This window comes from Lissotriton vulgaris, chromosome 4_2 (genome assembly GCF_964263255.1).
Source record: "Lissotriton vulgaris chromosome 4_2, aLisVul1.2, whole genome shotgun sequence".
Lineage (NCBI taxonomy): Eukaryota > Metazoa > Chordata > Amphibia > Caudata > Salamandridae > Lissotriton > Lissotriton vulgaris.
Genome location: NC_141692.1, coordinates 3,046,598 through 3,118,686, shown reverse-complemented (window position 1 = coordinate 3,118,686; position 72,089 = coordinate 3,046,598). Strand labels below are relative to the sequence as shown.

General features: G+C 43.6%; 1 pseudogene across 1 annotated transcript; it reads right to left on the bottom strand.

The window, feature by feature from the left end:
- Window positions 1–33,407: 33,407 nt before the first annotated feature.
- LOC147718093 (GTPase IMAP family member 9 pseudogene) lies at window positions 33,408–69,485 on the bottom strand (annotated as a pseudogene). Its single transcript, XR_015295564.1, has 2 exons — window positions 69,449–69,485; window positions 33,408–34,537 (listed from the first exon to the last, which is right to left on the bottom strand). The product of XR_015295564.1 is annotated as a GTPase IMAP family member 9 pseudogene (transcript).
- Between the last annotated feature and the right edge of the window lie 2,604 nt (window positions 69,486–72,089).

The window sequence follows — 72,089 nt, the reverse complement described above, 5'->3', positions numbered from 1 at the left end:
AACATTGATAAGATTATTCCACTGCTAATAAGGAAGCTATATTTACAGTTTAGGTATGGATGTCTACCCATAAATGCTTTTAGAAGGAAGTGGCATAAAGATATGGATTTGGTGGATGAGCATTGTTCCTGTTGCCAAGGAGCACCTGAGACACATGAGCATGATGTATTTTTTGTCCCTTGTATCAACAGTAGGAAGCTGGGAATCAGGAAGCACTAGAAGGCATTCAGAATACTGCAGACATATATATATCTTATTGTAGTATTCTGCATGGCCAAATTCCAAATGAAAATTTGGATTAGACACCCAAGTGTATATTTGGTAATCTTTAAAAGCCACCCCTCTCAGGGCACCATTTTACTGTATCTTGCTATTTCGACACCTTGCAGTTGACTGACAATGATATTTTTCCCATATTTTTGTAATTACCATTACAAGTGAAGGAGCATGATATTCTGGTAAATGATATTTTTGGCACAATATTTTTATCAACGACATTGTTTAACACAAAATTGTGCCTGTGTTCCTTACAGCCTATCCACCTGCTTTACAACCTTATTTGAAACATATAAAAAGGTGTAGCGTAAGTAGGTAGAAGCTGTTGTTATGGCTGGGCCCAGTGTCGGGTTTCATGGAGTGGGGGGTGTCTGTCCACAGTCATGGGTAAAGAACGGGATCTCGATTGTGTATTCTTTTTACCAACTCAGCACATTGTTAGTTTCTCATTTACTCATATTTGGCACAACTGTTAGACAAGATAGGAACAATCTATTGCTCCCTGTGTTCAGAGAAGTGCAGCTCTGTCAAGTGCAAAGGGCTGGTGACAGCGGTGCAGAAATGCGATAACTTAAGACTCTTTGATCGACTGGGCTCTTTTTTAGGTCGAGCCTCTGCAAGCCCTGTTGTAATCTTTTCTGGAGTTTTGGCACACCTACCAATTGCCACTGGCTGTAATCTGTGGAATTCAGAAATGTTGGCCTGTTATTGGTGTGTGCCCGTGTTGGTGCCTCCTTTGTGTTTGTGTTCCCACCCCATGGCGATTTCACTAATTCTTTCCTTTGTTTGGCCATTCCGGAACCAGATGGCTGCTCTGTCCCTCTGATCAGACTCCATTTTCTCCCTTCAGCTCCACACTACATAGCACAGCTGGGACAGTCATAGTGTTGTTTGCATCCCTTTCTGGCCATGGTGTCCTGTCTGCTTCACTCCCCTCTGCCCATCCTCCATGGATATACTAGCAGCAGGGGTAGGCCATCCGCCCCTGCATGCTTCCGCCATCTCCCTGTACCTTTCTCCAGTGCTTAAAATGGAGAAGTCGCAGTACATGAACCTACCATGACTTCTCACAGGTAGTAAGTGTCTCCTTCAGCTTCTCTGGACATTTGTCGTTGAATCTGCTGCTCATAGATTCTATAGACACTCTGCCATTGCTCCCTACAGATTTCCTGCCACCCTTGTTTACAGTTCAGGGAAGGGTTTGGCGCCGTGAGAGAAGCAATGGCAGAAATACCTGATGGTTATCGAGGTGAAACCTCACCTTTCTGCCAAAGGTACTGCAGCCCCACTTCCTGTGGGAGCCCCACACCCTCCTGCAGCATCCTTCCTGCTTTCTGACGTGGTGTCAGCCATCTCTGAGGCCTGGAGCAGGAGCGCCCAGCATAGGCCTTGATGCAGCGGTTCTCCGGAAATAATTTCTAAAACCATAACACATTTCCCTGAAATACAAAATGATACATACACTCGACAGTGGGGCCCATAACACTGCGAGTTACTCACAAACACTTACACCTTACTCCATGGATTGGTGAGTTTCAAAGGAGAGCTGCTGTATCATAGTGGAGTGTCTAAAATTAAATCAGATATTTATGCTATTTATACCTGCAGTTGAATTGAGTTTACCATGCTTTTCATTAGCAAAACATTTATTTAGACACGCCGCCACTGTGGTCGACGGATCTGCTAGTAAAAAATGAGGCGTAGGAAAACTCAAGACCAGCCTAATTCTCCATTTATCTAATTTTTATTAACATCAAATTTAACATGTCTAAAATTGGTTTCACTTTATTAATTTCTTTATTCAAAATCGATATTTAAAGGAAAATAAGGATTTTATTTTAAAACAGTTAATTTAATTTATTTCAGAGAATTCAGAAATAGACATTTAATTAGATTACAGAAATGCAAGTATTTTAGCAAATGACAGATAATTCCCAAAATTAATTTTCTCCTATTTCCCTATCTTCCCTGCCTAATATCCTCACCTAAAGTTCAGATCTCATTCAGAAGAATTAGAAAATTATTCAAAGTTTTACATCTCTGGAAAAATCAGCATACGGACAGCATCTCAGGAAGAAATCGCAAGGAAGGTTTTTCCTCACTAAAATCAGCACTTTTTATACCCTTTTCACTAGCTCTATCTGTCTAAAAGTGTAACTTTCAGCGTAAATTCTGAGTTCTGATTGGACAATTTTGGGGTGGATGAGCATCATCTCATCATTATAGCATCTATTCTGCTTCCGTCAGCTAAAATCCAAAAGGCTTATTGTCTTTCAGAAATGTCCGGCCTAGTCTTGTTCTTAGTTCACAACTTCAAACCCTTTTCCCACGTTCAGTAGCTTAAGTATTCATCATACTTGGCAGTCATCTGGACTTCCAGGGCAACCTGTCCTTGAACTAACTTCATTCCGGCACAGGCAGCTCGCATTCAGACTCGGGCTTGGACAGCAGATGCTCAGTTCATCTTTCTTTCACAGTTTACTAAGGCAGCCATTTTCTAGTAGGCCTCACGGACCAGAATGGGAACTATCATAGAAACAAACACAAATGATCGTTAATTTTAGAATTTTAGCCCTAATGTTTACCTCCCCCTTACTAAGGTTCTCTCTATTAGTAGTTACCTAGCAAATAAGCAACACTTAGGCGTAATATACTTACTTATCCCTCGGTTTCTGCCACAAATATGTAAAAAAAAAGCACATTTATGCTGCATTTTTATTATTTCAAAGCTGCTTATTAGTTTACAACATGACAGATTCACACGATTAGTTATTTATGATTGCAACAAATAAGCAAAGGTAATTCCCACGTCTGCTTGTGTAGGTGCAATTTTACTCTAGATTGATTAGTTCCACATGTCATTCCATTAGTTCAAATTATTGTTATTGAAGAATGACTTCACAAGGGTTACACTAAATTGTGTTTCTCCTCCTTGCTCCAACAACTCCCCCCTTTGGTGATTTATCAGCAAATATCTTCCCAAATTTTGCCAATTTTTATCAGAACACGTTTCAAATTCTTCAGATTAGTATATTCTATACATTAGTATCTTTTTCTCTAGTCTCTTTAAAAATCTTTTCTCGGAATTCTTCCATTTCTATATCACCTTTTTCTCTTTCCCTTTCTCGTTTTTCTTGGATCATCTTCGTTAATGACTTTCTAACATTCCTTCTTTTTCTGTATATAACATAATATCATCACTAAAATAACTAATGCTATGATTGTTACTGGAATTAGTTTTTTGCCTATAATTTAACTACCTATTTCTTGAAACCAATGTTTAACTGCTGTAAAACTTCTACTAAGTCGTTCTAGAATACCATCAACCTCCAGTGGTTCAATTTCTCTATGCAACTCTGTAATATTTGTAATGTGCTTTTCAATGTTTTGACTTGTATCTGGAATATAGGTGCAGCAGTGCTGTACCTTCACAATTCCACAAAGTCCTCCTTCTTTTGCCAATAATATATCAAGAGCAAGATGATTTTGCATTACCATAGTTCTCATAGCAATCATTTCGGTGTTTACCATTATGAATCAACCTGCTGTATCTGTTGACAAACGATCTACTATCGTTGAGAATCTTCAAATTCAATTTGCATTGAACGATATTCCCTCTGCTGGTATCAGTGCTCCAAAAACATCACCTATTATTTCTATGACACTCTCTCTCTTTCTACGACTTAAATGTTTACCTTTTTCATGGATTCCATTAGTACCTCAATCTACATGAAAGATTTTTGGAAAGACCAAATCCACATAACATGTCCCATACCAGTGGTCAGGTAATCTATAATAAGCCTTATTTCCACAAATGAAATAAACACCAGGAAAAACGGGATAATTTCCCCCTTTAAATCCCCAACCCCCTTGGATTCTGTAAGTATCTTTACATTGACTTGGACCCACAAAATAATTGTCATACTTAGTGTTGTCTCTCCTAATACAGAATTTTCCTAACAATGGAGTGCCTATATTTATTGCTACATTCACATTTCTTTCATCAATATTTTCATCATTAAATGTCCAATATTTGGATTTCTCATGCCTTATTTTTTCTTTACGTTTATAGGCAATTCTTCTTTCCTTAACCATATCTAAAAAGGCTTTCTCTTCTACTCTTATTTTACATGTCAAATTATTTTTAAACGCATAGTCATGACTTAATTCATCTATTTATAAAAAGTATTCTCCCATAACTGTAGCAGGCTTTCAATGCCTTATCAATTTTCAGCTTCGCAAAGACTTCATCTGAATTAGAATAATGATATTCCAGTTTACCTGTTTGATAAAACAGGCTTGCAATCACACTACATGTGACTCCATATGTAAGTGGGAGATGATGATAGGTCACCCCCTCAGAAACAGATGCAGGTAACTTTACACACACATAGCAGTCACTGGCATCTATTGTTCTAACATACTCAGATAACAATCTTGAAAATGTGTTCTTGGTAAAATCACTTGTGGAGCTATCTTGATGTAATTCTGGCCTATATACATGCTGATTGTTAGACTTTGAATCGAAATCTCGTTAACTTGAACTCACATTATGTTTCAGCTTCACTAAGTTATCTTGGAAAGGAATGACAATAGCTAAAATTATCCATATCAATATCAGTAATCCAGAACATTCAATCTTATGATTATTAGTAGACATTTTTTTTTTTCACAGCAAGGTTTGCTAACAGGTTTTCTTCGACCTTGTGTCATCTACAAGCTTTAATTTTCTAACAGATTTTCTTCGACCTTTTGTCACCTACAAACTTTAATTGGCTAACAGGTTTTCTTCGACCTTTTGTCACCTATTTTAATTTTCACTTACGATGCATTCTCTTCTAACAGGATTTCTGTTTTAATCTCTACCTTATCTTTTAATTTGATTACCACTTTTATCAGTGCTTTAATTTCTTTTATTCATTTTTCCCATTTGTATTTATACAGTTCAGATTCTCTTGACTGCTGTTAACTTCTTCAATTGGAGGTAGTACGATGTAGGTCCATTCAGGTGATTTGTACTTCTGATTTGGTCTTCTTACTCTTTTTGGCCTTTGGACAGCCTCTATTTTCTTTCCCAATGTCTCTCTTTGACTGGTTATTTCTTTAACCTGCTCCTCTTGCTTTCTTTCTTTGTTAACCAGTTTGAATATCAGTTCATCATTTCCTTTAGGCCAATTGTCTCCTTCACAAACTCGGTTTGTCTTAGGCTCAGTGGTGTTATGTTCCACTCTCCAAGCCCTTTTTCTTGAACTTTTTCTTGGCAGAATTTCATCTTCACTGTCATCAGTTTCACTTTCAGTGTCCTCGACAGTTTCATTCACAATGAGCTTTACTGCGTCTTTTTTTTTTTCAGAGTCAGTTTTCTCTTTTGACAGTTCTTTCACTCTGTTAGGAACATCTCCATAGCTGGTACTTGGAATCTCATCCATATCGTGGGTTTTTTCTTCTTTTTCAGTTTCAGGATCGCCGTTCCTGCTTCCAGACTGTTCTTCAGAGTTCTCTCCCTTATCAGCTTTATCTTCACTTTGCTCAGTGTCTTCACTAGTGCCAGTCTTTAACAATTCTCGCTCTTCAGATTGATCTTCAGAATTCGGTACTTCAAGACCTTCTCCTTCAGACGCAGAGGCAGTATCTGTTACTTCCAGATATTGACGTTCCTGTCGATCTTCAGTATCTGGACCTCTCTCTGGTTCACCTTCAGAGTCAGAATCAATTGTGATTTCACCTTCTACGTTTGGATTTTCAGGTTCAGGCACACGAATAGTATGACTTGCATACTTCAGCACACTTAACTGCAGTGGTGCTAATCAAAATGACCTGTCGTGGTCTCTGCCAATGAGGCATCAAACAGTTTCTTCTGCGGTGCACCTTTATACACACCCAGTTTCCAGGAACTAGGGCATGAGCTGGATTTTTCTCTTCGGTTTTTGATTCAGTTCCCACCTGATGGAACACAGAAGTCACCACGTCAGACAGGTTTTTGCAATAATCCAGTATGATGTCATCATTTATTGTCAACAATTTATCAGCTGGTACAAATGCCTGTCTCATCACTCTACCCATCAGAATTTCATGTGGACTCAATCCAGTTTTTCTGTCAGGTATGCTTCTTAAGGTCATCAAAACGAGTAGCAAGGCATCTGGCCACTTCAGTCCTGTTGCCAAAATAATTTTTGCAATCCTGTTCTTAATAGTTCCATTTACCTGCTCAACTACTCCTGAAGCCTCAGGTCTGTAAGCACAATGCAGTTTCTGATGAATGTCCAGTGCTTCACATACCATTTGCATGAGTTCATTCTGAAAATGGGGGCCACGATCAGTCTCGATCGTTACTGGGAAGCCGAACCTAGGAATGATTTCCCATATGAGTAACTTCGCAACAGTTAGCCCATCATTCCTCCTCGTGGGCAAGGCCTCTACTCATCGGGAGAACAAACAGATGATCACCAAAACATATCTTAGTCTGTTACATGTCGGAAGCTCAATGAAATCCAATTGCATTAGTGTAAATTGACCTCCCTCCTGTCCTATGGTTCCCAAACTTACAATTGTTCTCATGTTTGGATTAAACTGTTGATACACTAGACATCTCTGGCACAAGCTCTCAGCAGTCATCCTGAATTTAGGATTATACCATGTCTGTCTAAATGGGCGAAGCATAGCATCTCTTCCTATATGAGCTTGACCATGGTACATTCGGGCCATATTTGAGATCATGATATCGGGCATTACTGGTCTTTCATCTTTGTAAACCCAGATTTCATCCTCCTCTCTTTGTCTACATCCTGCTTTTAACCAACCATTTTTCTCTTCCTCATCAGCTTCTTCCTGCATTTGCCTCACCTCCTGCCAAGTCTCAGCTACAGTTGTTAGCATTAAAGGACTGGAAACATGCTCCTTTTCTCGATCCCTGTTAATTGAGGCCAAATTGTTAGCACAGTACTTTGCAATTGAGTCTACACACCTATTACCTCGGGTGATGTAGTCATCCCCCTTTTTGTGTGCTGCACACTTCACTCCAGCTATTTTGTCAGGGAGCTGAATCGCATCTATCAACATTCTCACGAACTCTGCATTACGTATGGGGGATCCTGCAGAAGTCAAATAACCTCTTAGGGACCACAGTTGTCCGTTGTCATGGACAACCCCAAAACCATACTGACTATGGTTACCTCAAGTTCCTTTCCCAACTCGCATGCTCGAATCAAGGCAATAAACTCTGCTATTTGAGCAGAACAAATTTGTTTCAGACAAGAAGCTTCCAATACATCTGCCACTGTACAGACAGCATATGCTGCACTCAAAGCACCCTCATCTGTTCTCAGACATGAACCAGAAACGAACATCACTGTAACGGGGTCGGTGTTCCAGTAGGCCCCTCGGAGAAGGGCGCCTACCCTAGTAGCATCTCATCTTGTGACCCCCCCTCCTGTCATTTCAGCTTCCCCAGTCACAGGTCCCGGCCGGACCGGCCGAATGCTATAGCTGCGACAAAGAGGATGAGATGGACTGGCCCTTTAACTGGAAGCAACCTGATGCGGAGGCGGAGCCTAATCAGGAAGTAAATACGGACGCGGAAGAGAGCCGGGTGTGCTTGTACACAGGCGTAGGAGTTGGAGGAGAGGACGCTTTATCGAGAGGAGATTGGTAGAGAGACGAGAGGAGAAAAGGACCGACGGCGGAAAGACCCGACTTAACCAGTTTTGGTCAAAACTGTACGGTCTCTGATATCTGCTCTGGCAACCCACCATTCCTAGGAACATTCTCACTTGTCTTTTAGTTTTTGGTGACTGCATTCCTTGTATCATTTTAATTCTCTCTGCTGGGACTTGTCTGATTCCTTTGGCAATCTTATGACCTAAGTATTGCACTTCCTTTTGACAAAATTGTAATTTAGATGGAGACACTTTATGTTCCTCTTCTGCCAAATGATTCAGCAATGCAATAGTATATGTTACACATGCATCTTTTGTCTTTGATCCCACAAGGAGATCATCGATATATATAGATCCAATACAGACTCTCCAGGCATGCTCAAACTTTCTAATGATTTCTATAATAACTGATTAAAGATAAATGGACTTTCAGTATACCCTTGAGGAATTCGGCACCATGCCCAGATACGATCTCTGAATCTGAATGCAAAAATTGGCTGGCTTTCTGGGTGCAATGGAACTTTAAAGAACGCATTACATAGATCGATCACAGTGTACCATTCTGCATCATGGGGAATTTGATATAAAATCACTGCTGGATTTGGTACAACCGGACAACATGGGACAACTATTTTATTAACTTTTCTCAAATCCTGAACAATTCTAAAGGTTCCATTTGGCTTTTTCAATCCCATTATCAGTGAATTACAAGGACTACTCTCTATTTCTCTCAATATGCCTGCTTCAATCATTTTGTTTATTACTGGGGTTATTCCTTCAATTATTTCTGCAGTCATTTTGTACTGGGGAATGTTCGGGTAATTTGCACCTTCCTTTACAGAGATTTTCACAGGATCTACCTCTCTCATCAATCCAACATATTCTCCAGTGAAATATCACACTTTTTCTTTCACTACCTTTTTCAATTCATCAGGAATCTTTTCTCGATCAAACACAGGAAACAATTTATTTTGTTCTGCCTCAATCATAAGCATAGTCATTTTATACAGGCTATCTTCATCTGGGGTTTGCAGTTCTATGCCATCTGGTGAACAGTATATGGCGCAGTTCATCTTGCACAAAATATCTCGTCCTAACAGATTTACAGGGCTACTATCACACACCACAAATTGGTGCATATCTTTGACATTTCCAATTTCTACTTCAACTGGTTGTGTCAAAGATGTTTTAATTTGTCTATTAGCTACACCTACAACCTGGATGTGATCTCCCGAGAGAGGAAGGTTTTGAACTTCCACTGATCTAACAGTAGAACGGGTAGCACCAGTGTCCACTAGGAAAGTTATTTCTACATCATTCACTTTTCTGCTTACACATGGACCAGACTGATCTACCTCAAGAGTGGCTCCAAGCACACACTCTTCTTCCCTTCTCAGGCACCGTCAGAAACTTTCATCCGACTCACTCCCACCTTCCTCTTATAACCAATACTGGGGACTCACATTCACTCTAGGCGATCTATTTACCTGCTCGCTTCCGCTGAATCCTGTCTCTGCACTGTATCTCTGATGGTTTACACTGTGTGGAAGTGGCGGTTGCGGCACCTGACTTTGCTGAGTAACTATCTGCTGCGGTTGCGGTTGCTGTTGAATTACCTCATTCTGCACCTGTGGATTCAATTATGTATTTTCTGGATTAACTTTTGGTGGATGCTTACACTCTTTTCTCCAATGCACTATTCTGTCACAATTATGACAAGAGAACTTCTTCTTCAGCTCTTATATATTCCCTACTAATTTTGTTTTACCAAAACCTCCTTTCAGTTTTCCATGATTTGGGTCATTATTTTTACTGTCCATTTGTGCTACTTGTTCTGCAACCTTCACTTGTGCCCACATAGCTTTCTCTTTTAATTTCTTTTGTTTTGCATCAATTTCTTCACTGCAATATTTAGCTTTTCTAAAAACTTCATCTACAGTGCTCGACTGCCATCCTATCGAGGTGTGTCGGATCATGTCTCCAATTTCTGGTCTTAGTCCATACACAAATCGATATACAAAGTGACTCATGCCCTTTTTGCTCAACTCTTCATATCCACTGTATTGTTTAAACACCAACAACAATCTTTCATAAAATGCATGTACAGATTCTTTTGGTTCCTGTGTAGTCCTGACTATTTTAACCGAATCTATCTCTTTTGGTGGAATTTTATTTTTCAAGAATACAATTACTTGGTCAAATTTGCGCATTACACTGGGGCACCTGTCACTTTGTCTCGAGGATATTCCTCCCTTGGCCAATATACCGATATTTTGCATTCAGTCCATAAGTCTGCCGGCACAACTATATCAAATAATCCATCCAGATCAACCCATAACACTTTTGAAACTTTTACTAATCGATCCACCTGTCGATACCATTCTACTGGCTTTTCTCTCAATCTGGGGAAATTATTTGTAAATGATAATATATCCTGTCTACTCCATGGTATATGTACATATCCTCCTCCAGGTATTTCTCTCATCCAATACTTTAGGTTCATGCTTTTTTAATTTCAAAGTTTTAATCCAATCACTTAATTCTTGCTCTGATGGTCCTACAGGAGTTTGCGTTAAATCTATTTTCTCTATGCTCTTTTCAGGTGTAGCAGAATCAGACTCTGCTCCAGTTGCATATTTGTAGGGTAAACTCTGATTAAAATTTAAGTCAGGCAGATTTACATTATTTGTTTGTCTAATTTCTGATGAATCTGGAAATATATTTCCTCTAACTTTTTGCAAACTCTGCTGCAAAGGAATCGTCAAACTTGGTTCTTTTATTCTTTGGTTTTCAAACATGGGAATTACAGGTCCTATCGTTACTGGGACTTTTACCGCTTCTATGTTTTCCATTAATTCTTGTATTTTCTCTGTCAACGCATTTGTAGTTCGTATAGATTCATCAGTACTTGGTTGTTCTTCAACTCGTTTTTCTACTCTATTTACGCTCTCTCACTTACTTTTTTTGCTTTGGAGTACCAGTAAGTCTTGGTTCTGTTATTGAAGTACTCACTTCTCACTTCTACTCTTTCGGGTACATCTCTAAAATTAGAAAATTGCCTTGGGGTCTCATTATTCCTTTCATCTACGGGTGGAGCATTAGGTGTAGTCCATAAAGAACCTGGTTGATATGGTGGTGGTCTCCTATTTAATATTTCTTCTAGCACAGCATCCTTTGATTCACTGTCACCATAACCTTCTCTCCCTGTTTCTATATTTTTCCTCTTTTCTGTGCATTTCTGCCCTTCATAATCATCCACTAATCTGACTGGAAACATGGCATCACACATGTCAGCATTTCTCCATCTACGCATTCTACTCTCATGTGTCTCTCCCCATAAATTTCGAAATTTACCTCTTGGTCTGACATGTCCTTTCAATCTTTCGCTTTCTAATTCATGCATCTCATTCTCCCATTCAACTAAAGCTTCAAACTGAGTAGGTCTGGGTCTTGGTTCAAGATTTATCATCTTTTCTCTCAAATTTCTCAAAGCTGCCACATCAAAAGATTCTCCTTCCGGAAAAGCTAACACACCATCGTTTCTGGTCTATCTCACCCAATTCTCTAACCAAACACACGTATGGTAACCATATTTAGACAACATATAGGAAACAGGCGTTTTCGGCGGAGAAAGCAAGTTTCCCTCTCTTGTGACTATCGCCTTGTCCTTTACAAACACATTTTTCAATTTCTTAAACCATGAAGGTTTCTTCTTTTTCTCTCCGTAATAGTAATCCATTTTTTCTGTAAATTCCCTGTCATTCAAAAGATTGTGTACTTCCCTGTTGCTGTTCCATAACACCAACCTATCACAGCGCGGTTCAAACTAGCGTACCAATTAGAACAAGATACGTCTCTTTAGTGCTTAACCAATAGTTTCGCTGCTTTTCGTGATGCACCAATCAGCTCTTTGCCCTGTCTTGGTCACGTGGACCAATCCTAGCCCGACACTTTTGACGTCACCAACGCTCCGGCTTCTGCAGTACCGATTGACCCCTCCTTTACAAGATTTTTCAAGAAGCTGTATTTACAAGATATTTAACAAAATCGGTTAGTAACTTACACAAAACAACTCCATTCGTCTGTTTCGCTAAAAAAAGTGATAGCATTTTCTCAATCGCACAAGTATTCTGTATTTCCAGTAGACAGCGCTTATCTCTTCTCTACCACAGATATTTGCATTCACCGATAAAGTAGCACCACTTCCTCTACTTTACCTTTCTCTCAAGCTCGGGTTAAGCTCTATTACTTTCCCAGAAGTAAGTTTTAAATCAGGATACACAAGGATCCCTGTACTTGAAAGCCAAGATTTTATAGACTGTCATCACTATACATTTATCCTATCATACGGAAAGTCCCTAAACCAGTGATGTGCGACAACACCACCTGTGACATACGACAATATCACCGCAGTATACGACGATACCACTTTTTGAAACAGACTATGCGATGTGCGACTTCATTGCCCCACTTCCTCTGCCTGCAGACAGAGTGACCAGCTTCACGCAATACTCGGAAGCCTTTTCAGGACTACATATAACGTAATACGAACTTAACAGATGTTAGTCATAATTCTGTATTTCAAAACCCCTATATAACGCTTTATACATAATCCTAGCTAATTCTATAGCAGCCAATGCTCTGCTACCAAGCTAATTACTGATGCAGCTGTTCTCCGGAAATAATTTCGAAAACCATAACACCTTTCTCTGAAATACAAAATCATACATACACTCAGCAGTGGGGCCCATAACACTGCGAGTTACTCACAAACATTTACACCTCACTCCATTGTTCGGTGAGTTTCAAAGGAGAGCTGCTGTATCACAGTGGAGTGTCTAAAATTAAATCAGATATTTATGCTATTTAAACCTGCAGTTTAATTGAGTTTACCATGGTTTTCATTAGCAAAACATTTATTTAGACACACCGCCACTGAGTAAAAAATTAGGCGTAGGAAAACTCAAAACCAGTTTAATTCTCCATTTATCTAATTTTTACTAACAGCAAATTTAACATGTCTAAAATTGTTTTCACTTTATTTATTTCTTTATTCAAAATCGTCATTTAAAGGAAAATAAGGATTTTATTTTAAAACGGTTAATTTCATTTATTTCAGAGAATTCAGAAATAGACATTTAATTAGATTACAGAAATGCAAGTATTTTAGCAAAAGACAGATAATTCTCAAAATTAATTTTCTCCTATCTTCCCTGCCTAATATCCTCAACTAAAGTTCAGATCTAATTCAGAAGAAATAGAAAATTATTCAAAGTCTTACATCTCAGGAAAAATCAGCATACGGACAGCATCTCTGGTAGAAAGACGCTGCGTGGGACAAGTGCACTTCTCGAATCTTTATTCAGGGGAAGATTGCTCTGTGCGCTCAACCACTGAAACTTCCGCAGTTATTCATGGAGCCCTTAAAATAATGGATAGGTTTGATCTCCACGAGGTGGAGCAATCAATAAATAGCAGTGCTCCAGGAAAGGCAGCAGGCCCAGATGGACTTCCGGGGGACCTGCTTCTGCATGATCCCAAGCCATTGGCCCAATTCATCCTACTCATTATGAATCTGATAGTAAGAGGATTTGCCGTCCCAGACTCCTGGAAAGGAGCGGAGGTAGTCCCAATATTTAAAAAAGTGAATAGAGAGGATCCTGCCAATTACCGGCCCATCAGTTTGATTGACGTGATACAGAAGGTGGTTGGTAGGGTTCTTCTCTTGAGGATTAGAGGATGGAAACATCCTGTCCCACTTCCAAGCAGGTTTCAGGCATAAGGTGGGAACAATGGACCAGGTCTTTAGATTCTTCATGATCTATTGGAAGTCAGTCCTTTTGGGGAAAGGGAGCTTGTACCTGGCTTTCATAGATCTGAAGACTACTTTTGACCTGGTGCCTCGGGACAAGCTCTGGCAGGTGGTTCAGCACTTTGGGTATCCCACCCTATATTCTTGATTTCTTAAAAAGATTGCATACTGATAATTATGCAATAATTAGATGGGGATCCCAAGGGGAGGTGACAGAGAGGATCGTGGTAAGCAGAGGGGTACGCCAGGGATGCGTGTTGGCCCCCACCCTATTTTCACTATTTATTAATGGTATGGTGCTGAGTAGTCGTAGTAGATTCCCTCTGTTTAGGATATCGAATCGGCCCTTTGATTGGTACTCAGGAGTGAAAATGATGATGCTAGTCGGGAACTTGTTCGGAACATGCGACAGAGCAGTTAACTGAATGTTAGGCCCTTGAGTTCTTAAATTATTATAGTCACACTGAGGCAATGTTTCAATGGAACTGTCTCCAGAGGGGAAGGTTATTGAAATGGGCACAGAAGGAGCTGCGGTGATGCTTGCTATAGTAGAAGAGAGCTTAGTTTGGGGGCTCGGGAGCCGTGGTACAGTCAGTTCTTGGGGGTGGGACCTTTCACATGGGGACATGATTGGATCATCCCGTGCAAGATCCATGGTCTGATTTACCTGTATCGCTCCAGGCTCAGATATTCAAAGTGAATTGAGGAGGCTCCCCTCTATTACTTTGTTAAGGACATACTTGTACACCGTGTTCTGCTTCCCGATGTCCCCTCCAAGTGAGACACTGCCATCCTCCAACGTGGAGACTGCTGTGCTTACTGATGCATGTACTACGTTGGTGGAAAGTCTGGGGCCTGTTGAAGGTTGGTCTCTTCCAAGGTTGCTTGATGTGTTAGGACCCATGTCCTGCTGCTCAGGTCTTTTCCTTGGCTGAAAGAGTGGATAAACTTCTGGTATGCTTGTTAGTGTTTGTTTTTTGCGGCCTTTCCTTTTCAATTGTCGCCGCCCTTTCGCATTGAGGGGGGGCTTGTTGACCTTTAGAGGAGGAGTGGAACAAGTTGATGTGTGGGCCGGTTTCGGCGCCAGAGACCCAGCTGGTGACACCAATATGACTTTTTCAGAGGTACTTGATGTAGTTGACCCTCCTGTTGGTGCTGCATGGACGGCTGTTTCGGCCGGATTAGTGCACCGGGGCCTTGTGGTTGTCTCTTTAGGCAGCCCTTCTATTAAATAGGATACAATTTCTGGAAGTGCTGCAAGTTTGTCAATTATAGGACCGCAACTGCATACCAGCTTTGCCTCCTGCTGAGCTCTGCCGATTAGCGAGTTTAGTTGTCCAAGTTTGTCATCTATCCGCCCGACAAAGACAGCCAAGGTGTCGAGTAGGGTCAGCTGTAGGTCCATTTTGTCCGATTGGAAATGCAGAGTGTCAACAGTTCGTTGCATAGTATTAAGCAAGATGTCCCACGTATTTGATACTTCAGTCGCTTGGAATCTTGATCGTGGCCCGGTACCATTTGCCCCTTTTTTAGGAGTTGATTCCGCTATTGGCGAAGATGGATTAATGCCCGTAGTCGGGATGTATGCGGCAACTAGATCGGCCCATTCTTGTGAACTCAAGTCGGTAGTATTAACGGGGCCGTCGCTCCCAAGGTTTGGTAAATTTACCACATCCTCCTTACTTTGGCCTAGCTGATCTTTAGCAACTCCTTTAGGGGGCTGTAAGTGAGGAATTGTGCTGTCTTGATGGGCTAGATGGCTTTTGTCTGTAATCGGCAAGTTGATTATATTGCCTGGATCTTCGCTCCTTGGGACTTCTTGCCATTGAAAACCCACCCTGCCACTGCTGATGATAGAATTGGGCACAGAATGCTTTTGTGTCTGAGTGATTCCGCATGGAGATGCACCTGTTAGTGCTGATGAAAAATTAAGATCCGTGACAGATAAAGATGGATGACGGATAGACATGGCCCCACTGTCGCTTTCCTGGGGCACTGAAGGGGTACAGGTGGCTGTGTAAGAGGGCTTGCCTTCCACTGAAGCCCCTGTTTCCCCTGCTGTCACTGAACTCAATGCAGGTTGGCAGGTTGGCTGACCAATATAGAGGAGTTGGTTGAAATGCAACTAGCTTGGTCCAAGGATTGATCAATGTGCGGATCCGCCGGGGATAGGGGATAGGGGATAGGGGAAGAAGTGAGTCCTGGAGGCCCAGGATTTTACCGCTGGTCGAGAAGATGGTAGAATAAGGATCCTTCAAAAAGTTGAATTTAGATGTGAACTTCGGTTGCCGAAGAATAGAACGAGGAATCGCAACTGGTGAGACTCGATCGCTAGACACTCTGAGCTTCGGCTTTGACTTGCGCTCGAGTTGGACCCTTTTCTTGCCTGACCTCATATTGAATTTGGTGGGTGAGTTTGGTGGGTCACTGCAGGGCTGTCGCAGCAGGGGACTCACAGATCTTGAGAGGCACCTAACCGCCTTCTCTGGCTCCACTCCCGTCCACCAATTCTCCCCGCCACGCCACTAATCACAGCGCCACTCATGGATTCCACTGCAGCTGCGGTTGGGCGCCTCCAGCACTGTGCCCAACGTCCACAGGCTGTCTTGTGTGCTTCTGGATCTCCTGGGGCACAAATTCTGTATCTCACGCGAGATGCGTGAGGTTTGACTCCCTCTTTCTCCGCGCACGCAAGATGCGTGGGGAATGGCACAGCGTCGCACACCGGCAGAGCAGCGTGCGCGGGGAGGCGGCAGGCTGCACTGGGAGAGCAGCGGAGGCAGTGCAGGTGAGGTCTGGGTGGTGGGAGGTGGCAGCAGGTCCACAGCAGGCCCCCCAATTAGCTCCAGGCAGTGGTAGCAGGGCACTGCGCGAGGAGGCACTGGTAGCACGGTGAGGCGTGGCAAAACCGCTCAAGAGAGTGCTCCGGTGGCCGCGGTGAGGCACGGGCAAGGGTTGGGCCCCCTCTGCTCATCGCCAGTGTTATGTGGGCAAGGCCGTGGGTAACTGCAGGCCCCGCTACTGCTAGGGTGGATAGCGTGGGGGGCAGATCGCTCGGCAGCAGCAGGACAAGTAACTCAGCCCAGGCGTAGATGCTAGCCGGAAGTCGCAAAACACTCAGTGAGGGCCACCAAGGGAAGCCATGTAAAAAACAATGCACTCTTCTCTATATTAATGGGGTGGTGGGTTATCTCAAAGAGTAACCAACAGATGCTCCCATGTTGGCAGGGGAGAAAACACCTACCCTCTTGTTTGCCGACAATACTCTTTTGATTTCCAAGTTACCAGGTGGTCTCCAGAAGCTTCTGAACAGATTTGACTTATTTTGCAAGGAGCAGGGGTTAACTATTAACACTAGTAAAACCAAGTTGATGACCATCAACCCCTCCAAACGTTTTAGGAATAATATCGCCCTAAATGACTCCCCACTGGATGTGGTTGAGTCCTTTGATTATCTGGGAGTCCGAATTTCGAAAAATATGTAGTGGATTTCCCATTTGGACAAGATGCTTTTAAACCACAAGCGGGTGTCCGGGGCGATTGTCAGAGAACAACATCTGTCTGCGAGCAGGCCAGTCGCCCCAGGGCTTGAAATCTACGATGAAAAAGCATTACCTTCGGCCCTTTATGGGGCAGAACTCTGGGGTATGGAGAATATTGGAGAATTAGCCAGGTCTGAGAATGCATTTTTAAGAGACCTTATGTCGCTCCCCGCCTCTACCCCCTTGAAGCCTTTATTTTATGATTCACCTGCAGCTTGGGGGCAAACTCTGCAACTTCGGCCTTCGCCAAACCTGCTCCTGTCTTCCTCCCTCCCGCCGCCGCAGCCCACAGCCACCAGCGGCCGCAGTGCGGAGGGGGGGAAAATCGCGGACCACAACACCCAGACGCCCTAGCGGCACAGGAAGCCGCACCGCGTAATTTCGGCGCCAGGAGGCGCACAAAAAGGGTCACAACCTCCGTGGAGTGGGGGACTCACCTGCAGCTTGGGGGCAAACTCTGCAACTTCGGCCTTCGCCAAACCTGCTCCTGTCTTCCTCCCTCCCGCCGCCGCAGCCCACAGCCACCAGCGGCCGCAGTGTGGAGGGGGGGAAAATCGCGGACCACAACACCCAGACGCCCTAGCGGCACCGGAAGCTGCACCACGTAATTTCGGCGCCAGGAGGCGCACAAAAACGGTCACAACCTCCGTGGAGTGGGGGACTCACCTGCAGCTTGGGGGCAAACTCTGCAACTTCGGCCTTCGCCAATCCTGCTCCTGTCTTCCTCCCTTCCGCCGCCGCAGCCCACAGCCACCAGCGGCCGCAGTGCGGAGGGGGGGTAAATCGCGGACCACAACACCCAGACGCCCTAGCGGCACCGGAAGCCGCACCACGTAATTTTGGCGCCAGGAGGTGCACAAAAAGGATCACAACCACCGCGTCTCGGGACCGCGCGCGGGATAAGCCCGGGCAAAGGGCGGGCCGTCTGTGGCCCTCAGAGGCCAGAGGAGACCGGACAGGGCCAGTCCCCTTGGTTTTGTCTGCAAGGTAAAAGGTGATACGAACATTATACCTATTTTCACTTGCTCATTCTAAAGCCCTTGCTATTGTTTCCATTTCGAGACTGTACTGTTGATCTACTACCTTCATGTCACGTAAGGTGGCTTCGAAGAGCTGTGGTACGCAGAGGAGCGAGGTCACTGGGCCCATGGATTGCTATCTTGAAAAGGTTACCTCATCTACCACTCATGAACTAGATAGATTAGAGCAACGTTTGCCCAGAGATAACGTGCTTTGCAATCTCCCTGCCACACAGACGTCCGATGTAGTATATGGATCTGCCTTGCTTGACGAACTGAATGCTCTTTGTAAGACCCAGTATGTCGCTGCAGACTATGTAACCGAGACACTCCATGCCCTGGTTAGTCCCCTAGCAACCCCAAATGCCCAGTCCACTACGCCATTATTGATAGACTGTAACACACCAGATGCTCTCTCCCCATCTCCGTCTGTAAAAGTTAACAGTAATCATGCAGGGCCCCTTCATTTCCCACCCGCCAAAAAGAAGCGACACGGGACTACACGCTTGGGTGGTGAAGCCAAACAACGAAAACGGTGTCTAAGTTCCCTAGCAACGACTACACCTACCCCGTCAGCGGCTAAGAGACATAAAAGCTCAGATTTTCCTGCTCCTACCTCCCAGGCAATTTTATTGGACCTTATAGAATGGCTTGTTACTTCTATTATATCCCCACTGATAGCAAGAATAAATAGTCTGGGAGAAAAGCTCAGTGAAATTGAGACGTCAATTACCGCCAGTACGTCACTAATAAAGAACATGACAGAACCCAGCCAGGAACCCGTTCTACCTGCCACTGTGGCGCACGAATCAGCTACTCAAAGCAATAGCAGTGGGAATAAAACAATGGTTGAACATAGGACAACTCGGAAAAATCCAAACGCAGGTAGCCGACGCACTACAACCCAGAGGCCTAGCCCCAAAGTAAGGTCGGCATTAGGCCCAATCCCTCACACTGTGATAGCCGATAACAAAGGTATCATCTCCGGCAGAAGTGACCATATAAATTTACCCCCAATAGCCACCCCTTTTGTATGTGTTCTCTCGGGTGTCCCAGCACTTAAGAAAGGAATACCTGAAAGACAGCACGACTTAAGAAACAAAGTAATCTTTTGGCTAACGAAAAATAGACCCTTGCCACCTAACATTGACGGCTCGATAGTAAGCGTCAGAAGGGTGGGTTGGCTGGGACCGCTCCCTAAGGACATTAGAGGGGACCTTGTCCTGGTAAGATTTAGAAATGAAAGTGTCGTCCCCTATCTACAATCCTGGCAGCCCCAACTGGGAGATGGCCGTATATCTACATGGCAATTACATGACTTTTATCCTAGGGCGTTTTATCTCACCCCGTCAAGACCAATAGTAGAGAGTAACCATCAGATGGCTAGAAACGTATATGTACAACATGGTTATAAAATGCCGACTACAAATTATTTTTTGCCCCGAATACATTAATTTAGACAGGGGAAGCCCCTAACTGAATTGATGTTAAACTTTGTAAAAATTGTTTCTTTTTAACCGTGTAAATAACTATTTTTAGCGAGATGTAATTATTGTGACTGTTTTTTTTAATAATCTGTATGCTTTTATGATTTATATTTTTTAAATCGAATAAAGCTTAATTGAATTGAATTGAATTTATGATACAGGAAGGAGGTCCATTCAAGATATTGCTCGGCTACGCCCCATGTTCTTCTGGGCCCGCCTAAGGAGGACTACTGAGCTGTCCAAATATGCTGCTGCTTTTGATGTATTGTTGACACTTGATATGGGGAATAGGATAAAATGGTTAGCTGACCTTAAGCAGCTTGTTGGTGTCATTGGATTAAATGAGGCATGGGCTAGCCAGATCCCGCCATCTAAGCAGGATTTAAAGCGTGCTTATTGGGATTGGGTGCAGAACAGTGATCTATCCAATCTAAAGGCAGGGAAACTTACTGAGGGGTTCTTTGAACATAAGAACATCTGTAGAATAGAACCCTATCTTGACTTTATTCAGGTCCCTAGGGACAGGACCCTGTATATGAAGATGAGATTTGGTTGATAGCATCATGGAAAGGATCAAATTCAGTCCCTGTCCCTTGTCCAAGCTGTGCACATCCCGATGAGTCTATCGCACACTTTTTCCTAGCATGCCCGGCCTATAAGAATGCTAGAGAAAAATGTCTCAAACCAGTATGCAAAGCACTGGGCTTTATGAGCCATCACTGCATTACGAGATCCCCGAAGGAGGTCGCTCCCCTTGCTGCTGCGAACCCCATCCTGGTATTGTAGCGCTGCTCGCACCGCCTGTGCCTGTGCCTTACTTGTAATCTCTGGGCATTTTTCATTCATTTATTTAATTAGCGCTGCTTGCACGCCTGTGCCTGTGCCTTACTTGTAATCACTGGGCATTTTTCATGTATTTATTCAATTAGCGCTGCTTGTAATCACTGGGTATTTCTCATTTATTTATTCAATTAGCGCTGCTCGCACTGCTTGTGCCTGTGCCTTGATTGGGATCATTGGATTGCATTTCATTATTAACTCTGTTGCCTGTGCCTGCCGTGCCTTATAGCGCCGATCCCACTGGTGTTTGCCGACCGCCATTGCCTGAACTGTGCCCCTAGCTCGTCGCGCTCGCATTTTGGCCTGCAGCCATCTTGTTGTTGTTGTGGCGACCCCCAGCCCGGCTCTCCGCCCCGCTCCCCTCCTCCAAGATCATCCTCCCTCGCCCCTCGCCCCTCGCCCCTCCCACTATCCATATATGACAGATGCATTTGCGCGCAGCGTTCACGCGCAGCGGTCGCGCCCCATGCGCGCCGAAGGTGCACCAAAGGTAAGCCCGTCTACGCCCGTCCGCGCCTGGACCGCGCCCAGCGCCAGACCCCCTGGTCCCCGCCGTACCCAGCCCACTAGAGTCGCATATAATGCCGCAACTCTCCTCGCCCTCAACCCCGGACGCGCACCACAATGCTGCGAAACCACCCCAGGACGTACCCACGGCCCATTCGCCTGACTCTCCTGCAAGTTCAACTGCTTCAGGACCCTCTCCAAATCCACTCCCTCCAAATATAACTCTGACTCTAACCGCCTGAAGTGCATCCTGCTCAACACCCACTCGGTCCACAGAGACGCAACGGAACTTTGGGACCTACTCGACTCTGTGTCACCGGACATCGCCTTCCCTACAGAAACATGGATGAACACATCATCAGCACCCGACATCGCCATAGCCATACCGGACGCTTACAAGATCACCCTTGAAGACCGCACCAATCAAAGAGGAGGAGGCATCGCCATCATCCATAAGAACACCATCAAAATCACGACCAGCTCCGATGATAATCTTGCAACCGCCGAACATCTCCACTTTCAGATCCACACCGACCCTAGGACCACACTTAGAGGCACCCTCATATACAGGCCTCCAGGTACCCGCAGTCAATTCAACGATGACATCACCGACTTCATCAGCCCACATGCCCTCGCCTCCGAGAACTACATTCTTTTAGGAGACTTCAACTACCACCTTGAAAACAAACACGACAGCAACACCACCACCCTGCTGGACAACCTGGCCAATCTCGGACTCAAACAACTTGTTGACACCCCCACCCATGTAGCCGGACACACGCTCGACCCTATCTTCACCTCCTGCAAGCACATCTCCTTCGATCGCACCACAGCTCTCCACTGGACGGACCACAGCTGTGTTCACTTCAGCTACAAAACCACCCTGACCCACAACCGCCCACAACCTATTCCTCGGAGAAACTGGAACAAAATCACCTCCGACCAACTCCTCACATCACTCAACCAAAACCCTCCCACCCTCTCATTGGACCCAAACCAAGCGGCCATCAATCTCAAGCAATGGATTACCCACAGTGCTGAAGAATTAGCACCCCTGAAAAAACACCAGATCAAATCACCAGCAAAAAGGCTCCCTGGTTCAATGATGACCTTAAAAAATCCAAGAAGCTTTGCCGCATCCTGGAGAAAACATGGAGAAAAAACCCAACCACTGACAACATGTCCACCCTCAAGGCAGCCACCTGTAAACACCACCAACTGATTCGATCAGCCAAGAAATCAGCATTCAAGGATCGTCTCGACGACAACACTCACAACAGCAAGGAACTTTTCAACATCGTTAAAGAATTCACCAACCCCACCACTGCATCTAACGACATCACTCCCTCCCAAGACCTCTGCGATGCGTTATCCTCCTTCTACAACAAAATTGCCGACATCCACAACAGCTTCGAGAATACTCCCAGCGTTCAACCCTCCCCACGCCCCTCAGATCCTACTCCGCCAACTAACAACCTTATCGCCTGGAACCCAATCACCATTGAAGACACCATCCGCCTAATGAACTCCATCCATTCTAGCTCGCCAACTGACCCCTGCCCCCACCACATCTTCAACAAAGCGGACTCTATCATCGCACCCCATCTCCGTGATGTCATCAACTGCTCGTTCAACTCTGCCACCTTTCCAGAAAGCTGGAAACACGCCGAACTCAGCGCCCTTCTGAAGAAACCCACAGCAGACCCCTCTGAACTTAAAAACTACCGACCCATATCCCTCCTCCCATTCCCGGCTAAAGTCATCGAGAAAGCTGTCAACAACCAGCTCGCCGCCTTCCTTGAATCCAACAACTCCCTCGATCCATCTCAATCCCGGTTTCGAGCCAAACACAGCACCGAAACCGCCCTCATTGCAACGACTGACGACATCCGAACACTATTGGACAACGGTGAAACAGTGGCCCTCATTCTACTCGACCTCTCCGCCGCTTTTGACACAGTCTGCCACAGCACCCTTATACAACGCCTCAGCAACATCGGTATACAAGGAAAAGCCTTGGACTGGATTACCTCATTCCTCGCTGGGAGAACTCAAAGAGTCCGACTTCCCCCATTTAACTCTGAAGCCACTGAAGTCATCTGTGGCATACCACAAGGATCTTCACTCAGTCCCTCAGCACGCTTAGCTCTAGGCACAACACATGCCTTGTTTTCACGACCAATGGTCCCTGCTTGCAAACACATGTGCCTAATAACCACTTGCTTGTAGCAAGCCCCACTAGTTTTGTCCAGTCTTAACATGCTGTACGTCCACTTTACAGGTGCGCAGTCAAAATATCGAATTTTAAATATTGACCTACACTATTATCGAGTTTTTTTAAATGGTATTTTTATTAATAACAAATCAACACTTAAAATAGCACATTACTGACAGTATCATGTACAATATTGCAATCAACAACTCTCCATTTCAAAGGCTTGTCCCGTGCCCGGGAGACGGTAGCCCAAGACGTCAAGCGTGCAAACATTACTCAGCGTCTGATAGTGATAGGTCTCTAAGCGGCTCACAAATGTCCCACCTGTAAGTGCCATTTCTGCCATATTTGTGACCATTTGTTTTGGGCAGACTTGTGAAAGATATACGGTCTTTCCCGTGAACATACAATAATCCATGTCATTCTCCCAAAGCCTCAGGAATGTTTGTTCACTTGCTCCCCACAACTTTGCAATATTGTGTTTGGCAACCATCATTCCCAATGACATCTTATTTTTTACTTTTACAACTGTATGGCCCCAGATGTTTAAAAGACACAGCTTAATATTACAGTCAGTGGTTAACCCCATGACTTCAGTCATGCAGTTTGTGACCCTTTCCCAGTATCTCTGGATGTATGGACACTCTCAAAGTGTGTGTATGAATGTACCAACCAGTCCACATCCCCATACACAATCTGCGTCGTTCATAAATCCCATCTTCATCAATGAATATGTAGTATTTTAAGTTGAACAAGCCTCAGCCTGGATGAGACTGCTGTTTTTCTGGGATACTAATATCGAGTTTTTAATATCGTAGGTACAGAATATCGAAATCAAAAATATCGTTAACCAGAATATCGACTTTAGGTAAGTGAAATCGATTTTTTAATATCAATGTAAGTAATATCAAAGTAAATATTATTGGTAGCAAAAATATAGATTTTTTTGTGTTATGTATTTTAGTATGTATTTTAAATGTATGTTATTTTTTTTAAAGTTTGCTCATTATTTTTAAATATATGTATTTAATGTTTAGAGAATAGTATTTTTTAAAGGAAAAGTTTGCGTTTGTGGGTTTATAGGGGAATGTGGTGGAAATAAGTTTAATATATTCATATGTTTTTATTTATTTTTATTGATGGTTATTTTATTGTTAATGAATTATTAATGGGTAATTAATTCATATTAATTGGTTAATTTATAATTATAAAGACATATAATTAACTTATTCTTAATTTTTATTTATTGATATTGTTCATTAATTTATTGTAAATTAATTAACAATTGGTAATTAATTTTTATTAATTGGTAATTACAATAAATATGATATTTTTAATGTGTAGCGGGTTTATAGGGGAATAGGGTGGGAAGTAATTTAAATATAATTAATTAGTTAATATGTGTTTATGTATTGTTATTGATTATTAATGTGTTACTTAATTATAATTGGTAATTAATGTTTATTAATTGATAATTAAATGAATTGTGTTATTTTCTTATGTGTATGGCATTGTGTTTTTATAGGGGAATAGGGTGGGAAGTCATTTAATGTAATGTAAGTAAATATTCATTTATTGTAATAGGTATTTATTAATAATTATTTTGTTAAATAATTATTAATATGTTATTTATTAAAGAATCTAAGTATGTTAATGTTACCCCTCAGCTGTCCAACACTTTCCCTACTGTTGTACTCACTGGAGTGGAAATAGTAATTTTTACCCCTACGCTATCCAACACTTTCCCTACTATTGCACTCAATGGAGTGAGATTAGTAATTTTTACCCCTACGCTATCCAACACTTTCCCTACTGTTGCACTCACTGGAGTGGGAATAGTAAATTTTACCCCTACACTACCCAACACTTTCCCTACTGTTGCACTCTCTGGAGTGGGAATAGTAATTTTTACCCCTACGCTATCCAACACTTTCTCTACTGTTGCACTCACTGGGGTGGGAATAGTAATTTTTACTCTTACGCTATCCAACACTTTACCTACTGTTGCACTCACTAGAGTGGGAATAGTAATTTTTACCCCTCTTCTATCCAACACTTTTCGTACTGTTGCAGAATAGTAGTTTTATTTCCTCTGCTTTCTAATATTTTTTGTATATTTTTAGCTAATGTATTGTATAATTATTTTTAAAAAGATTTAAAAGATTTTTTTTATTTGTTACATATATGTATTTAATTTGTATTTATATTATTGTTTTATGTGTAAAGATGTATTTATAATTTATTTAAAAAAATATATATATAAGTTATGAAAATAAATATTAAAACATATTAATATGTAAGTATATCTAGTATACATTATATGTATATGTTTAAGGTATTTTTAAATTAACGAAAGTATTTTTCTTTCGATTTATATAGCACATTATCACCTATAGGTCTCTAAGCGCTTGTAAGTCTGTTTGTCCTTTATGCATTTCTACACCATGCATCCGATCGCCATGAAACTTTGGGAAGTTGTTGAGTACACTCCCGCGAAGGTTTCTGGCAAAAAAAAAAAAAAAATTGTTAAAAGTTGTTGAGTACACTCCCGCGAAGGTTTTTGGCAAAAAAAATAATAATCTTTCCACTACTGAATGTTTACAGTTTACGGTGCAACTCGCTTTTGCAATGACCATCAACAAAGCACAAGGACAAACGCTGTGTGGACTAGATTTGGAGAATCCGTGCTTCTCACATGGACAACTGTATGTGGCCAGCTCATGCGTAGGAAAACCTTCTGATTTATTCGTGTACGCACCAGACGGTAAAACAAAAAATACTGTGTATGCACAAGCACTCGAATAAATAAACAGAATTAGAACAACACTTTTATGTTTTCCATATTAAAATGAATAAGTTTCAATAAAAATTACACAATGTCAATTGAATGTTATCATATCAAGTTTCTTTAAATTTCCTTTCTTCTGAGATCGCAGCAACGGACGACGGGTAAGCTAGGTACTTATAATTTTTAAGCCTTTCAAAATATTTTTAACTATGTTTCTTTGAATTATATGTATTATTTACTTTATTTTACCATATTTTTCTAGCCTAAATAAAAAACGATATTTTTAACAACAATATTTTTGACATTGATATTTTTTTCTCGATATTTTTGTATTTACCATAATGTTGATGGGATGCAGAGACATGCTGCAATGTTATTGAAGGTTGATATTATGACCTTCGTTAGTTAGTCAGTGATTCCACTTTCCCTAAGGAAATGCGCCAGGCTGCAAACATCAGTTGCACTTATCCGTGTGCATGTGTTGATCCCGTCCATCCCCTTCACAGTACGCCAAAGCCACAGGTAGCGCTATAAGTTCCCAGAGGCAGTCAGGAGCGTCTCGAACAGAAACGCATTACCGAGCTAGTAGTTTAGAAAAGGGCGATTTGCATTCCATAGGAGCAAAGAGGGGTAGGGGCCAGGGAGGGGTGCAGGTGTATATTTCCAGCCTTGGTGTCTCACAGTATTGGCTTTCACAGCAGCCTTGAACGCAGGGAAAGAATAAAGAAACAAATACACACTGTAAAACTTGGCCTTTTTGGCTAAAGTTTCCTAAACGTTTTGCTTTCCCCCTAGACCGTTTTCCTGACATAGAGTTGCTATTTAGATGCTTTGGGTTCTTTACCACTGCTAATCAGTGTCAATGTACCAAGGTTCCCTGTGTCAAGTGTAATGGTAATGTTAATTGAATGGCCATGATTGGTATGTTTGCCTTACTAGTAAAGTCCCTAGTGATGTGTAGAATATCCTGCATACAAAGTCAGGCAAGATAACAACAGAAGACTAAGTTCAGGAGAAAATGTCTCTCCTACTGGGTAAATGTTGGGTTATGGGATGTGCTAAAAATAATGTATGTTTCTAGTAACAATTTCATAACTTTCACAAAAATGTCCATGTAACAACATTTCATAGAGACCCGGTTTTCAGCCCTCTTTGGCCAAATGTACAACCTGTCAAATAGCACCTCGCAAATTGCATCGCATTTGCGACTCACAATTTGCGAGGTGCTATTTGGCATGTACAATAGTGTGTTTACCACTGTTTGCATTTTCCAATGGGGTCACAAATTGCGAGGCTCATGAATATTAATGAGCCTCTTGCAATTTGCGAGCACATTGGGAATGACAGGCCCTCCCAGGGATAGTGGCCTGCTAGGCTCAACAGTCTACCATTCTACCATGTCTGGGACTGCTTTTAAATAAAACAGCTTTATTTTATGCAGTCCTTAAAGGAAAACAGATCCTTTTTTAAAAAAAATTAAACGTTTTTGTTTAATTTTTTAAGGGCAGGCAGTGGTCTATGTGACCACTGCCTGCCCTTAAAAAATAATATTGCATGCATTTGCAATATATCCCCTGGGGACCCCTTCCTATTTGCAAATGCATTACCACCTACTTGAATTAGGTGGTAATTTGCGAGTGTTTTGCAACCTCAATTGTGGTTGCAAAACATTGGTACATAGCTTTGCTGTCGCTATTAGAAAATGAATGCCCCTTCTTAATAGAAAGTCACAAAACAGTATTTTGCAACTCTCAATTTATTAGCGACTCACAAAATACTGTTTGTACATGGGGCCCTGCTTTTTAGCATGAGCAAGCGGGTGTAAGACCTGTTTGCGCTCGCTAAAAAGCGTCATACATCTGGCCCCTTATTTGTTCAGTTTTGCCAAATTTTTATAACAGTTTGATCAAAACTGGGTACAATGTGTTATTACCGGATTACTAAATGCAGCATACAGGTGCATATTCCATTCTATATATATATTTCCAGCTCCCCCTTTCCCTAAAACTTGTCACTGGAATATAATTGATTTGATACCATATTTCATGTGCACTCTCAAACTGTTTATGTTCTCAGGGTTACTATTTTCTAGTCACCTTACTATTAACCCTCTGTTGTAGCTGAGCCACACCTGGCCCTCAAAGCCTACTGCAGGGACTGTGAAATGCATGTTGTTGACAGGGCCACCTTTGTTTGTTACATCTTCATTGCCACAACTGCTCAAAAGCAGGTCCTGTTTCTAATGATGCATCTTTGTATGTGTAAGGAGTACTTACATGGTGCAAGGCTAGCCATAAATCAGTTGAGCTGTGTCCAGTAGTGAATGTGTAGAGAAAATGTGGGGGATAGCTTCTATTGGTGTAGCAGGTGCAGTGCACTGGGCCAGGGTCCTGAGAGGTCCACTAAACCCTAACAATTGCTGTATTTCATAATTCAAGCAGCAGTAACAGAGCCTAATGCCTTTCTTGCCCTAGGGCTCAGGACATCCTGGATAGGCAACTGAAACTGAAAAGATGAATGAAAGAGGGCGGGGGAATTAGTGGAACAAAAGGTGAGAACTTCTTCATTGGAAGTTTGCGGACCGATTCAAGAAATGTGTATCTTTTTGGGTGATCCCTTTGGTATTTTCCCTATTTACATATTTCCTTATTTACATTTGTAGGAGAGAGCAGTAAGGCTCATTTGTACACTAGTGTCACAGAGGTTATATGTCACATGTGGGCTACATTCTTCACTTTCTCCACCTTAATGATTGACAGTAAACGTCTGACCTGAGGCTTAACATTGTAGTTGTTCTATTACAGTCTAAGTGGAAGATAAGGTTGATAAGACTAAGAGATTCTCAAGTTTCTTGTGCAGGGCTTACATTTTCATTTCACTGGGGGCCATGTCAATGGCCTTTGTTCACTTTCTGTTATATCACTAATAGCTTACAATGAACAAAAGAGCAGGACAAGGATTAGACAATCCAGTGATCGAAAGTATAACAATATCAATTGTCACCTATTCTAATCTTAAATCAACAGTGCAAGCCTTAGTTGTGATTATTTTGAACTTTTTTTAGCTCTTTTTGTAGCAATTGTTTGCAGCTTTTTTGACACATATGTCCCAGTTAGATCTGAACGTGTAACCAGTAGTTCATCCTTGGTGACTACACCACGATACACAAAAGCGCAGACCGGAATCCACATATAGATTTTGCAAAAGTGTTTTAAGGATTATTCATGCTGTATCTCACGGTTTAATGTTAGGTGTGTGAGTTTAAGAATCCACAAAGGACAGAAGACAAGCTGTGTCATCAGTAGGGATGCTGAGTGCCTGCAATAAGGCAACTGTCCTGAGTTTTTTCGAAATGGCAATATTTTCCCCTTCATGTCTCAATAGAGACTTGACCAGAGCACAGGTTAACACAGAAACTAGACGAGATTTGATGGCCAACTTGCTTCCATGACAATAGCATGCCAAACCCCAGTATTTGGCTGGGAGATAGTAAACACAAGACAACTGTCAGAGTCATGTAGAGCACACTCACTCAAGGCCTTGTTGGTTATCTTGACTACTGAATGCACTGGGAGAGATGGCACCGACCAGATATTGGCATCAAGTGTTGTAGGGTATGTCAAAGTCCAGCAGTTGAACTACATGTGAGTCAGGTTAGATGCATAGTGTGATGTACAGAGTGTAAGAAAAATGCCCATTCACATTAATATAGCCTGATATATCACAGAGCAGCCTGTTTGTCTTGGAAGCCAAGTCCTGGGCTTTGCAATCATTTTTTAATTATTTTTAGTAAGAAAAATGGAAATATAATCAAGCCAATATCAAGTCAAAGGCATAATATAGAAGTCTGCACCATGAACATGACTAACTAAATATGATTTGTAGATAATATACCTATTCACCCAGCTAATGTCGCAGGTGCTCTCTAAGTGTAACCTTGAATCACCAAGAAGTAAGACATACCTTGCATTCCGTCACCTATCTAAAGCATTATGTATGGTACTGTAACTCATCAGCGCATGTTTATATAACATATTTAAAAGCAAACTTTCTTCATTCATCACACTGAACCATACTCTTCCCATGTCCATAAAACACTGTATCCAGTATCTAACTCACCTACCTAGACTCTAGGGGAATATTGGCATATTGGTGTATTCTTCAGGTTACACAGATTTTACTGAGGTTTGAGGAGTTACCAAAAAGGGTTTGGCTTAAACGCGGCGAGGCCACGCCACAATGCGAAATAACAAATAGAAATGCCAATACTGCCACTTATTTTTCTTTACTTCGCTAGAAAAGACAGAATAGAACAGGTCTCTTCTAAACCACTCTTTCCGTTTGAGTTAATCTCTTTTTTTTTCAATTTTAAAAAAATTATTTTACATAGATAAATTCCGACAAAACTTCAAACCATCAAAAAAACTACTCTTTTCTACCCAACACAAAAAATTAAATATATCTTATAAATGTTGACCCATCATAAACACTCTTCATCAATCTCCCTGTCATACATACCAATAGTGTCATTTGACAAGAATATGAATTTTTTGCAGAACGGTCGCAACATATCCAAAAGGTTTGAGGAAAGGCAGCCAGAATAAATCAATTTGTGACTCTACTCATTTCTCAAATAAAATGACATCTTCACATTCAGAGTGAGTTAGTCTGGTCAATCTGCAAGTTGTACAATCCTGAAACAATGTTCTTGTACCCCCTTACTTTTTTAATATATTGCTTGATGGGCGAGTGCATCAAACTAATGGGTTGTGGGCCTTGTTTGGATTAAAAACTGGGTCATAGTTGTTTGCATTGATGTTATACATTCATAGCCCACCATAGTGGACTATGCCAGCCATTAAAGGTCTGCTCTAGTGTTAAAGGCCAAAGGTGAGTTCCTTTAACAAGGGATCAGGCCTTTAGTGGAGAAGTGTGGCTCACTGGTTAGAGGAGGCAGACCCTGATGCAGATGTCGGACCCGGGACCAGGGTTCAATTCCCGACGCGGCAGGGTCTTGAGCTCAAAATGTCAACGGACTCGATAATTCTCGCCTCGGTGCCTATGCGAATCATGGGTTCACACTCTGCAACTCTGGGCAATAGCTTGCGTAATCTCCATTACGGCCCTACCGCGATGGGATGCCTGGTCTTCACCTTGGGGATGCCCAGTAGGGGTTATCTCGCAGGGAAAGCCAGGACGGGTTCCCAAAGGAAGCGCTAAGAGACCTGTCGGTGATTTGGCGCTATATAAATCAAAATTAACATAACATAACATAACATAATTGCCAGTAAAGCCCACTACGGCGGGCTATAAGGCTATTAGAACATTCTGCACCATTGGGGAAGAATGTTTTAATTAGTAAATGAAAGGCCTCACGGAGCCTGAGGGGGTGAAATCCCATCAGGATTTGTGAGGCCTTTGTTCACAGCAACAGCTTTGAAAGGAAAACATTGGAATGTTGATGCTCTAGGCTTCTACCAGCCATTAGAGACCCGGACCACTCTATTGTCTTCAATGGAGCTCCCAACATTCTAATCAATTAATCAATCAATCAGGGGGTTTCTATAGCGTGCTACTCACCCGTGAGGGTCTCAATGCGCTGGGCTATATTCTGAAATAACCTTATAGCCTGCCATAGTGGAATACACTGGCCATTAAAGGCCCGCTTCAGCGTTAAAGGCCTGAGCCGAAGTCCAGAGGGCTATAAGGCTATTCAAAAATTCTATCACAAGAGGTCAGAATATTACAACAAATAAAACAAAGGTCTCACAGAGCCTGGGGGGGTTTAAATCCCACTGGGCTCCATGAAGCCTTTGTTCACAGCAACAGCTCTAAAACGTAAAACTCACTGGAATGTTGCTCTTCGGGCTTCTACCGGCCCGCAGAAGCACAGCGTACTCTGCTGTCTACAATGGAGTGCTGAACATTCCAATGTTCTAATATTGTTTCTGACCGAACTGGGACTGGTCTTTTATCTCAGGACATGTATTGAACTTGTTAGTATCAAAGAGGTACTCTATCACAGTGGCTCTGTAGGTCGTTCCTGCTTCACACTCTATGGGAGTTCAACCCACTTGGATTCTCATGTTGGACCAAACCGATGAGCAATGGTAGCTGTACCTGGGGGTCAAGCTTAAGTGTTTTGTGAGTGGTCCTCCATATCTGTGGTAGGCAGTTCAGCACTTGGGCCGACTATCGTTGCAAAGATGATTCAATCTTCCCTCGCTGCCAAGAAGAGCACATTTCATGGCCCACCAAGGAGGCGAATCTTGGCTCTAAGGGGCCGATTGGTGGGAATTCCGCAACCGCTGGGTCGGCGGTGAGGACCGCTGGCCCGGCGGTGGCGGAATTCCCACCATCTCCCTTAGAATTCCCACCGCCAAATTAGGATGGCGGTGGGAAGGGGAACAGTACCTCGTTGGACGGAAAGACCGTCCGCCATGGTCCCGCAAGGTGGGCCTTTTCTGCCCACCTTGCGGGACCAGGTACAAGGCGTCCATGGAGGTGGTGCTGGGCAGTCACTGTCGTGGGCATTAGGATGCCTGGCTTTTGCGGCAGAGTTCCCGTCGCAAAAAGACAGGCAGAAAATGGCTTTGCAGGCCCCCCGGGGGGGTGGGGAGGTGGGGTGCTCTACGTGGGGGTACCTATGGTATCCCCCTACATTTGCATGTACAAGGTGGCAGGCACCGCACGGTGCCTGCCATGTTGTACATGCAAATGTAAGACATGTATTTTTACATTGTGGCGGGTGCTGCCAGCCGCCACAATGCGGGACCGCCGCACCTATGCAGGTGGTCCCTTTTCCACCAGCGATGGTGGGTGTACTTTGTCCGCCCACCATCGTAGTCAGCCCCTAAGAGTTAAAGTATATCCACTGTGAAAAATGATTTGTAATAAACAGAACATGAGGTAGGTATAGCTAACGAAAACTGCTGAAAGGGAGTGCCTTTAAAAATGATTCCGCCCAGGTAGGCCATGATCTGTTAATGGTCATAGGCTATATCTCCATGAGATAATTGAAATTCAGGCCACCACCATTTCTATGTTTTGCATGGGAAATTACATTTCAAATCAGCATTTTGTGCCAATATGTGTCAATAACGCAGCGCAGAATACCCAGAAATGTACCTGTACACATTATACCATAATATTGGTATATATTATCACATTCAATGTACTTTAATTCTTTTCACTGACGAGTAAGACTAGAGATTGAGCTTAAATGAATCACCAATTCATTTACGCTCAACCTCTTACTCATCAGTAAATCTCAATCTAGTCAGATGTGTCTTGCTGTTTAGAGACATCCTTCTCCTTCTTAGATATAAACAAGTGCTTAATCACTGCACTGGCAGTGCCAGCAAACACCCCCACACCTGCTCCAAGGACTGCCCCAACAGTAGCCCCTGCCACACCTATCAATGCACCCCCAAATGACGCCAACACCATTGCACCCACTGTTGCCCCTTCACGAACTCCTTCAGCGAGTGCTTCCCAAAAACATTTTTCGACGTCCATTAGCATGGCATCCTCAACTATCTTTTGAAGATTGTTAAGGCTTTCTTCAAAGTCGTTTTCATTTTGGTCCATTTTGTGCTGTGTTTCTTGACGAACTGTCTCCATCTGCTTGCCTGTTATTTCACCATTGTTTGATCTCGTTATCTGTTCTATTGCGCGTTGTTCTTCAGCCTGTATTAGCATTAGATTCATTTGTTTGCGTGCTTGGAGGCTGCTAACAATCTCTGTTTCTTTCTTCCTGAAGGCCTTCTCAGCATTCTTGTACATCTTATGCTGGAAGCAGCGTCCCCCGTTCACCGCCACCATCCTGTCAATCACTTCGATCAGCACTCTCCGCTGCTCCTCTTTTTCTCCTCCGGTGGCTTTGTTGTTGAAAGCGAGGTACCGCCTCCCAGAGGCATCGATTAACTCTTTAAGTGTGGTTACTGAGTCATTAACAAAGGCCTCTAATCCATCATCTAAGTCATCTTTCCGGGTAAACAGCAGCACCATGTACTGCTCCGCCCCTTTCCCGAATACATCGTGTATTATTTGCACCGCCCTCCCTTCTTCCTCCGTGAACCGCCCCACTTGCAGGACCACCACTATGGCGTGCGGCCCCGGGATGCTGAGCACCGCGCACCGGACGATCTCTTTGATAATAGATATATTATTTAGGGCGGTGTCGAAGAATCCGGGGGTGTCCACCACCGCCAGGCGTCTCCCCTGGAAGTCACAGGTCTCTTTCTGACACTCTGGGGTCACTGACCCTGATGATGCTCTGGACAAAAACTCTTTTCTCCCCAGGATGATGTTTCCGGTGGCGCTTTTTCCGGATCCTGTTTTACCCACAAGGATTATTCTCAGCTCTCCTTTGCTGTCAGCAGACATATCAGCTTCTGTAAATTGGAATAAAAATAAACACGGATTTAAAAACAATCCTCTTCAAAGTACTAGTGATATTTAGAGATAAGCTACACTAGCTTAAAGTGTTTGTAGATTGGATTTATGGTTTAATAATGTAAAACGGACGGGACACAATTTTTTTAAAAACAGCCACAATTAAACGCAATCAGTATCGATTGGACTAATACTTGTACTACAGTTCATGCTGAACGCTTCCCTCTTTATGTGCATGCTACAAACGAGATTCCTCTCCTCACCCAGTGAATATGAGTTTGAGCTGCCTTTCGGTGGGCGCAGTGGTTTATTTTCTCAACTGTTTGATCAATACTTTGGTGCACTTCATCTCACCAAATATGGACTCTAAAGTTACTGTCTCCTTGGGAGATACATGGGCCTGGGGTGCGCTTTTCTTTATGCCACTGGAGCCCGCTTCAGAAAGCAAGCATTGGCAATGCCATAGGTGTTTTATTACCGAAAGTTTGAGCTATTGGCGTTGTATGGAATAATACTACCCAAATTGCTCAATTTTTCAGTAATGCAAAATCTATTGCTTTGCAAATGCTTGTTTAATAAAGTCAATACATTGTCCACTAAAGCTTCCCTCTTTGAGCTGTGTACTGGAAGGGAGTACGCAGAAAATGAGGAAGCTGCAGACCAGGACGGTACATGGCTACGGAGTGCCATGCCTCCATATAGCCACAGGTGTCTCACGATCCTGCCCCTCTCAGTAATGGAGGCAGCTACCTGGTGTTGAGCCGTGCTGAGCGTATCCCTGGATGCCGAAGGACTGGTGCGGTACGGTCTCGACGGGGGTGAACACGCTGTAATGGGCAATGGTCTTTGGAGCAAAATTACAGGCTCCGACGACTCCGATGGGAGGCTCCAACGTCTGTTGTAATTGACGCCGATTTCAGTGACAAAGCCGGAGGAGATCAGCTGAGGAGTCCGTGGGCAGGCAGGCATGATAATTGGATCGAGCAGCCGCCTTGCGTTCACCTGCTTCTCTGGTTTCCTCCTACTGGCTGAGTAATGAAATACAGGCAAAGCTACGAAATGGAAGTACGTTGCACGTTGCAGTGAAGGGGGAGTTGAATGGAACCCCAAATCTGAAGCAGGAGCTCTAGGTGGCAAAGGAGGTGAGGTGAGGAGGGAGGAAAGGTGGACTGAGGATTAAGGACTCATTTGGGAAAAAAAGGAAAAAATACTCTCTGCATAAGAAAGAGTGAAGTGTGGTGGGAAAAGGAGAAAGGAAGTGAAATGGGTAAGCCGCAGAAGGACGGTAATGCTTTTAGCAAGCCCAGTAAAGCAGATATTGCAGCCCGCCTTAAAACAAACACTTGCCAGGCTTTGGCAAAGAAAGCTGCACTTCGGGCTGCTAAGGAAAAGGGGGGGAGCAATTCTACCTCTCCTGTTCTTGATACCACCATGGAGAGCTCAGAAGAGGAGCTTCCCCCGCCTGTGTCCCTTCATTAGCCTTGCAATGCGGGGGCTCATTTTATCAGAGTCTGAGATTGTCCAAGATACGCTAAGGCAATATTAAAATCACCAGAAGTGGCAGTGGCCACGGCAGCAACAATTCCACTGCAAGGTGGTTTAAGGAAAGGGGTAAAAGAAATGAAGGAATTACCATTGTTCATTAAGAGAACTACCCCAAAATCTCCACATCTGCCACTCTCCTCTCTGACCTCAGACTCTGTCTCCAAGCCACCTAATGCTCCATAAATAGATGTAGAAGTAAGAGTAGAAGTGGCTCTGACTGAAAGTAGAGAGCCTATTGACTCGGGGGCAACACAACAAACTTCCAAAATGAGCTGTTCAGGGATCTTGCAACAGCAATTGGACCAAATTCCACTGCAAGTGCAAGCTTTGTCAGCATCCCACACACTTCCAACTTTCTAGAGCACAGTAGGTATGAAGAATTAAGGATAGATCCCTCTTCTTTTCAGGCTGTACTCAATAAAAGTTATGAGATCGCGATCGAAACTCCGGAAAATTCAGTGCGAATACAGCCTCATTCATCATCCATAGCCACAATCTCAAGCAAAAGCATAAGAGAAGAAGTATCTGAGATTCCATTGGTACTTTCGACTCCTTTGGTGCAGATAGATCCTAAGGTGGGAGGCTTGAATATGGACACTGGTATTTTGTCTACTAATGCTAGTCAAAGTTCAGAAACCAATGCGATGTATCAGCTAGACATTAGAGACATGCTGAGCCTAATCTTAGAGAAAATACGTGAAATGAAAAATGCACAGCAAATGGAGACTACTGCCCTGCATTTGAGATTGGGGAAAATTGAAGAAACAATGGCTGGGCTCCCGAATAGACTACAGGAGGCTGAAGCAAGAATCTCTGTACTGGAGGATCAAATGATTGTGGTTATGGAAGAAGCTAAGGAGACGGCAAAAAAGAGGAATTTTCTTGAGGCCAAATTGGAGGAACTCGAGAATCACTCTCGTAGGTCAAACCTCAGGATTGTAGGAGTTCCCGAATGAATAGAAGGTACCCAACCTATCCAGTGGGTGAACTCCTTCATCAAACAGAACGTACTCCCGGAATTTGAGGGCGACCTTACAACTACAAGAGCTCATCGAGTTCCTGCTCAACGCTTCCCCAACTCTACCATTCCTAGAACCATCTTGCTGAACTTTGCAGATTTCAGGATCAAGGAAAGAATTTGATCAAAGGCATTTCAGCAGAGACAATTCTCGGTGACGGAGACTAGTAAATGCCGCATTTTCTCCGATATGACTGCCGCTGCTGCCTAGAGGAGAAAGGAGTTCCTCAAGATTCTGCATCTATTTAAGGCTCACGGTGCACAAGCATCAATTGCACAGCAGTCAAAGCTCAGAGTACTATTGAAAGGATTTTTTTATGTTTTCGGCACTAGAAGAAGCACAGGCCCTTCTGAAAGAGATCTCAGCAGGGGCTAGCAATTGAATAATAATATGGGGGCAGATAGAGAGATGTTTTCAATGGCAATATTTTTTCTCCCCCCCTGCAGGTCGGATACAGGATGGAACAGATGTCCTTTAGATAGATGGGGAAGTACAGCCTGGCGAGAATGTTAATTTGGATTATTTTTTGTTTTTGACTGAGTAGATCTATTTTTACGATGAGGAATTATCTGTTAGATTTACATTTGCTAAATCTGCTAGATTTCCATTTGGTAAATTATGTGCTTTTTCTATTCTTAAATATAGGTAGAGTTGATCAGGTAGCTAACTTGATTAACGGTGGAAAGGTTATTGGGGGATCTGGGATTAGTGGGGACACTTAGGGTGTAATTTCATGATACCCATTTGGCTAGTTGGGAGGGTCAGAATGTGGATAGCGTGGTCGCTAGGGGTTTTTCCGCATTCCGAGGGCGTGGGGAGTTGTTTTGTTTTTTTGGGGTGGGAAGGGGGGTTTCACAGCAGAAAAAAAAGCAGGGACAGAAGGTTCATGAAGGTTGGGAAAATATACTAAGAATAGTTAATTACGGAAGCAAGTAAATGTAAGATCCTATCAGCCAATGTAAATGGAATATTGAACAAGAAGAAGTATGGCGCTCTTATCAGATGGCTGTCCTCATTAAATCCCCAAGTCTTGTTTTTACAGGAGACACATCTGAAATCTAACTCTCCGAAAATTTTAATATCCAAAATATTTTCTAAAGTATTATTTGCATCTACGGGACTGGCAGTGAGAGGGGTAGCAATTTACTTCTCAAACAAACTTCCCTGGGAATTCTTAGAGGTTTATATTGTTATACATGGGAGGCTTGTTAGTCACTTCGTTGTACTGCCTTCTCTTTATTTGTAACCTCCCACGAGGACTGGCTCTTTTACTTCAGTTGATAGACCATTGAAGTGAGATCACAGCATGGGGCGCTTTTAAAAACAAGCATTTGCAATTCAATAGGTCTCACATTTGCACACGTTTAAGCTATTAGCATTGTAAATGACAATGCCTTTTATTTATGTTTTAAAAACCAAAACATAAATAAAAGGCATTGCCCTTTAAAATGCCAAAAATAGCAAATAATACTAGTAAGTATTAAGGAATTCTTGTGGTGATTACTGTCAGGGTGGAAACCTACGCAGGAAAACGTTCACTCCTTAGAAGGTCAGTGACATCTCAGTTTTCCCCGAGCTTAGAAGGATGAAGGAATAAAGCAGAAACCTCTCACCTCGTGTACCCAGTATACCCTTCTTCGATTTTTGGCAGAGAACATGAAAAGTTTGTTTTCACATAATGTGTAATATATGCTCCCAATACTTTATTTTGCATTTTATCCGCCTCAATTTTAACAGAGACAAATTGTCAATTAGTTTCAACTCTTAAATCATTTTGTGTAAGGTTTGCAATTAAAGCGGCAACGATTTCTATTTTGATCATTCAGACTGTTAAATCCATCATAGAAACCAGTTTGGGCCTAGTGGGACAACAGACGTCACACTGATGCTGCAAGCTATCTGATAGCTACTGACTATGCTGCGGCGAAATTAAATTTCTGATCCACATAAGAACTCAGTCCAGTGGCTTACGTGTTTAGTGCTGCTTGTTAACTTAAACTCTAAACTCAAGCGGTTGATAAAAAAACAAGCATTTTTAATGCAATAGGTTTCGTATTTGTGAGAGTTAGAGCCACTGGTATTGTATATGACAATGTCTTTCACCCAAGGGTTTTGATCTGGAGTGGGATGAATGAATGTGGTGTGGAATTATGCGGGTTGGATTAGAATTGTTAGTTGTGGAACTGTGTGGCATGGGATAGTGTGGAGTGGAATTATGTGGCATGGTTTGCACTGGAATTATGTGGATAGTAATTCAGTGGTATTGGGTGTACTGGATGTATGTGGAGTGGTATTGTGTGTCATGGAGTGCAATTATGTGGATTGTTATTTTGTATTACAAAGTGGTATGTAGTGCAGTTTCATTATATGATGTGTGTGGTAAAAATGACATGCTTGTAAGATGTATACCAGGTAGGTTTTTTCAGGTAAGTAAACAGGTAGTATAAATCATCAGTAGGTCCTCATCAACAAGTATGTAAGTCCTGTAGGGCAGCCTGTAAGCAGATGACAAGAGCCCCACCAGGAGCAGCCTGCTAGCTGCTCAGCCCACCTCCAACTGTCCCTCCTCATCCATCACCTAGGCATTCCACGCAAGGTACCCTCATCAAACACACACACAGGCTGAGAAGCTGGGACAGAGAAGCATAGGGAATAAAACATCATTTCTACAGCGTGCTGTTGAATTTTTAGGTGTGATGTGGAATTCTGTGGTGTGAATTGGATGTATGCGGTGTGTTGTGTAATTGTGTTTGATTTGAATTATGTGGTTTGTTGTCGAAGTAATTGGTGAAGTTGATTTTTGTGGTGTGGGACTATGTGGCACTGAGTGAATATATATGCTGAACAGCCTGACATAGAATCACCCTATTTGCACCACTGTGGTAACAGAGTGAGGGAGCATTACCCAGGGGCAGCAAAGATATGCAGCACTGTGAGATTAACATCCTGTGGCAGCGCCAGCTTAAAACAAGCGAAGTGCCATGGAACAACCTAAAATAAAGCAGCAGACCCTATATAGCCAATGATCTTAAAGGAGTCTAGGAAAGCCCGCCTGGGGACACTCAGTGAAGAGGCAGTCCAATGGACGCCTGAACCAAGCTGTGGGGTTTGCCTTTAATGCATGACTTAAGTTTCTTTGCTCTGAAGCTCCCAGCCTATTAGAAAACAAAAGGAGGGTGTCCAGAAGCCACTCCTTTTTATCATCTAACTGTCCGTTCAGCATCATGTCCAGATGTTCGGTTTGAAAACAGTTGTGCTTGTTCTGGATGGTGGGTTAGCTCTTCATTTTATAGTGCAGCTTCTAGCAGCAGTTCAGCAAGACAGAGAGGTAATATAACATGTATTATGGTAACTAACTAGATATATATGCTTTTCAGCAGGATGTTGTAGTATAAATGTAAATGTCCTATGAATACTGTATGAACCACACTGCTCACACCAAAGGGAATGGAAGGTGGCACCCCTTACATAGTCTGAATATATAGCCCCATACATTTGGAACAAATGTGTAGTTACACTTAGTAGCATTTTTCCAAAAGCAATAGATGCAAATCCAACCACTGGGCAAGACATAAGTAAAAATATGAGCTGCCAGCAAATGTGATTGAGGGAAGAGACTAGCACGGGATTAAGACGCAGGAGTACAGAAGGCCGGGCATGGCACTGATGGGGTCATGTACAACTAAGAAGTGAAAATGCCACTTTCTAGTGGAAGAGGAAAGCATACTTAGAAGTAGGCATGTGAAAAGGAATTGAATTTCAGAGGAGATGGGAGGGGAATATAAACGGTAAATCGGGCATGTGAGAAGTAAATTAATAGATTAAACACAAAGGGATTAGAGAACAGGCAAAAACATTTAAAGAATGTCTTAAGTACAAGCAAGATAACACACAACGTGAATGGGTGCAAATAATAAGCGTAAAAAATAAAGTAAATATGGGCATGACATATTAGGTTTAGAAAGTAACTACAACAGATTAACAGGGAAAGATAGTAACCAATGAAAAACAGTGGACGAGCCAAAAGTGTAGTGATTGTGAATTTGCACAGCTGATAAGTTTGTTTGTTCTAAATATATATATTTACATATATGAGCAGCTTTTAGCATTGTAACTAGAGTGCAGGCACAGACTGCTTCCTCTTGTGGCTCCCAACCTGTGCACAAAGAAGCTTTCTCACCCCTCTATTTGAAATCTGTATTTTTTATATCTGTGCCTCCCTATTATTTCCTGCTTTAAAATTTGCGAGCAATAAAATGGCCCCTCCACTCGGGCTGAGACTGGCAGGTCCCTGCAGTGCACCAGGGCACTGAAAGCAAATGGCGAAACGAGCAGAGTTAAAGAAGAACAAAAGGCGGCCGCATCTAATGTAGAAACAACACAGGGGAGTGCAAACTACTCATTTTAGTGAGGGGAGGTAATATTGTAACCCTAAAGAGCCCCCCCCCCCAAAAAAAACTGACAACCCGAAACCCGCAATTTGCTTCTTGTTGGGCTGGACACTTCTTCCTGAAGACAAACAGGTGGAGAGGCCTCAGTCTTTCATGCTGATTGACCAGGAGGGCCACAACAGGGGTGACGTAGGTGGGGGAGGAAGGGGTTCTTTTCCTGCTAATGCCTGGACCGTGGACCGAACTTGTAATTACAGCTAAGACGCGGTAGAACAAAGGGGCCAGGGGAACTTGTCTGGGCTGGGTAAGGTTTGATTCAACCTTAGCAGAGCGCAGTGCCTGAGGAGCGCATGCGTCGTCAGAGGTGGCAGGAACACATTTGTTATTACAGGAAGTGGTTTACACCTCGTGGAGCTTACATACTATATAGGAGTCACTATTGTTTTCCACTGAATTTTTTTAAAATCTGAGGGCCATATTACCAAGGTGAAATATCGCCGCTTTTTCAGCGAATTGTGCCGAGAAAGCGGCGATACTTCTAGCACCCTATTAACAAGGGCATGCTAACGCCTGCCTCAAGCCCACTTTGCATGTCAGCGAGAAACATCGCTAATGACATGCAAAGTGGGCGTTCCCACGTCCAACCACATGTAAAATGTGGTTGGAGGTGGTAACACCCTATTACCAAGGCAGGCATTGAGAGAAGGAGACCTGTGATAAACTCGTTTATCGCAGGTCTCCCAACGCCTGCTCTGATCAGGTGTTAGGCATTGATATCATGGGGGTGTGGATCATAAAGCAGAATCCACCCCCGATATTATCAAGGCACACATTAGCGCGTGAAAACCACACTTGTTTTCACGATCTAATGTTCCCTATCGCCGGCTATCGCCAGATTTAATATCGCATACGTGTTGCGCGTTGATAATGACGCGCTAACACAGCGATAAAATCCGGCGATAGGGAAATGTGCGATGTGCGTTTTTTAACGCACATCTTGGTAATATGGCCCTTAATGTTTCTGCAGCTATGTGCTCACAACGTATCGGGGAGCGCCTGAAAATGAAGGGGAAATCTGTTATAGTTATGCAGCAGCTGTTAGGAACAAAAATGGTTGTGTTCTGCTCCCGGCACCTACACTTTGCCATAGTGTGTGATTCTGGCAATTGCACTTCACGGTTTTTGATTTTATCATATAGGCTTACCAACATTGTACAGGATTGTTAAAATAATACCAAGGTAGTCAGAATGATCCATTTACAGCCCTACTAGTAATGTAGATGGAGGATGTCTGTCACAGCGGAACGGAGAACGCCAGAAAATAAAGTGGAAATGTTTGCTGATTAAGCAGCAGCTGTTCAGTGGCAAATGGTGGTTGCAGCCAGGCACAGTATTTTTAAAATAATAAAATCGGAGCACGGCACGCTCTTAATATATCGCGGGACAAGCCACCCAGTTTGAAAAATAATCAATTTAGTCCTGAATCTAAGAATAACAACAGTAGCTGCAGAGGTTTAACCCCTTTCCTGCGGGGCATATTCCCCCGCTGTGCTGGGGGAGGGAGGGCGCACACTGCGCCACGGTGCTCATGACGAGCTCAGCTCGTCATGAGCCATGGTGGTCGTGTGCTCATGACGAGCTCAGCTTGTCATGACCATGCCCGTTTCTTTAGAACGCTCGCACAGCAGGTGAATTAGCCCAGTGTGCGAGCGTCCCAACGGTCATTAAGAGCTCAGCTCGTGATGAGCACACAAGCACCGTGGCTCATGACGAGCTGAGCTCGTCATGAGCTTTGAAGGTGTTATCGAAGTTGGGCGGTGTGCTCGGGGAGGGACAAACACTGGAAGGACCATGACTTATGCATGCCCTTCACTAATAGGGAGAAGGAAAATGGAGTGACAGTGGTTTACACAAATGGGAAGCCTATGGGTGGGCTCTAAGCCCAGATGTAGATACTAGAAGTCTCGGTTCAGCACTGCGCATGCCTGCCGTCTAGAGCTGAGACCTCAAAAGGAGGGGGTGGAAGTACTGTACATATTTTATTGTACAGCTATTCAAAACTTTGTAAAAAAAACACTCAACCCAATGGAAACAATGCTGATCTCTTTAGAATAATTAACAAGGAAGCACAATCAAGTTCAGCGCTTCACTCACAAACAACCATGCCATTCCGTGGTAAGGCATGATAAGCACTCAGATGCGAATGTCTGTAAGTAAATTGACAGCAATATAATGAGCGCTGCAGACCTTCTGTTTATGCTTAGTGGTAAACATTTTATTTGTGAGATGCTCTTCAGTTGACTTTTAATTTGGCTACAGGAGCCGTAGCTGGGAGGCACTGGTTTCAGCCATTCTTGTCTCAGGTCCCGGGAAGGCAAGGTTTCGACCCCAGCAATGATGGCATGGGCTTCATTCACTGTCAAAGCTATCTGTCCGCATATTGACTGGTGGGTTAATGACAGCGGTATCTGGCGTTTTCCACCTTCGGTTTGGTGCATTGATCAGCTGTGAGGCTGTGGTCGGGGGTCAGTGATTTGATCAGTGGCCCCCATCTGAAGGGTGGGGGAGTTCAGCAGGCTGTGACTAGATCAGCCCGAGTGTGTCTGGTGAATCTCAGGCTGCCATACTCTAACCAAAGTGGTAGTAAGAATAGTGCAACTTATGGCGATGAGTTATGTTATGCAGCTTTCTGGATCACACTATCACCCTTGAAGGTGTCAAGGGGCAGCCCTCAGGAGCCTGTTTGCCTGGCAACACCCATCCGTGTTAAGAGCATGCGCAAACACACGTGAATTTCCACAACAAAGTAGTGCTCACTCTGATGCAAAGTATGGTATACTCATTTACATGGAAATAATGTCTACATTCCCTAGGATGGGTCTCTTATGGGTGTCAGTCACCCCCAAGAAAAGAATAGGTATGGAGAAACCACGAGGGGTTGTTGGCTGAGGGCCTCAGGGTTCGCACCTCTAGGTAGTTTGTGATGGCTCCTTTTGGGTACCGGGCCACTTCCTCGCTGACTCCCTGGCAAGAGGCCGCCAATTTCTACAGCATACATTTACAATTTTGTTATATCGATTTGTGAAGCACCCCACCTCTGACGAGGGGTGGTCGCAGGTCCCTCAGTCCAGATACTGGACCTGGGAAAGGGAGGCAATGCAATCTAAGTCCCCAACCCAGCTACAGGTGGCATTTCCACGTAAGAAAGGTTCAGAGCAGGTGTTGTCAAGCCATACCAGAGGGCTGCAATAGGTGTACAGGCACCAGTTTTCTCACCTGATACTGGTATGTAACTGTTCTTAATGGGTGTTGGGTAAGCTTCATTCCACGTAAGTCTTTTTGCCCAACTTTTGGGGATCTTCCAAGTTATTCATGCATTAACTTCCATCTTGCCAATGTTCTGTTATTTGGGCATAGTCTCCTTTCTCTAGAAATTGGAAAGTGTATGTTCCCCACCCTTCAGACTGTAAGCATGCTGGTGCACATCTGGCCTGTAGAAGGTATACAGATGCCAGAGCAGGGGTAGAGTCCAGGAGTGCACATGGGTACTTCTACGTTGGCCTCCTGCTTGGGAGGAAGCTGAGTTTAGTTGGAATAGTTCCAGTGCTGTTGAGTGAGCCATACGTCTAGTGTGGTATGTTGCCTGACAGTGTGGTTGGTATAGTTACAGCTGATAAGGTTCTTGTGTAGCCATCCAGCTTCAAGGATTCATCAGGTAAGTTGGCGCAGAGGCATATCAAGAAGCACTCAAAGAAGTGTGTTCCTGAGGTTGGAAAGCGGTCCCATTGGGAGCTGGTGCATTTAGGGGATAAAAGCTCTGCAATCATCGGGTGCACAATCATAGGGGCGCTTTGGGGGGACCTTTAGCGGTAGCTGGGGGAGGGTGAGTGCGCCAGTCATCTCTTTGCCCTGTGGCAGAATTAATTGCAGCAAAAAAGGGGGTCTACCCTAAATGTGGACTGAATTTTTTTTGTATTTTTTGCTATTTGTCCAGTATGTCAAATATATATACACACGATGTGTTGAATCACAATAATAAAAACAATAATTTCCATTTCAGTTTTACACATAATTCTTTTGAATGTTCTATTGTTAAAAAAGAATTATGTGTAAAACTGAAATGGAAATTGTACATGTACTGACTGTCACTTTTATGGATTGGTTAGTAATTATGTGTTTTTTTTATATGTAGAACTGTCCTGAAGAAGGTGTTTTTATCCTCAAGTTAACCAAAACGCTGCGTCGACACTTGATTTTAGCCTATTATTGTTTTTATTATTGTGATTCAACACATCGTGTGTATATATATTTGACATAATGGACAAATAGCAAAATGTATTGATATAATACATTTGTATGAACTTTCTTTACTATTTTTGTTGACAGTCGTGTTATTTTAGTGGTATTTTAGTTTCATTTATGCACTGTTAGTTTAGTACATCTGATGTATTAGAGGCACTATGCTTTAGAGAGGTTTTATCCCATGAAGCTTAGTATTAGAAATGATGTGATAGTCATTTGATCATTGTATCGTACAGGGACCCCTCTGTTTTTTCTGTACCCTAGTTTGAAAGGGTTCCATCCTAGTCGATCTGGAAGTGTCCTTAATCTTTAACTTTGTAACTTTTACGAACATCATTGAAAGTCAATGGGAACCCGCGCCTGTGTTTAGACACTGCACGTGGCTCCGTGGGTCTCCTACTTCCTAACAACTGGTCGTTTAGTGTAGCCCCAGCGATTCTACAGGCCCTAGGCCTGCTTTCAGACTCTCACAGGGTACTTATGCCACTTTCTTAGTATATGCTTAGTGAGGCCCCTAGGGCATAACGTATTCTGTGCAACGTATTGTGTATTAACTGTGTGACTTGTATTGTATTTTTACCTCTGACCTCATAAAGAGTGCAGAGAGGTTGAGTTTTGATTAAATACATATATATTTGATATATACCTTGTGTGGTGTCATTTCATTTGGTATTCAAGGGATTATATATGGTAAAATAACTTGCTTAACTCGCCTACTGAAGTCTTAGCCTGAAGACTGCTTGTTCATGTTACGATTAGGATAGCTTTCTATAAGGTTGACTTTACAACCATCACCAATAAGGGTTGATTAGATTGGTGCAAGGTGCCCACTAGAACTAGTAGACATCATATGCCAGGCTAACTTCTCAGAAGCCCTTTATCCCACGCCCCAGGGGGGCAGAAAGCACACTAGGAACCAGGGATTTTTCTCTCTCTAAAGTTTGGGATTGGGGCTTGCCAATGCCCCCACCCCCACCCCCAAAAAGAATGTATAAGTCCTTCTGCCCCAACAGGAGGCAGATAGGGCAGTTGGCCCTGATCTGTCCCGGTGGAGGGGGGGTACAAAAGCTCACAAGGCACCTGGGATTTTTTTATAAACTAGGGGTGCAATACTACACCCCCAAAAAATTACCACAGTCTTTATGCCCCTCCGGGAGGCAGATAAAGGCAAAGGGCCTTTATCTGCCTCGGGGGGGGGGGGGGAAAGACCAATAGGCATCAGAGTATATATTTTTTTTAATTCAGGGGTGTGGGCTGTCAATGCCCCCACCACCCCCCAAAAATGCCATAGTCTTTCTTTCCCTTCAGGAAACAGATGGGGGCAGTAGCCCATGATCTGCCCCACAGGGGACATCAGAGGGCCCACTTGGTGCCAGCGATTATGCTGGCTTTTATTTGCTGGGGTGGGGGCTGCCCAGAGTGGGCATACCAATGCCCCCACCCTCCAAACAAATAACCACAGCCTTAGTGCCCCACTTGGTGGCATATCGGGGAAAACCCCCTCCCACGTCTCACTCCCAGCGTGGCAGAGAGCCCACTAGACATGGACTTGTTTTTAGCAATGTGCCAACCTGTGGATTTTAGGCCTGAGCGTAGCCGGAACATAAGGAAACATAGAAAACCTGTGCATTTTTTAATACTAGACACCAAGGGGAATCCAGGATGGGATGACATGTGTGCCTCGTACCAGGTTATGTTACCCAGAATCCCTTGCAAACCTCAAACTTAGTTTAAAAAAACAAATTTTCCTCACATTTCTGTGATGGAAAGTTCTGGGATCTGCGTGGATCCACAAAATTCTCCCACCACACATTCCCCAAATTCTTCAGATAAAAATGGTACCTCACTTGTGTGGGTAGGCCTAGTGCCTGCGACAGGAAACAGCCCAAAACGCAACATGGATATACCACATTTTCACAGTGAAAACAGACCCTTTTTTTGCAAAGTGCCTAGCTGTAGATTTTGAACCCTAGCTCTGCCGGCACCTAGCGAAACCTAGGAAACCGATATATTTTTGAAAACTAAACACCCAGGGAAATCCAGTAGGGGGTGACTTCTCTGGATCTCACCAGGTTCTGTTACCCAGAATACCTTCCAAACCTCAAACCTTGTAAAATAAACACATTTTCCTCACATTTCTGAGATGGAAAGTTCTGGAATCTGTGTGGATCCACAAATTCCACCATTCCCCCAGGTCTCCCAATCAAAATGGTACGTCACTTGAGTGGGTGGCTCAAGTAATTTCGACAGGCAAGGGCCCAAAATGTATTGAGGAGACATCAAAATTACCTATCACAAAACAGCCTGGTTTTGCAAGGGGGGTCACCTGGGTTTTTGGCCCTGATCTTGGCAGCATCCTGGGAAACCTACCAAACCCAGAAATTCTGAAAACTAGACACCTTTCGGAGTCCAGCGAGGTATGGCTTATGTGGAACCCAACGTTTGTCTAGCCAAATTCCCTGCAAACCTCTAATTTAACTGAAAAAATATTTTGTTTTCAAACTTCTGTGTGGGTAAGTTCTGGAATCTGCATGGATCCATAAATTTCTTACCACCCAGAGTTCTCCTAGGTCTCCCGATATAAATGATACCCTACTCGCATGGGTGGGTCCAGTACCCGCGACAGGCAAGGGCCTAAAACGCATTGAGGAGATATCGAAATGACCTATCACAAAACAATGTTGTTTTGCAAGGGGGTCAACTCAGCTTTTGGCTCCGGGCTCGCTGGCCATCTTGGGAAACTACCAAACCAACACATTTTGCTAGACGCCCGGGGGAGTCCAGTAAGGTATGACATGCGTGGATCTCTAGACGTTTTCCTACCCAGAACCCCTTGCAAACCTCAAATTTAGCTAAAAACGAACACATTTTCCACATATTTTTGTGTGAAATCACTGTGCCAGCACAAATTTCCTACCCCACAGCGTTCCCCTCAGTCTCCCGAGTAAAATATTGCCTCACTTGTGTGGGTGTCCAAAGCAGAATTGGCTAAAAATGTATTTCTTAATAGCCATACCATTAGTCCCTATGTTTTCGGCTCTTCCCAGTCACAGGCCCTTGCCCCACTTACACAAGTGAGGTATCATTTTACTTAGGATGGCCACCAAGCCTGGGACCAAAAACGCAGATGCCCCCTATATATCCAAAAAAGACCTGGTTTTGCAAGGGGGATCACATGAGTCCAGCGAGGTATGGCCTGCGTTTGACAAAATGGCGCATATGAACTGCTTCCTAGCTAACTTTCTACCCATAGACACAGGACTATAAACCACTTCAGCTTTGGAGATTTAGAGTCCACTATCTTTAATGAAAACCACAGCTATTGCTTATCTCCTTAGACTTCAGCATATTACACTCCTCTTTAGCTCGTGCAAGAAGTATTCCAGTCTAAAGACACTGCCTTATCCTTTGCAGCAGAATACTCCTCTGACACAAAACGTCTGAGGAGAAAGTTTCTAGCCCTGAGACTACAATTGAAACATCGATATGGCCTACTTGAACCATTGTGATGATTGTGATGCTGACTGAAAACACTAGGAAATTCCATGACCATGACAACCAAGAACGCTGACAATGTGATGGAAACCTCATCATAACCACACCGCACACAATGGGGCGTGTTAATCAATGTGTTAAACCACCATTCTGCCACACAGTGGGGGGCCGCAAGGGCAACAGAACGCTAAAGTAAGGTTTATCAAGCCGCACAAGGCCACATTGCAGGCCCCTAAGAGGCCTGATAAATTTGGAGTAATGCAAGGCAGCACAAATTGTGCATTGTGTTACTCTGCATCAGAGAGGTGTTCAATGGGCATTGCGTGGGTGATCCAATACACCCACCCATGGTTTTTGGCACATTCCCCGATTTTCCAACAATGAGAAACCTGGGGATGCGTAGCTGGGAATGAGTGAACATACTACGCATCCCCAGGGGAGGAGTAACAAAGGACACATATCTTTAATTCTTCTCATTGTTTCCTCTTTCTAATTGTGCTGCATTCTGCCTCACACATAAAAAGAGGTAAATTCCTTTCAGGTTTTTGATTGTGCTGGAAGATGCGCATTCCTGCACAAAAGCAATAATGCCTCAAATGTGGGCACCCTTGAACCATGGTGCAAGTGTTCCTGTCTTGGCACAAGGCAGAAAATCGTACCAGTACAAAGAAAGTACAGGAATGCACCTTATAATATTAAATTCATGCCCTTTCTCTTTCACACAGCGCAGTGCAGCAATTTGACTCTCGATCTTAGCCCACTGAGAAACACTGAGATTGTGGCCACTCTAATGTAGCAGACAAAACATTACCACGCATACACACATTGCGAAAAAGCTTGGAGCCTAACTGCAGATATATGTCCAGAGTTGAGGTAGACCCTCGGTCTAGGTCCACTCTCTTCCCGTAGCTCCACTGTGCCGTCTCTTGCCTCCAGACCCCAACCTCCTTGGGAGGTTCGAGGCTGCTGCCCGCTCCTGTGCCTGCTGCCAGCTCCAACTGGGACCAGACTGCCGGAAACCACTGTAACCTTTCTCAGACATTTTTTTCCTTAATTTTTCCCTTTTGTGCCACTATTATTGTGCTCATCTTTGTCTTGCTCTAATTCCACCTCTGTTTTTATTTTCTCATGCCTGCCTGTTCCTTTTGCCATTTGCCGCTCCTGCCCCTGTGGCCCTCCCCCCTGAATTCCCCCTCTCCCGCCTCTCCTTCCCACCTCCCCGACTTAAGACATGCAGTGGACATCCGAATTGGGCGTGACGCTGGCACACAGCCAGCGTGCCAAATGGAAGTCCGCCTGCGCCCGACTCCCAACACCCATCGCTTCAACACCACCACCCTCTTTGCACTCAACCCTGGAAGACTTACAGAATGCCAACAGGCCTCGCCGTACATAAACCACGGCCAGTTCTCCTGCCTCCACAGCTGGCAGACCATCACCGCCACCCCAGCCTTCAATACAGCTGACCCCAGCACCGGCGACATCCTAAAATGCATCCTCCACAACATACGCTCAGTACACAAACACACCATGGAAATCTGGAACCTACTCGACTCTCTAGCCCGACATCACATTCTTCACGGAAACCGGGACCAATGCATCCTCCGCCCCCAACATCAGCACCACCATCCCAGATGGATACAAGATCCAGAGGAAAGACCACCACAACCACCCAGGAAAGGGCCTTGTCATCACCAGAAGAGCACTCTCCACCTTACCATCTCCAGCGAAACCTTCCCCTCCGCCGAACACCTGCACTTCCAGATTCAGACCAACCCCAAAGCCACACTATGGGGAAACCTTGTCTACAGACCCCCGGCCCCCGAACAGCCTTCACCACCACCATCACCGACTTCATTGCACCCTACGCCATCGCCTCAACAAACTACATACTCATTGGAGACCTGAACTTCCACCTAACAACCCCAGCAATCCCAACTCCACTATCCTTCATGAAAAAACACTCCAGCATCGGACCTAAACAAATCGTCCACACACTACCATATAGCAGGATACGCCCTCGACCTCATCTTCGCGGCAGGCAACAGCGTCAAATTCAGCCACACAACGCGGCCGCCATGGACCACCCACCACTGCATGCACTTCCCCATCAACAAGCCCAAGGTACCCAAACCAGCCCCACGCCCACCACGAAGGAACTAGAGCGAGGATACAGACGAGCAACTGCACCCAACCCTCACCCAAGACAACCACACCTGGTAGAAACAACTCAAATGTTGCAGCCAGAGAACTCTACACCTTGATCTTCAACTGCGCAAACGAGCTTGTCCCACTACACAACCCCAACAGACAATGCCCCTGGAAAGCCGCCTGGTTCACCACCTCTCTCCAAAGAAGCCAGACACACCTGCAGAGACCTGGAGAAGAACTGGAGACACCAAGACAACCGAAAACCACACCACCTGCAAAGACACCATGACAAATTACCACAACTAGATCAGAGCCACCAGGTGGAACTTTATCCACAACAAAATCCTGGCCAACTTCACCAACTCCAAGGAACTTTTCAGTATCAATCCAGAATTCACCAACCCACACAGTGAATCCACAGACATCACCCCATCCCAAGACCTCTGCGACAAGCTTGGAACCTATTTCTACCTCAAGATCAAAAACCTCTATGACAACTTAATTGACCATCCACCAGGTGCCACAAACGGCCCCCACCCACCAGAAACACCAGCCAGCCCACCATCTCCAACTGGACACCTATCAATGCCGAAGACACCGCCTAAACCATGAAAGGCATCTCTCGGGGGCCCCCACCGACTCCTGCCCCCCTCACATCTACCACAGAGCTGCAGCTGACATCGCACCTGAACTACAACGCACCATCAACACCACCTTCAAAACAGGCACCTTCCCAGATGACTGGAAGTGCGCAGAAGTCAGACAACTGCTCAAGAAGCCCACAGCTGACCCCACCAACCTCAAGAACTTGCGGCCCATCTTGCTCCTCCCCTTCACAGCCAAAGTTGCAGAGAAAACAGTCAACAGGAAACTGACATGATTCATAGAAGAGAACGCCATCCTCGATCCATCCCAATCCGGAATCTGAAGCAGAGACTGCCCTACTCACTGCCACAGATGATATACGCACCCTCCTAGACCAAGGCCACTCTGCAGCCCTCATACTACTTGCCCTATCAGCAGCCTTCAACACCATCTCCCACCGCACACTAGTCACCAGACTACATGACGCAGGCATCCAAGGAACAGCCCTCGACTGAATCTGATCATTCCTCACCAGAAGAAGCCAAAGGATCAGACTCCCACCCTTGCTCTCCGACCCCATGAAAATCACCTGTGGAGTCCCACAGGGTTCATCGCTGAGCCCCACCCTGTTCAACATCTACATGGGCCCCCTCTCAGCCATTGTCCGAAAACACGGCCTCAACATCGTATCCTACGCCTACGACACCCAGTTCATCCTCTCCCTCACCAAAGACCACACCACTGCCAAACTCAACTTCCAGAAAAGAATGCACGACGTCGCAGTCTGGATGACCAACAGCTGCCTGAAGCTCAACGCAGAGAAGACAGAAGTACTCATCCTCGGAAACACCCCTTCTACATGGGATAGCACCTAGTGTCCAAATGCCCTCAGAAACCCACCTACCCCCTCAGACCAGGCCAAGAACCTCGGCATCATACTCGACTCATCACTCACCATGAACTGACAGGTGAACGCCATCACCTCCAGCTGCTTCAGCACCCTCCGCATCCTCCGCAAGACCTTCAAGTGGATCCCCCCTGAGTCAAGGAAGACAATCACCCATGCACTCATCACCAACATACTGGACTATGGAAACGCACTCTATGCCGGCATCAACAAGTCCCTACTCAGCAAACTCCAGACAATACAGAACACTGCCACCAGACTCGTCCTTGGCATACCAAGACAGGAACACATCAGCCACCACCTACGAAGTCTCCACTGGCTCCCGTGGCGAAAAGAGTCACTTTCAAAATCCTCACTCACCCCTACAAATGCCCACACAACAACGGACCTAAATACCTCAATGACAGAATCAACTTCCACATACCCAAAAGAAACCTTCGATATTCCAACCTCACACTGGCTAAAACCCCACGCATCCACAGATCCAGAGCAGGCAAAAGAACCTTCTCTCACATTGCAGCCAAGACCTGGAATGAACTACCGGCAGACATCAGACGCGCCCCCTCCCTGAACACTTTCAGGAAGACCCTCAAGACCTGGCTCTTCAGCTAAACAAATCTGCAGACCCCCCCCATCTCTTGTAACACTCATGGGTGAGTAGCACGCTTAAAATTCCCTGATCGATTGATTGAGAGTAAGACAAAAATTATCATACAACATGCTTATTGACACGTTTTTAAAGAAGCAACTGAAGAGATCTGTTGCAAGGCATGAATTACATTCCTGCCCCACCTTTAATCTTTCATATACAATTTTTGGGTACAGTTCTAGCAAACAGATTGAAAAGTGATACCTCTGCTGATCCACAAAAAATTCAGGTAAAAGTTGTACGTTGCATAAGCACCTCAAGACTGTACTACATATATTCAGGCACATCAGAAGCAATGAGACTGATCCTGTGTCCCTCTCGATCAACACAGAGAAACGCTTCATCTATTTGGAGTGGAAATATTTGTCCAGATCGATGACCAGGATGGGCTTTGTTTACTGCATCCTAGGAATGGTTCATATCCTTTAAAGTATGCCATCAGCCCAAGTCAATAACAGAGGATTCCTCCCTGACATAATGTTCATAGGTAGCGGGACTTAGCAGGATTGCTTTAGAGCCACTTGGACTAGTCATAAGGAATGTTGATGCTGGCTGAAGAACTGAGGGCCTCATTTCTGACAAGTGGCTCAAAGCACGGGAACAACAGTGATGCATCATTTTTCATTGCACTATCCTTACGACACCAAGGATGTGCCATATTTGCACTATGGTGCCCAATGTCTGAAAAAGACAACAGATACATCAACATATCTGTTGGCACACAAGTGGTGCATTGCTGGAGTGCGTCAACAAACTGATGCTACTCCAGTAGTGTGCCATGGCTTATGGGCGAGTTCCGTGTGAAAAGCCATGCCTCAAATCAAACTGTCGCTTTAAAGCAGGCGTAAGGATTGTGACACAGTGACGTCTCGTAGATTTCACAGCGACTCTTCTATGAGTCTTTTTTAAGGTGGGAGCAGGCATTTACAAAGTGAAAAATCTTCTTAGATGTGTCCCTTTGTAAATAGGGTGCAGTGTGCCGTATTGATTATGCCTCTGCATCATCACAAAAAAGTAAGGGCCTGAATCTTATCTTCTATGCAGATAACATATTATTAACTTGACCTCACCCTTCTTCGTCTGACTAGAAGTACAACTGCAGGTTCCCTAAGAGGACTCCAGTCGAGTCATCCTTGAACCACCGGCCTCATTCCACACCTGTAGTGTTGGGAAGCTGCGTTATTTCTGGCTGTCACAAAGCAATCAGAATGTCATGAAAACATGTCAAAAATATGATGTTATAAATTATGCTCAATTTCACTTGGGGTAAAATTGTATGAGAAATAACAGGTTTGTTGGTACAATAAATGATATAGCAATACAGATTAAACAAGTTAAAACATCAAGGAACAATGTTATAAGTGTAAGGGAGATTTACAGATAAATATTATTGACCAGCAGGTAAGGTCTTAGACAACAGCCTCAAGGTGCTATCAATATAGCATCCCTTCTATTGTCTCTTCAGTTAAATGATTGTTATTCAACATGCATTATCTCCAGGTAAGCCATGGAACTTTGGTTCATGCCTGTACCATTCAGGGGGTTGGGAACGTCCTGTTCTATGTCTCAGTCATTATCACAAAAGGTTTCTTCGGTGCACATGCCACAAGGCTCACCCAGAAGTCCAAAAGCTGCAGCTTGCTTCTGTGAATTCAAAGCTGGCTTTAAGATCTCCAGAGCCATGCTGTGACCCTTTTTCCATCTCAAAAGAAAGATAGAAACACATTAATGTGTGTTCAGTGCTATTGAAGCCAAGGATGAGGAGGGCTGTGGTAGTTTAATTTTAGAGCAATCCGGAACTAAATAGTAGCAAAGAGACTGCCTATTAGTTGATCATTTGCCATTGCTGTTGCTTATCACTATTTTTAAAAACAATTATAAAAGGAATATAATGTATATCAAAAAAATCAAAAATTTATTGTGTGATTAATTAAAATCTAATGTATAATTTGTATATCTAATTAGTATTCCACTCAGCAGCAAATTTTGGTAAGCAATTTGATAACCATTTTTTTCTGATTTTCAAAACCTGAGGTCGCTTACTGCTTCCAATTCTTTAGTCATTCTACTTAATTTAAACGGACAGTATGTCAGTGTGCATGTGTCTAGAAACCAATCTTTAAAACCCTTCATAGGGCAAAGTTTAAGGAAGATAGATCACACAGAGTTCACAACATTATACAAACACTGGTATATAAAGTAATTGATAACCCATAGCTTTTTGTTTTACTTACTGTATTGACTGAATTGACTGGAATCACCCATTGAAGAATCAGGGTTTGAATGGAAAAGTACATACTATCAATAGTAATACCATAAATGCAACTTGCCAAATACAGAACAATACTCGCCTATAGGAATACTGCACACAGGCAATAGAAATTGCATAGAAAAACTAATCTATGTTTGCTGAAGTCTGAACAATGGGAAACTGTTGATCAGCGGCACAGTGTGTCCGACCAATAAAACATGAAAGAATTGGCTAAAACCTAGTTGGAATATTTACCTTCCCAGTGATGTCATAGTAAGTGATGGTTTAAATTCACTAATGGCAGGGAGATTAACAGTTACATGTGGACAGAAGCATGTATTATGCCATCCTCTGGACTGACTGGAAAACATAGCGGCAGGCCTATCTGCAGGGCAAGACTGCAGCAATCTAATACCATGGGGTTGACATTTTCCCACAGTGCCTAAACAACATTTGTTTTTACTGTATAGATCTTGTGGTTTTATCTACAAGAAAATTAAAGTTCAATACAATTAAATGTTTTATAACTTTACTTTGACTAAGAAAAATGTATATTTATTCAACCACTGTTTTTCATATTTATTGAGTAAATGCAATTCAGTGGTTGATTTTTTAAAATTTTGGGAAAATTACAAAAAGTGAGTTTCAGGTTTCCCTACCAGGGGCTCCAGTAGTTTACTTTGCATTAGCCTGCCTGGGCTGCCTTCCCTGCCAGCGCTTTACCCGTTTTATATGCATGAAACTGCAGAGAGAAGGACCATGGTTTAGACCTTTTGGTAAGATTCCCGCACTGTGAGGTATACAGCTCAGCCTATCCCAGGAAGGTCCATTTGGGAAAATCCATGAAATTCATTAACTTGAGAGGCACCACGTTGAGAATGAAGGGCTAGTGCACGTTATTTAATACCTAAAGATCCATTATCAGTGCAAATTGGGATTGAATTATAGCTTAGTGACTCACATACTCCATTACAAACATGACATTTCTATCTGCCATATTTCAAGTACATTACATCAGTAATCAGCCAAAATATTTTAGAAAAATTATTGGCATACCAAAATATTTTGTCCAATATATTGTGATATGTAAATATCGTCAGTAAGAATATAGTTGTCAAGATTATCGATTTCAAGGTAAGTCCCACAGTTGTTTTAAATATTGTTACGTATTTTTGTATATATTTTAAATGTATAAGATGAAAATCTCTTGTACAATAATTTTTTGTGTTTTTAATTACATTGTTAGTAGTTATTACATTTATTTTAATACATTTTTTGTTATTTTTAGTTTTGTTCCTTGGTTGTGGGTTTATAGGGGTTTAGGGTGGGAAACAATGTAATCATAATACATTCATTATTATTTTTAATTAATATTAATTATTTAATTGATATTTAAGTATGTTAATTGTGCTGTTATATTTTTATACACATTTTATGCGAGCGTTGTGGGGTATATAGGGGTAAAGAGTAGGAAGTAATTTACCTTTAATTAATAATTAGTTGCTTAATTAATATAAATTAATGAATTGATAATTATGGCGAATGTGTACATTTTATTTTTCCGTGTGATTTCTGGGGCTTATAGGGGTAAGCGGTGGGAAATCATTGATCTTAAATAATTAGTTGGTAATGAATTTTCTTTATTTAATTGGTAATTAATTATGTTATTGTGTATTTTTTTAGGTGTGGGTGGTGGGGCTATGGGGTAAAGGGTGGGTCTAATTTGTTTTTAATTAATTAATATTTATGTGTTAATTAATATTAATTATGTATAATTACATTAATTATGTTGATTGTTCAATTAATATTTTTTAGTTAGAAGGGGTTGTTGTGGGATTCATAGGAAAAATGGGTATGGAGAAACTTAATTTAAATTGATTATAATTAGTTGGTAAATACTATTAATTATTTTAATTGTGTAATTTTTTTGTGTGGGTTGTGGGGTTTATAGGGGTAAAGGGAGGCAAGTTATTTAATTTTAATGAACTAATATTTATGGCCGGATTTTGAGTGCGGCAGTTGGGAGATCACTGCACTTGTGTGGGAGGTGGTCCATCCAGCACATTACAACCTTAAAAGTTATGTGGCAGAGGACCACTGTCTGTACCACAGAACAGTCCTGCTGAGCATTTTAAAAGTTCCCCCACAGCCAGACATTTCATGGCTCGAGCCCTGCCATGAAAAGATTGGTGGTGTAGGAACAAAAGGGGCCCTCTATGCGAGAACTTTATTGCTGTTCCCATTGTGGTGCCTGTTTTCCCGGCACTGCCATGGGAAAGGCAAAGGACGGTCCACCTTACACGAGGACCGTCCACCTTACACAATTTAAACTAATAATAAGACCGGAAGTCCTTGCCTTTGGCTTAGCTGTGTCAGGGGAGAGGCAGGGCAACTGTGCCAAAGTCATAATTAGGCCCTATATTTTTTATTCTTAATATTTTTTTAATTGAGGATTTTAGATGTGGGTTGTGGGTTTTTTAGGGGTATGGGGTAGGAAGTAAATTATTTTTAAGTAAGTAATAATGAATGTTTAATTAATATTAATGATCAAGTTGATAATTAATGATGGTAATTGTGTAAATAATTTTCTGTAACATTTTTTGAATGTGTGGTGTGTTTTGTGGGGGTAAATTGTTGGAAGTTATTTTTTTATAATTAATTAATAATTAATATTTAATTAATGAAAATTCGTTTTTTGATACATATTTAAAATAATAGTGTAAACATGTAGCTTTTTAAAGTTGAGTTTTAGGTGCTGGTTGCGAGTTTTTGTGGAGCTATAGAGTGGGAAGTAACTAAATTAAATGTATGTATTGAATATATTTTTGTTATTAGATGCGTTCTAAATGAAAAAATGTATTTGTATGAAAAGTATTTTTGTATTTTATTTCTAAAAATATTTATAGCTATTAATGATGTAGTGTTGTAATATTTTTTATGTTTAATATTAAATATATTTGTCGTTTTTATGTAGATATTTATATTTTTCATTTTTTATTTGGTTTTAATTAATAATTTTATATTATTCAAGATATATTTTTTTTTTAGGTTTCACTGACTGGAGTGGAAACAGTAAATTTTCCTCCTCCACAATTCAACACTTTCCCTAGTGTTGTATTGACTGGAGTGGAAATAGTATATTTTAACCCTCTGTAATCAAACACTTCCCCTGCTGTTGCACTTATTGGAGCGTGAAAAGTAAATTTACCCCTCCACTATCCAATAGTTTCCCTACTGTTGCACTCATTGGATTGGGAATAGTACATTTTACCCCTCTGCTACCCAGCACATTCCCTACTGTTGCATTGACTGGAGGTGAGATTTGTAAATTGTATCCAGTTTTACTGTTTAAAGTGCGTGAATTGGGAGTAGTAAATGCTTTATATATTTAACATGATAGTTTGCATAGTTTTGTATAAAATGTAGTTGGATCAGTATACGTATTACATTAATCATTCAATGTTTCATTTTATGGTGATATTATTTATATTATTATTTTAAGATATTTACTTTTCTAATTTAATAGAATGCTTTGTTTTTATGTATACCAAATAAACATGTATTTGTTATATTTGTATAATATTTAAGAAATGTGAAAATATACTATAATTAAAACTATTAGTTTAGTAATTGATTTAAGTAGATATATGTATATATAGATATTAATTATGATATATCGGTGTATACCTTTTTTAATTAGGTTCATTTCTTACATTTGTTAAAATATATATTAAACATATCTTAAATCCATTTTTTTTTAAATTAATGTTACAATATAATATATATTTAATATGTATTATTTAAATGTATATATATATTTAAAAATATTTAAAACAACCATATTTTTGACATTGATATTTTGGTCACAGTATTTTGGTAAGATGATATTTTTGCGGTCGATATTCTGTCAGTGAACCTTTTATAACAAATGGCATTTGAAAGATGGTGGGCAGGATATCTGTCATCTTTTAATGGTGTATCAGATCCACCAAACTCTAAAAAGCCTCATAGCCCTAATGGAACATGAGCCACAGGGGCAAGGAAAAAGTGGCCTTAGTCTTGGAGGTCCTGGGGATGTATACAGAATATCCTCTTATTGTTACTAAGGGGGCCATTCGGATGGCGGGTGGACTTTGCCCACCCGCCATCCTCACAGTACTTGGGACCGCCCACCATAAGGGCATGATCTTAGGATGCGCCCGCCTCAGCGGCGGGCGCATCCTGCATTTTTAACATTGTGGCGGGTGGTGCTCTCAGCACCGCACGCCACAATGCTAAACATGCATGTATGCATTTGCATACACAAAGCGGCAGGCACCGCGCAAAGCCTGCCGCCTTGTTTATGCAAATGCTGGGCTACCCCTTGTGTGCACCCCCCACCTTTGGTCACCTTCACCATATGAAAAATTTTCCAACCCGGTCGCGAGGCGACCGGGCGTCTGTCTGCCGCGGACCCCCAGCCATGCTAATATGGCGGGGGGTCATTCTGGTTAGGATGGCGGGCGGGTTGCCCCCACCAGGTGGGTGGTGACTGCCGCCAGCCTGGCGGGGGTATTCCGCCCGGCATCCTAATGGGCACCTAAATGTCACATACAAGACAGCATTTTTTGTTTGTTTAGATTACTGCTTTCTGCATGCATTTTACATGATGACTTTTTTGATGCAAGCATAGGGCCTAGAAAAAAAGCGAACTTGTAATTTTTAAGAAATTGCCCGAAAAGCGAAATTAATGTGCGCTTGAATTTTTCTTACCATATACTAATTTAACTGAGATAGAAAAATTCAATTCTCTGATGCATGGATTGGTTTCAAATGCAGCAGCTGAAATAAAACACAGAGGTATAAGGAAAAAAGACATTGTGTGTTCCATCCTGAGAAAAAAAGAAAATAATAGGTAGCATTGTTGACTTATCAAGTGCAATAATAAACAAGAGAAGCATGAGCTCACCTTTCTACAACAATGACCATGCTTAGAAACCTTACGTAAGAGGAGCAGAGGGGAAGGGTTAGACACAGGGAACGGTTGCTGGAGGATAAAGGTCTATCTTCAGTCCTTGTGAATGGAGTGTATGGTAAATGGGGATGCATTGCATGACAGGGCATGTTGTATACAACTTGCCCAATCATGCTGTTAGACCACCAGTCTGCTCTCCGTCTTTCGTCTTTTTGGGATCTGGTTTCTGGCAGGCGCCTTCTTGAGAGGATGCCTTTAACAGGATAATCGCGCATTGTGCCAATCCTCGCGGCAGTATTTAAAGCGAGCAGCTGCACATCCATGATCAAACGGAAAGAATGGCTGCTGGGTTGAACGGATGCTGTTTTCAACTTTTCACTTATTTTGGGAGTACATGTTCTATACTTTCCTCAGGATAAGTAGCACTGAAAACTTAACAGCAGCTGATGCTATCTCATGACTGAGTTGTAATTTTAGTGGTCCGATACGTCCTTTTTGTCGAGAATAAAAACTGCTGTAAGTTTTGTACTTTATTTTTATATTGGCTTGTTTCTAATTGCACAATATGATTCAGTGTTTTTTAAACTGCATATAAATGTGGGTGTTAGAAGCAGCCACAGGTTGGGCAGCCTGCTCTCCGACTGTAGAGCCTGATTCCGATGTGGTTGGAAACGGCTCCGACCCTGGTCATTAAGAGTAACAGTTGGAGTGCTCCACTTTCAAACATAGAGGAAACACGGGGTCTCCAACACTGGGTGCAAGGTGTTCCCTACCAACCCCTTTTTCCTAGTGTTCTCGTTCGGGACACTGGCTCCTATTGAAGTCAATGCAAGTCCAACTGAACCAAGTCCGTAAGCATCCGGACACATTGTAATCGGTCAGTAGGACTCCGACCGTACAAATTGTTCGCGAAGCATTCCTAAACTGATTCATTTATAATTCATAGACAAAAATTTATCGCTGACCTGCGGCGATTTTTATCGCAGATAAACCTTGGTATTAGCAAGGTTTATCGCAAATGCGATAAAAAACGGCCGCGATGCATGAATATCGCTGAAAAGTCCGCGATATTCATGCATTACCGAGCTAATGCTCTTAGCCATGTTATCCACCTCCCATTACTCAGCTACACGGCACAGTGATCAACGGCATCTAATAACTCGCCAAACAAGAAATAGTCTGCCAAGGTCCTGCCAAGCCAAAGCAGATTCAAGGTTTATTTGCTGCAGGGAAACACAGAAGTCACAGGAAGTACAACGAGTGTAGTTCGGGGAGACTGCTTCAAATTGGTTCTGTGGATCGCTCCTTTTATACAGAATTCTCCCATAGGTTTGCATAGCACACAAAGGTTTACGACCCGGTTCCCATAATCATCCCCCAGAGGGGTCGCTTTGGTCACTTTGATACATACAAGGTCCGGAACATAAGTGCGGAAACATTTGGCGGTTCCCAACTGTAAAAACCCATCTTCCCACCATTAGTACATTCCAATCAGCAGTAAAACAGATCGAAGAAGGAACAAGAACAGGTGTAGAGGAAGATGGAGACAGTGGGGAGATTGGAAAGGGTGTAAAAGGGGAGGTACCAGGAAACACGAGCTACAGGCATCAAAGGGACGTGCCTAATGAGATGCACGGCTGAGACAATAGTCCGGCACGGCGAGATGGGCCTCGAGCGGGGCCATCTGCCTTACAGTATCATCCCCCTCGTCATAAAGACACTCACAAAGAACATGTGTCTTCCGCAAATATCTTGGGAGTCCCAGGGTCGCGAAGCGGACAACGTCCGTTCGCTGGCTACTTGAGGGCAAGAGACAAAATGGATGCCGTATCTAAGATGGAACCCGTGGGTACAGATGAAAAACCCACGTAACAAACGAACGGTTTAAGTTAGCACAGCGAAACTGCGCACACTTACTAAACTCGTCATTTGCGGTTCGTAGATACCAGACTCGACCATATTTGTGCGAGTCGAAAACACCACTTACAATTGTCAAGGAACCTCAAGAGGAGCAGAGGGGAAGGGTTAGACACAGGGAACGGTTGCTGGAGGATAAAGGTCTATCTTCAGTCCTTGTGAATGGAGTGTATGGTAAATGGGGATGCATTGCATGACAGGGCATGTTGTATACAACTTGCCCAATCATGCTGTTAGACCACCAGTCGTCTCTCCATCTTTCATCTTTTTGGGATCTGGTTTCGACAGGCGCCTTCTTGAGAGGATGCCTTAAACAGGATAATCGCGCAATGTGCCAATATTTAAAGCGAGCAGCTGCACATCCATGATCAAACGGAAAGAATGGCTGCTGGGTTCAACAGATACTGTTTTCAACTTTTCACTTATTTTGGGAGTACATGTTCTATACTTTCCTCAGGATAAGTAGCACTGAAAACTTAACAGCAGCTGATGCTATCTCATGACTGAGTTGTAATTTTAGTGGTCCGATACGTCCTTTTTGTCGAGAATAAAAACTGCTGTAAGTTTTGTACTTTATTATTATATTGGCTTGTTACTAATTGCACAATATGATTCAGTGTTTTTTAAACTGCATATAAATGTGGGTGTTAGAAGCAGCCACAGGTTGGGCAGCCTGCTCTCCGACTGTAGAGCCTGATTCCGATGTGGTTGGAAACGGCTCCGACCCTGGTCATTAAGAGTAACAGTTGGAGTGCTCCACTTTCAAACATAGAGGAAACACGGGGTCTCCAACACTGGGTGCAAGGTGTTCCCTACCAACCCCTTTTTCCTAGTGTTCTCGTTCGGGACACTGGCTCCTATTGAAGTCAATGCAAGTCCAACTGAACCAAGTCCGTAAGCATCCGGACACATTGTAATCGGTCAGTAGGACTCCGACCGTACAAATTGTTCGCGAAGCATTCCTAAACTGATTCATTTATAATTCATAGACAAAAATTTATCGCTGACCTGCGGCGATTTTTATCGCAGATAAACCTTGGTATTAGCAAGGTTTATCGCAAATGCGATAAAAAACGGCCGCAATGCATGAATATCGCTGAAAAGTCCGCGATATTCATGCATTACCGAGCTAATGCTCTTAGCCATGTTATCCACCTCCAATTACTCAGCTACACGGCACAGTGATCAACGGCATCTAATAACTCGCCAATCAAGAAATAGTCTGCCAAGGTCCTGCCAAGCCAAAGCAGGCTGAGAACATTGACTCACACTTTTAATTTTCACAAGTGGGTTAGAGACTCTGTAATCGAGAACGATAACTCAATATGGTTTTATATACCTTTTTCCTTTAACAATACACACATTTTTAAGATTATAACGATTTTAATGATGAACGTTTTATATTGTGAGTTTTAATTAACTGTACAATAAAGTAAACCTAAACCTCCCATTGGATAACATGGCTAAGAACTGCACAGGGCAGGTGTTAGCTTATGGAGATATTCGCGCTTAGCGCGAATATCTCCAAAAGTTGGTAATAGGAGATAGCGATGTTAGCGACTGTTTCCAGTCGCTAACATCTTGGTACACCCACTTTGCATGTCGTTAGTGATAAATTTCACTGACATGCAAAGTGGGGCCCAAGATGGTCGCTATCTCCTACTAGCTGTCGCTAACTGGTGTTAGCGACAGCTAGGTAATAGGGAGATAATTTTATCTCCGCTTTCTTGGCTTTTTAAGCCAAAAAAGCGGAGATAAACCCCCTTGAATATTTTCAAAAAAACATTTTGTGTTGCTTTGTATAATTTTTTTTGATGCAAATCCAGTGCAAAAATGTTAGTAAAAGTGATTTTAGGTGTTCATGGGTACAGAATGCAAGCTAATCTGGCATCTAACACTTTATAGATGCTGCCTGGGGTATCGTAGCACTGCTGCCCTGACTAGCGCTCGCATTTTTACTCATTTTATTTATCTATTTATTGGTTAAGAGTTTAGAGGATAAGGTGTGCTCCACTAGCGCTCGCATTTTGTTTCTCCACTAGCACTCGCATTCTGTTTATTAATTAAGCCTTTGAAAGTCGGGGTGTGCTCCTCTAGCGCTCGCATTTTATTTATTGATTAAGCCTTTTGAAATCAAGGTGTGCTCCACTAGCGCTCGCACTTTGTTTGTTAGTTGGGCATTTGAAAGTCGGGGTGTGCTCCACTAGCGCTCGCATTTTACTTATTAATTAAGCCTTTAGAGATCAAGGTGTGCTCCGTTTCAATGGCGCCTCCCTGCCCACAGCGCTATTTACTTACATTCCCCAACCGACTTCCGGTCTCGCTTCCGACGCCATTTCTGTTATTGTTGTGCCTCGGAGCCCGCCCTCTCCACCACGCACCCGCCTCCCAGCTGCTCCTCCCTTCCACTGAGAGGCAAGGCTCTCCCCGCCGATTGTAGCGCTGTGACCGTCCTGACTTCGTCAGACACGGTTGCTCCCCAAGGCCCCTGGTATCCTGCGACCTACGCTGTGCCACACTGCCACCTCACCTACGCTGCGCTGCCCTGCTGACTGCTCTGCTTCCTGGGGTATCGTAGCACTGCTGCCCTGACTAGCACTCGCATTTTTACTCATTTTATTTATCTATTTATTGGTTAAGAGTTTAGAGGATAAGGTGTGCTCCACTAGCGCTCGCATTTTGTTTCTCCACTAGCGCTCGCATTCTGTTTATTAATTAAGCCTTTGAAAGTCAAGGTGTGCTCCACTAGCGCTCGCACTTTGTTTGTTAGTTGGGCCTTTGAAAGTCGGGGTGTGCTCCACTAGCGCTCGCGTTTTACTTATTAATTAAGCCTTTAGAGATCAAGGTGTGCTCCGTTTCGCTGGCGCCTCCCTGCCCAAAGCGCTATTTACTTACATTCCCCAACCGACTTCCGGTCTCGCTTCCGACGCCATTTCTGTTATTGTTGTGCCTCGGAGCCCGCCCTCTCCACCATGCACCCGCCTCCCAGCTGCTCCTCCCTCGCCCCTCCACTCTCACTATCCATATATGACAACTGCTTTTGCGCGCAGCATTTACGCGCAGCGGTCACGCCCCATGCGTGCCGAAGGTGCGCCAAAGGTAAGCCCGTCTACGCCCGTCCGCGCCTGGACCGCGCCCAGTGCCAGACCACCTGTTTCCCGCCGTACCCAGCCCACTAGATTCACATATGATGCCGCTACTCTCCTTGCCCTCAACCCGGAACAGCACACCACAATGCTACAATGCCACCCCAGGACGTACCCACGGCCCATTCACCTGTCACACCTGCAAGTTCTCCTGCTTCAGGACCCTCACCAAATCCACTTCCTCCAAACACAGCTCCGACTCTAACCACCTGAAGTGCATCCTGCTGAACACCCGCTCGGTCCACAGACACGCCACTGAACTTTGGGACCTACTCGACACCGCGTCATCGCCTTCCTTACAGAAACATGGATGAACACATCATCAGCACCCGACATCGCTATAGCCATCCCGGACGCTTACAAGATCATCCGAAAAGACCGCACCAACCAAACAGGAGGAGGCATTGCCATCATCCACAGGAACTCCATCAAAATCACGACCAGCTTCGACGATAATCTTGCAACCGCCGAACACCTTCACTTCCAGGTCCACACCGACCCTAGAACCACACTCAGAGGTACCCTCATCTACAGGCCTCCAGGAACCCGCACTCAATTCAGCGATGACATCACTGACTTCATCAGCCCACATGCCCTCACCTCCGAGAACTACATTCTATTAGGAGACCTCAACTTCCACCTTGAAAACAAACACGACTGCAACACCAACTCCCTTCCGGACAACCTGGCCAATCTCGGACTCAAACAACTTGTCGACACCCCCACCCATGTAGCCGGGCACACGCTCGACCCTATCTTCACCTCCAGCAAGCACATTTCCTTCGACCGTACCACAGCTCTCCATTGGACGGACCACAGCTGTGTTCACTTCAGCTACAAAACCACCTTGACCCACAACCGCCCACAACCTATTCCTCTGAGAAACTGGAACAAAATCACCTCCGACCAACTCCTCACATCACTCAACCAAAACCCTCCCACCCTTTCATTGGACCCAAACCAAGCGGCCACCAAACTCAAGCAATGGATCACCCACAGCGCAGATGCATTAGCACCCCTGAAAAAGCACCTGATCAATTCAGGCAGCAAAAAGGCTCCCTTGTTCAATGATGACCTTAAAAAATCCAAGAAGCTACGCCGCACCCTAGAGAAAACATGGAGAAAAAACCCAACCACCGACAACATGGCCACCCTCAAGGCAGCCACCCGCAAACACCACCAGTTGATTAGATCCACCAAGAAATCAGCATTCAAGGATCGTCTCAACAACAACGCCCATAACAGCAAGGAACTTTTCAACATCATCAAAGAATTCACCAACCCCGCCGCAGCATCTAACAACATCACTCCCTCCCAAGACCTCTACGATCGTTATCCTCCTTCTTCTACAACAAAATTGCTGACATTCACAACAGCTTCGAGAACACTCCCTGCGAACAACCATCCGCACCCCCCTCAGACCCCACACCGCCAACTGACAACCTCAGCGCCTGGAACCCAATCACCACCGAAGACACCATCCGCCTAATGAACTCAATCCACTCTGGCTCGCCAACCGACCCCTGCCCCCACCACATCTTCAATAAAGCTGACTCTGTCATCGCACCCCATCTCCGTGATGTCATCAACTGCTCGTTCAACTCTGCCACCTTCCCAGAAAGCTGGAAACACGCCGAACTCAGCGCCCTCTTGAAGAAACCCACAGCAGACCCCTCTGAACTTAAAAACTACCGACCCATTTCCCTCCTACCCTTCCCGGCCAAAGTCATTGAGAAAGCCGTCAACAGCCAGCTCGCCGCCTTCCTTGAATCCAACAACTCCCTCGATCCCTCTCAGTCTGGATTTTGAGCCAAACACAGCACCGAAACCGCCCTCATTGCAGTGACTGACGACATCCGAACACTACTGGACAACGGAGAAACAGTGGCCCTCATTCTACTCGACCTCTCCGCCGCTTTCGACACAGTCTGCCACAGCACCCTTATACAACGCCTCAGCAACATCGGCATACAAGGAAAAGCCTTGGACTGGATCATCTCATTCCTCGCTTGGAGAACTCAAAGAGTCCGACTTCCCCCATTCAACTCAGAGGCCACTGAAGTCATCTGCGGAGTACCACAAGGATCTTCACTCAGTCCCACCCTCTTCAACGTTTACATGAGTCCACTTGCCTCCATCGCGCGTCAACACAACCTTAACATCATCTCTTACACCGACAACACCCAGTTAATCCTTTCCCTCACCAAAGACCCTAACACCGCCAAAACTAATCTTCACGAAGGCATGAAAGAGGTAGCCGAATGGATGAAACATAGCCGCCTAAAACTCAAGTCAGACAAAACAGAGGTGCTCATCCTAGGATCTTCCCCCTCTGCCTGGGACGACTCTTGGTGGCCTTGCGCTCTGGGCAGAGCACCCACACCCACAGACCACGCATGCAACCTGGGCTTCATCCTAGACTCCTCTCTCTCGATGTCCAGACAAGTCAACGCCATCTCATCCTCCTGCTTCAACGTACTTCGTATTCTCAAAAAGATCTTCCACTGGATCCCCCTCGAAACAAGAAAGACTGTCACCCACGCACTGGTCACGAGCCGACTGGATTATGGTAACACACTATACGCCGGAATCTCAGCCAAATTACAGAAAAAACTCCAAGGCATCCAAAACGCATCAGCGAGACTCATATTGGACATCCCTCGCCAAGATCACATCACCGGACACCTAAAAGACCTCCACTGGCTTCCCGTCAACAAGAGAATTACATTCCGTCTTCTTACCCACGCACACAAGGCCCTCTACAAACTTGGACCCGAATGCCTCAACACTCGACTGTCCTTCTACACACCCACCCGCCAACTCAGATCGTCCAATCAAGCCCTCGCCGCAGTCCCGCTCATTTGAAAATCCACCATGGGTGGCAGATCCTTCTCCTTCCTGGCGGCCAAGACCTGGAACTCACTCCCCACTCACCTCCGCCTTACTCAAAACCACATCTCCTTCAGAAAAGAACTTAAAACCTGGCTATTCGACAAATAATGAACCCCCTCCCAAGCGCCTTGAGACCCCCTGGGTGAGTAGTGCGCTATATAAATTCATGAACTTGAACTTGAACTATGAATAATGTTTTTCTCACCGGGTTCTACTTGTAAACTCCTCAGTACAATGGAGTTTCGATTTTTTTCTACTGTTTCTCAGTCGTTCTAAAATGTCTTTACACCTACGTCAGCAGCATTACACCTATTCTGTTTCATTAGCATTCATTTAATCTCTTCGTGAAATGCATAAAGTGTGGTTTCATGCTCATCCCTTCTCTGTGAAGGCCTTTATGGCTCAGCACCGAGATGCATTCACAATCCATACACCATCCTGGCAGAGCAGTCCCCTCGGATTTCGCAGCGGCGCAGAGTGGGAGGCGCTTTTAGCGACTCAGCATTGCGTATAAAGCAGCCATCCTTATCACCTTATTTATAATCTCCGGGCGTTTAGAAATCAAACTGAAACAACTTCTGCTGTAGCTGCAATCTGTGAGCACATCCCCTCACCCTTCCTATAAGCAAACAATGTAATACATAACTCTACCCCGGCATTTGAAGTAATAAAGATAAGAAATGGCCTGCCTTGGGGCAGTACCCACCTCCGCCGGGGCTCGCAGGCTGCTTCTCTTCCTCCCAGTGAGGCTCCTGCACCTCTCTCTCTCTCTCTCTCTCTCTCTGCACTCCCTGCAGCCCAGCAGTTAAATACCAGCAGGGACCGCCCTTAGGAGACTCTGCACTCCACCAACTGACCACAAGGGGACACCAAACACCAACACATGAATGCGAGGGCGAGAGATCTCAGATGGGTGTTCGGGATGGCTTTCAGACTGTTTTTTTTTTTTGTATATGATTTGTCAAAATTTCAAACATATGTTTTAGAATGTATCCCAGTAAATGCGTGAACTTTAAAAAGAACAAGGTGTTTTTTTTAAATTTGTTTCCTATTCTATCGTCGGTCAACTCCGCCTCAATCTCTCCCAGTAGAGGCAGCTGGAGATGCCTTGGACAAGGTCTTTTGTCGTCTATTTTAAGTACAAAGGCTGAAGACATGCTTTCCTTACTGGTGATGTTTGTTATGCAAAGAAGCATCACGTGACTTATGGCCGAGTTTAGTTGTTGACAGAGTGGGAAGTCCGTCACAACAGCAATGCTGCGCCCTTCCTGCCAACACAGTGCTCCACCCCCTGATTTAAAGGTGGGTGGACCATATTTGCTCATGGCAGTGCCTACTGAAAGGCCAAATGTTTATGAAGGCAACATTTTTTAATGTCAGTCACCACCAGGCAAACTTGAGAAGTAAGGGACAGCAACAAGCATTTGGTCTCGCATTTTACGAGAGTTTGAGCTATGGGCATTGTTATTGACAATAGCTTTTATTTATGTAAGAAAAACCAAAAAACACATAGCATGCTGGATTTTGTTCCACATTTCTTGTAAGTATACATTCCACAGGCTCACAGGTGTTGGCTGAAACACTTGGACTGGATGGAAGTCATCGACTTGTTGACCTCTTATAGAGTAAGTGTTCGTTTTCATTGCACAATAAAATATATTTTAATCAGATTACTATTATTTGAGGTCACACATTATATATCTGGTCCCGCCTATAAAAGAAGAGAGTGATATTTTCTGACATACTGAGGGGTTGCGCAGAGTCAATTACCAATCACAATTCGATTGACTCCGCCATTCCCCACCGCGTGGCCTGTGACTGACTCTGCCCAGCCCCATGAGCCTAGAAGCCTCATTCATTCGTCTGGGTGTTAAACAGAGCACACGCCTAACACTCAGCGTTCACGTTGCTAAATCCAGCTTCAAATTTTCACTGCACACCGAAACTGATTTGCACTGCATATTAAGTTATGAAAAGCGCATAACTAGGACGCACGCAACGTACTTGATGCCTATCGTTTTTTGTCGCGCTTCTGGTTGGTTGCACTGATTTTCATATTTCACAAAATGTCTTTAACAAAGAGTTGCAGGGAGACTGCACAAATAGGAGACCTGTCGAGCGAAGCGCCAGATGCAATGGACCGTGATTTAAACTGACATCTGTCCTCAGCTGGAAGCCGGTGAAATGTCTAGAGTCCGAAGCGGGGGGAGCATTTGAAATCATTTCTTATCTCACCCAAAAGTACTTAGGAAATATGACAATCCATACCATAATATTGTGAATGTAAGCATAAATAGGTAAGTATAGGTTTACTAGTCTTAACTTCATACCTATGTATCTTGAATATATGCATTAGTAGGAGGCAGTTTTTTTATACAGATGTCTGCAAGATTTGGAATACGCTGCGTTTAAAAGTTCAGCGGGCACAATCATAAGCATCCTTAAGGAAATCGCATCTAACCTTGCTTTTTAGGTCTCGCCTACGCAGCACATGTGCTGCAGTGCTGCATAGGAAAAAGACCTTAAGCTATGTTTCGGTTTTTGTCCCAAAAACGGGGAAACCACACTTACAACGCAACTTTTACAACGCACTACATTTACAACGAAACGTTTACAACACAACATCCATTACAACGCATGCCATTACAACGCATACTTACACTATCCAACACTTACCCTACTGTTGCACCCCCTGGAGTTATAAGAGTAATTTTTACCCCTACACTATCCAATACTTACCCTACTGTTGCCCCCCCTGGAGTTATAAGAGTAATTTTTACCCCTACACTATCCAACACTTACCCTGCTGTTGCACCCCCTGGAGTGGGAATAGTAATTTTTACCCCTACACTATCCAATACTTACCATACATGCAATGTAATGGTATGCGTTGTAATGGTATGCGTTCTAAATGTAGTATGCATTGTAGTGGAATGTGTTGTAAAGGTAGTTCAAAGAATTTGTTGTAATGGCAGGCGTTGTAATGGAATGCGTTGTAATGGATGTTGCGGTGTAAAAAATGCGTTGTAAAGGTACGCGTTGTAAAAGTATGTGTTGTAACGACATACATCCCCAAAAACGTGCACATGTTCCATTACCTTCAATGGCAACACATGCACGTTTGGTGATTTCCTTGTAGGAGTGAGCTTGACACCAGATGTTTGTAATTAACTTACAAACACATGGTGCCCCTGGCTCGCTCCCGCAAGGGAAACGCTTTGTGAGCTGTCGGCCGCACTCCTCTCAACCCTCCCACTTTTAGCGAGAGACGCGCGCGCTTGTTGATTTCAGACACTGAACTTCTCTCTAACATGTCACTTCTGCCCACTCAAAAATCGCAGAAGCGC